Genomic DNA, 68,715 nt, shown 5'->3' on the forward strand with positions numbered 1-68,715 from the left:
GTTAGTTATAGGCATTCTACATCATTAGTGTTATATGTACCCTTTTGGTCTATGAGATCCAATTCTTCATTGTAAGCATAAAATCCCATGTCATGGATCATTGTAGATCCTTTTCCTTGATGTCCTTGATTCTTCTAGAGTTAAGGTCATTATGTCATCATTCATTTTATCATTGTCTACATCTTGTATTGCTAATTACCTAAGTTTTGAGTCAGTATTTCATCTACCATGTGTCTCATTGATAAAATGTAATGCTCTATGAAAGAGGATTTTTCAACATGTTGGTGCTCCCCTTAAGGGATTTTTCCATATCTGAGATGGTTCATTTTGAATGCTTATTTGTATTTGGACTACTGTATGATTAAGGCTTATTCATACTCTTTCATTGCTAGTACATGTCTTGACGTTCTACTTTGTAATTCTTAAACCTAGGCTGGTGGTTTCTTTACCAAATTTACATCAGTGCCCATTAATTGAGGCATACTTGAGCATATCACTACCAAATTGGTGGCTTATGTGTGAGAAGTCTTATGTCCACAATTGTATGCAAAGGACACTTTAACTATTCAAAGGTTTATATCACAATTCTTCCAAAACATTGACTGCTTCAACTATAGAAGTCTTGTGTTAGCATTTGTGATTGCTTCAACTATGGAAGGCTTGTGTTAACATTCACCTAGAGATTGATTACTTCAACTATGGAAGGCTTATATCATAGCCATTGATCTATTAGATTGCACTTTCATTGATGGCAATAAGCATATTTGCAAAGGAATGTGCTCAATTACCCATTTTAGTAATGTATACTTGATAATGATCCAAATGATTCTTAAGACCAAGAGTGTTTTCAATTTGAACTTGCAAATGCGAAGATGCATGCTCAATTTACTGCTATGATGCAAGAAACATACTAGAAGACTATCATCATACTTTGACATAGTATTAAGAGAAATTACAATCATTCAAATAATGATTTTCTCTTATGAAATTACCCAATATAGCTACATGATTGATGTAATACAAACTTCAAAGTTTGCTCTTTGAATCAGTTCAAAAATATCACAATTCTAACAAAACAGCAAGAACTTATGACTATTTGAATCTTGAAATATTTTTCAGTGAAATTAGGAATGTATAGCAAATGTGTGAAAGGGTTGGTGCACTGGAGAGGTAATTTTAGTTTTTAAAACAAATTGATATAGGTACTACCTTGGCACCTTGATTAAAAATATAGCGACTAGGTACTCAAACCATGTTCTTTTTTATAGAATAAAATATTTATAAGTAAAAAGGAAAGTCAACCTAAAAAAAGGTAATTACAGTGAGGTCAGACAGTTTTATACTTTGATACCAACATGTGACATTGATTCCTCACGTAAACTTCTAAAACATTATCTCAGTGAGGTCTCCAAATCTTTATACCAACCCCTTGCTCCATAGTAATTTTCAAAGGCCAATTTGGTTCTGGCACACAAGATGCATCCAATTTTAATTGCCTTTATAATCTAACAAAATTTCCATAGTACATCATTCATGCCACCTTTATCACCTAGCAAGGTCACCTTCCATTTAAGAGGACAAAAAGTATGCATACTACTAAACCACCACATAACTTTTTTCCACAAAGGCTTTACTACAAGGCATTCCCACAGTACATGAAAAGACTTGCAAAATACACAAAAATGTGATATTTTGTGATCCCATTTTGCCACTCTAGTCTTCACAAGCCACTTGCCAATCAAAACCCTCCATAGGAGTAGGTTATACCTAAAATAGGGCATGGTAGACCAAACCCCTACGAGCCTTCTTTTCCATGCACCTTCACTATCTTTGGGGGCATTTTTTAAAACACTTTCTACTGGCCATGATAGCAAGCCAGTCACCTTGAGGTTTCTTCAAGGTCTCTCAATGATCATTTGTAGAGTTCTTTACTTGGAATCCCTTGATATTTACTTGGCATTCCTTGATATTTCCCCTATCATCACAGTTGGCCAGTTATCCCTCATTTTAGCTAACACATGCTACATGATCAGCTTTTGACTGTTAGTAGACAAGCTAAACTATGTTGCCAATTCCTCTGTACTCGCTTGACCATGCTCCTCCTCATGGGTCCCAAATGCTCCTAAATGTCATAAACCCTTTAGAACAAAGATTCTTGACCTGTTTGCTTGCCACCATAAGGGGGTTTAAACAGCCCTCTAAATGCCCATTTTGAAAGCCATAGTGATCTACAAAGAGAGGCATCACCTTGCGGTAGTCCACTTCCTACCCAACAAGCACCATTGAAGGATTGTTTCCAACCAACAATTATTTTAGTCAAAATTTTAGATCGAGGAATTTTCATGTCATACCCACATAGCATAGTATCTTGTCAAGGTGCAATAATTCCTCATGGAGCATTTTTACTTATTAAATATCTAGCGATCACTTCCCAAGGTGCAATAATTCCTCATGGAGCATTTTTACTTATTAAATATCTAGCGATCACTTCCCAAGGTTGGCCACCATGAAGCTTCAGAAACCAGTTTGCATTCAATCTCTTACACTTTTGCACCATTCCTTCTAATCCAAGCCCTCCCTCTTCTTTGCATGCTATCATAACACTCCAATCAATGGAGTGCCATTGGTTTCTCCATAAAATCTTTGATGATCTTTTCCAATTTTTTAAATGCACTCTTAGAGAATAAAAAGATCGACATCACATAAACTGCCATAGAAGTCAAGACATGCTTGACAATTATTATTCAAGGATAATTCCGAATTCTCCCAAACAATAAATTTACCTTGCATTTTGCTCATGCACCAGTCACATTTATCTTTTAAATTAACTACAAAACCAATAGGGCACTATTCTTCCCCTTAGGAATTAATTTCACAATACCCGTATTAAGGCTTCGTGGCATAATTACTTTTGCAAAGCACCAGTTAACCAATGTACTTAAGTCTCGACCACATGTTGGCCAATACTACTGATAGAACTCTATGGGTATCCCATCAGGGCCTAGAGCTTTTCCTTTTGCCATAGAAAAAACAATATACTTAATTTTATTCCAAGAGAAAGGTCTTTGCAATAGCATCGCTTCATATGGTAAAATACACCTTTGCATATTCGCTAGAAAAGCATCCACCCTCTTCTCATAATATGGCACAAGTGGAGGCACCATACCTACAATGTAAGTAAGATGTTTAACAAAAACATCAGCAATCATATTCTCCTGAAGGGCTCTAGCTCCTTCACTGTTGACTACCGATGGAATGTATTCCCTCATTCTCTTTTGCTTTATAGCTTTAAGAAAGTATGTTGTAGGCTTGTCACCATCCTACAACCATCTCAACAAATCTTAAGTGCAACATACCTCAAATGTTCAATAGACCTCAAAAAGTACTCAATAGTACCAACAAGTGTGGGAGGGTACAATCATTAGGCGCATCTCTAACTATTGTAAGTAAGCATTCCCTAACCCATACTACATCTCTCTCTTGTTTTGTCTCATCATTTTTGTTCTAGCCCAACCAAGCTCTTTAATAGTTGCCGTTACCACTTTAATACATCCATCCCATCTCTTTGCAACAGGGTTACCATGATTTCTAGCCTCTCCTCTCCAAGCTTCAATGATAGCTCAATCAAAACAAGGCATACCCAGAAATGATGTATTCAACTTAAAAGGAACAAGCCCTCTATCAGTCTGACCTAATGCAATCAGATCAAAACTAACAAGTAGAGGAAAATGGTTCGAGGACACAATCCCCATTAACACCTTGCCAAAAATCTCCATTCGTATTTACCATCCATTCTCAGTAAAATATATCATATCAAGTCTTGCAACTCTCCATCTCTAATCCAAGTGTCCATTGTGCCAAGTGAACACTCTACAACCTCTCAAGCATTCAGAGTGCAGCCAATCTACTAAGCTACAAGCACTAGTTAAAGCTTCCCACTCTCTTTTGTCTTTACAGATAGCAATAAGCCTCCATGCGATTGATCTACATCATTGAGAACATCCCCAAGACAAATCACTTGTTTACCTTCCAAAACACCTTGCAATTTCTGCCACAATGTACCTCTCTGTATTGCACTATTGAAGTTGCATCCTTGTATCTCTATCTCCATCTGTAAAATTTCACCCATATTGTCCTTGCTAATTGAAACAAAAAAGACGATTGACAACACAATCAATGTTGTCCCTCCCTTACCATTCACCAGACAATTCAAGAGGATTTGATATCCCAGAATCTTCTAGTCATCAAATCCCAAATTTCCTACCTCCAATTCCTACAGAGCCAAAATCAAAGGCTTCTTTTGCATCACTATCTTCCTCATCAATGCTTTTTTCCAAGCTGAGCACAATCCTCTTATATTGTAGGTCATTGTGATAATCGAATTGTTCTTGTAGGAACCATGCCTGTTATTCCAACCATATCCTTTTCCATTTCCTTGGCCAACAGAGCACATTGACAAAACTTCCTTTTCTGGCTTTACTTTTGGCAAGACGAATCGTCTCACTCCTCGTAGGCATATCCTTGTCAATTTCAATGAGGCGGACATGTTTTTCTTTCCCTTTCATCTTCTCACTATCTTCTTTATTTGAGCTCTCCACCATCGATCTAGTAATTTCTTTCTTTCCTTTCTTAACTGTGGTAGCTTCTCCTTGATAGAACTTTCTTTAGCTTCTTTGTCCATCTGTTCATTAGCGACATTCTGTTGATCTTCACCTTGTAGTAGCTTACTTAAGATAATCCCATTGACAGCTGCATCTATATTTTTTGAATATTGATTTTCTAAATATCATTTTCCAAAAATACATCAAATCTATAGGATCAATTGCACTCCTTGAGAATATGGCTACCTTGACATATGAGCCTCCACTACATGTCATAACCATGCTAGTGCTCTCATCTAGACATGTTTTCAATGCCTTTTGTGCCTCATCTTCTGTCGTATTCTAATTGGAAGTCTCACCTTTTTCTCGCTGCTTGTCTACATGCATAGCTCAAAGTAGTTTCGATTAATTGGTAGTTGTTGCACAAGTCTTAAGACACTCCCTTCCCACATCTCGGAGCTTAAAGAAGAATAGCATAGTAAATTTAATGATCATATTTTCCTACTCAAACCAAATTTATATTAGCAACGAGGTACTCAAACCAAGTTTATGTTACTTGGGCCTTTTAGTGTTCAATAACTTACACTGTCCTATGATTTTAAGTGAAAAAGAACAAATAGAATGCACGTTTCATGAAAGTGGTCATGTGATTAATATGCTATGACTATGCAGTAGTTGCGAGTGTTTGGGGGGTTGAGGGTGCCACGTGTCAATGTGTTAAGTAGACTATGACAAAGTTGTGTAACTGCAGTGCCATGTGTCTCTATGAATGTGGTTATAGGTTTGTGTCAAGGACAATGTTTGCTAGGAGATGCCACATGGATGTCTGTATCTACTACTAGCCTATCTGTGGTCTACAACTACCATTGCTTCTTGCTATAGTATGTGTAATTTGTTTTCACTTTGCTATGTCTTCTACATCTATCATAAAATCTAATGCATCTATTACTTGTGCGACAATCTATTCTATTGATTTGTGCATTTGTGATCTATAGTTTTATGGGTCTAGTATGATTCACACTTTAGTCTAGTACATTGTAAAGTTTTCTCTATTTGGCTACTGTATGTGCATCTATGGTCTATTGCATACAGTCTAGTCTAGTGTGCTTCTACTTTTTGTGTTTGTGTGAGTTATTTATTGGCATGTTGTTAGTCACACATCAGTCTAGTCTTTGTTAATTTTTTTGTTACTTGTATCCCCTATGTGTTGCATCTATTTGGTATGATCATTTATGCATCTATGATGTTCACATCTGCTCCCCAATCTAGCCATTTTTGTTGTTTATGAGTCTGGCATTATCTACATTATAACTAGCTTATTGCGACTATGTTCGCAATTGGTTGCATGCTATCGAAGAGTGTGATCTATTGATTTGGGGAGAAAGGATATGAGAACTTAGTGTGCAAATTGAATAAATCATACATGGTCTCAAGCAAGCACCACATGCATGGTCTAGCAAGATTGACACATATTTCTAACAACAAGGGTTCACAAGAATTGAACTTGATCATGGAGTGTAAGTGAAGAGAAATGTAGTATGGATGACCTCATCATAAAAGGTGGCAAAAAAAAGCTAAGCAAGGAGTTCAACATCAATCTTTGCAAACATACAGGTGCATGAATACACCTATTGAGACTAGGCATAGTATGAAGCAGTTGAAAGGTGCTCAATTTTTAAATCCTATATTATACCATTGGTAATGTCATCTATTCGATGACATCGGCATGGCCTAATATTTCCTATGCATAATAGAACATGTGAGCCAATTTATGGCAAATCCTTCCACCTACCATTGTAATTGAGTAAAGCAAATCATTTTTAGAAACCTTAGTGGGACATCCAACCATATGATGGTATATTTGAAAGAGCTCCCTTATGAGGAACCATAGCTTTCTTACAGGGCTTTGTAATGTAGATTGGGAAGATGGCCCAAGCCATAAGTCTATTTTAGAATACACATCTATGCCAAATTATCATTGTGTATCTTGGTCTAGCAAGAAGTATGCCATTATGGCATTCTATATAGTAGTGGGTGGCAGAGCATATCTCTCTAGCTCGATGTGTATGTGATGCAACTTTTTTCTTTAGAGGCTCTTGCAGGTTCTTAGTGTAGTCCAAGATGGTGCTACCATGATATTTTAGAGTGTCAATGCCTTGGCATAGATCCTAAAATATAATTAAAGGGAACATTGACATCTGATATTGCTTCATTTGACATTAGTGGAAGAAGAAATTATCTAGCTAGTTTGTTGTTTCTCTGAGGAGGGCTAACAAATTCACTCTCACAAAAGCCTTCTCAGAGAAGTGTGAAAAGTTTCAAATGTGGATGGGGGAGGGGCGCCAGCAGGCGGAGCTACAAGGCGGGCTGCAGGAGGAGAGGCGGAACAGCGAAGGGAGGGGCTGAGAGCGCTGGCAGGAGGGAGCTGCACGGGCGGGGAGGGAGCTGTGCAGGTGGAGGAGCTGCGAGGGTTGGGGAGCTGCGAGGGATGGAGCTGCATGGGCGGCAGCAAGTGGAGCTGCAAGATGGGCTGCAAGAGGCAAAATAGGAGAGTAGGACAGAGCAAGGAGCAGAGAGAGAGAGAGAGAGAGAGAGAGAGAGAGAGTAGTCATGCAAGAAAGAAATAAAAGAAAGAAAGTTTATTAAAGTCTTCGGAAGACCGATGGGTCTTTGAGACTGAAAATCTTGATACAACAAACTGTGATAGTGGAGCTACTAAACGAGCGTCCATACCAATGCAAAAATGCAAAATAGCAGTACTAAGTCCTAAGTACAACATAGTCATGTTGATGGTCGACTATATATCAGTCTCAGAATCGTCATCAGTATCATCATCATCATCGGCAGCAACCAGATATCAAGATGGATGAGGCAGTGGAGGCAGGAAGTCAGCAATAGAGTGCTGTTGGCCACTCAGAGGTGCGGTCTTGGCACGTCTCTTGATTGTAGCTCTGCGTCTGACCAAGGCTATTGTGACCCCCGAAGGTCGGGCTCCAACTCTAAAGGAGGGGATGTCCCTGAGTGTGATCTGTGTGTCGATCCTCTGTCTGAGCTATCGGGTCAGAGGCTCTGGGTCACGATCATGTCGAGGCCTCGTCTCATGGGGGTCCATGTGATCTAGCTAAACGAACTCTGTGATAGAGCTCTGAGAGGGATCAGCCGAGGAAGAAGTCTGCTCCTATCTCCGTGCACGAAGTATCCTCTCGCGGTGTCTAAGTGCCTCATGAATGAAACCTGCCAAACACCGCTGGTCTAGGTAGGAGAGGAAACAGGCCAAAATCCCATAACTGTCCCTGAAGAGGCAGTGGAAACGCCCTCGGATCTCATAGTACACAGGACATCTGAAGATGAAATGCTCCTCTGTCTCAACCTCCTGCATGTCACACAGTGTGCATATCCACCTCTCCCTGGGTAGTCGCTCTGCTCTACCGCTCTCGATGCAAAGTCTGTGTGAAGAGACCCAGAACCGCCCAAGAGAGATCCTCAGCGAGTGGGGTAGGTGAATCTGTGTGTATCCTGGTGGGTCAATGAAATCCTCCGCTGTGATATGTAAGAAGTGGTCTCTGTAGAAGCTAAGCTTCACTGGGAGTTCACTCTGTCCCAACTAGGTCCGAAATGTGTGTAGCTATAGTAGATCCTCATGGATAACCTGGTTGACCTCGTGTGATAAGAGGGGAGAAAACAGAGCATCGATGCTATACTAGAAGGGAGGTAGTCTATCCATGTGGAGCCCCAATCGCTCAAACCATCTCTCTGCACGTGCATACCAGCACCTCTGGTCTCCTCCTGCTGCAAGTGCCATAGAGGAGGATAGAGCTATCCATGGTAGCCTGCTACGCCCCGAGCTATAATCCCCATAGAACATTAGTCTATTTTCAATAATCTACTTTATTAATTATTTAAAAATCTAGATCTTGTTTACAAAATATAGGAGGCCTTATTTAGAAATTTGGGTTTTCAATAAAGGATTCAAGATTCATGAATTAGCAATTTCCTAAACCCTACACCCTAAACTAAACCCTAAATCCTAAATCCTAAATCCTTAACCCAAACGCTCTAAACCCTAATCTTGACTCTCTAAATCCTAAACCCTAATCCCTAAACCCTAAACTCTAAATCCTAAACCCTAACCCCTAATCCCTAAACCCAAAATCCTAATCCATGCCCTCGATCTTTGTGTGGCATTGAGGCCCCTATCATTTGTAGACATAGAGACGCAATGATGCAAGAATGTTGAAGTATGGGTCATTGGCATGGTCATCGTCCATGTACATATGTTGTGACATATGTATATATGTTGCATACATGGGGTGGATGGTTTAGAATAGAGAGCTCTATCAAGGATTTTAAGTTGGAGTGCAACCCACAATAGGGTTCAATATATATTGCATCGTGTCATTTGTATTAGCCAACAAGTTAATGTCTCTTCCTCTCTCTTCTCTATGACTGTAGTGTGTGTGAGCTATGTGTTCGTTTTAGCATATTCATAGAACATGCTTACAACAGGATTGTCATTGCTGCCTCGACAAAGTGCTTGAGAGATTGCAAAGTCTTTAGGTATGGAGTCTTTTTTAATGAGTTGGTATTATTAATATTATCTCATTTGACACCAATTATAGACTCTATATGATTCCTTGATGCATCAATTGTTTCCATTAAATCATTGAAATTTTCAATTGGAATGACACTCTAATAAAATTAATTATGAAATTGCCAAAAACAATTTAGGCAATATTGAGGACATATCCTTAATCTAAAGAGAAACTTTGATTCAAATACTTATGTTTAGAGTAGCCCTAAATAGCTCCTATTTTAAAACTAACTCATGTTAAAAGTGTGTTTATATCAAGCAAATTATTTTAAAATAATGTTTTTTTAATTTTCTTTTTCATCTATTGGCTATAAACTCACAGTTCCTCCTTTTTTAGGACTCAACTTTTGATTGGCTTTCTTGCTATAAGATCTCACTAACTACATGGCTTTGATTTCCTATCATCTACCATTTACTCTCCATTAAAAATTTTAAGATTTGTGCATGGCTTCTACCATCTATGTGCTAGTTTGAGGTAAGTGAATGTACTTTTGTACAGCAATCTACATTCATATGTGTCAATTTGGGCTATTTTTGAGGCTACATTGGCATCTACCGTTTCTCTACATTGCATTTTGAGTTGCAATTAGTGGCACTAGATGAGAGTATTACCCAAGCCTCATATTGGCCGAGTCTTATGGGGCAAAGCCGTGCTTGGCCTAGAGACTTTGCCAAGATCAACTATTCTTACTACTACGATGCTAGAGTTCAAGGGGGAGACAAGCTTCTACTTGTTTTCTATCAAATGCCAATGGTGATTATAATGAATGGGCAATGTAAGGGCCAAAGAATGATGTCTAATATATCTTATTGTTTCAAAGAGATTGGCTCTATCTTTAATGAAGTCCAATATAGCATGAAGTAGGTCAAGAGCTTGCTTGAGCAGCGCCCGAGCAGCGGAGGCACTATGATTACAATGGAAGCACTATGATTACAATGGGGACACTATGGAGGTTAATTTTTTCTTTTTGACTTGAAATCTAGAGCTTTCATGAGCGTTATCAAATGATATATGTCGTAGACATGACCAGCTTTATAAGTCATTGCTTTTACTTAATTTTATACATATTATTTTAAGAATTTGAGCATGTAATAATATTTTTGTCCATATTGTAGGATGAAGCTTTGTGTGATGGGACTCAAGGGCCATTGCTTCCCCACTCCCATTGAGGATACTTTAGATGCATGTTGGTTAATGACATCAAGAAGTGTATAAGTCACATTTTTTTCATCTGCAATATCCACTCTTGATCATTTTAATATTCCAGTAGTCATGAAGAAACCTAGACATGAATGGGGAGATCGTGAATCCATATCAAAAACCACCACTTCTTATAAACTAGCTCATATATGTATTCTGAAGTGATCATGATTGGATACTCGATTGGTTACTCAACTTGTTCGCATAGTCATACTATGTGCTTTATAGGTTGAGATGTAATTGCAGAGAAGAAGGATGACAATCACATTGATATTTCTGACGATTGGAAGTGTTTTATTTGCACCCTATAAAATAGCATATACCATGAAATCTAGTGAAACATTTTCAAAAAGAAAAAGCATATAGGTAGACAAGAGAATGCCATGTTCTAGTAGACGCAATTATTGATACTTTGGGAGATACATAACAATTTTCTAAAAATGTCAATCAACGAGCATAAATTTGAATTCCCATTACTATAGGTAATAAAAGTATACTTCTTGACATTCATACATGACTATTTATGGAAGGCATAGGCTACATCTCACAAGAAAATTTTGAGACAATTGCCATGGTTAAAATTCAAACTAGCCACCCATCCTTTACTAGCCTCTTTCCTCCCTCTAACTAGCTCTTCATAACCTCCTTCTAGCTAGGCCTTTTTGCTTCCATCTTCCCTCTCTATGGTCCAAGTAAATTCTCTCTTACCCCTTTGACTCCCTCCCTTTCTCCTTTACCTCTCCAATAGACTTTTTAGCCTACCTCCCTTCTTATAATCCTTCCCCACCCTCCCTCCTTGCCCCTAGTTGTATGACTGTAGGGAGGAGGGGCGAATGAGGGGGGATAAGACGGCAATGGAAAAGAGAGAGAGAGAGAGAGAGAGAGAGATGAGCCTTATCCACATGTGGTTTTAATAATAGCTTTTTTTAAAAAATTTAAGTCAAGCCTGTGCATTTTAGGCTTAACAATTGAGCATGGGGAAAAGTCCTTTATGGATCCTTTTTCAAATACACACGTGGAGTTGTAAGAATAGGAAAAAATGTGTCTCAAATTAGTCCATAGTGTAAAATGTGTGTGCTAGAAGAAGATGTTTATAAAAATAGATGAAAAGAGGTAGCCTACTTTGCAAACTCAAGCTCCATGATGGAGCCCCTCAAAACTTTATTGATTTAAAAGTTGCTAGATTTGGGCCTCATGGATGCAATCAATGTGCCTCATGGGTGGATGAAATCAATGAGCCTCATGGATGCAATCAACGTGCCCCATGGGTGGATGCAGTTAATGTCCACAACTTTGCATTGGCAAAGTATATGCATAGAGTGCAAGATCTTTGCCTCCAAAGATATTATCCTTGCTCTAGTGACAATACATTAATTGAGCTTTTTGCACCTCATTCTAGATCCAAAACCATAACCCTTAGACTACCCAACACGACCATAATAGATGTTGCACATCTTCCTTGGAAACTTGCATAAAGGACACGACAAATTTATATCTAGCAACTTGGCCATCCTCCCTCTAATAGGCAACCATTGGTGAACGACTTTCCATGGCAAGAACCACGCACAACTAAAACGATAGTCTTTACACATATCACCATACATACTTCGCCACCATCCACAGCCCCTTCTGAGCTTCCATTTGGTGTTCAACCCCTCCATTAGAGATATCTCCTCCACCAAGGACCTATAGACAGGCATGGCAATAATTTTTCTCAAACTCGATCCCGTAAATATTTTGATCCACCAACCATTATAGGGAGTGTAGCTATTGGTTCACTTATCCTCAGCCAACGCCTCAAGACCTCCTCAACCACTCATAGCTCTAAGCATTAAGCTTGAACCCAGTCTAAAAGCTATTGATGAGGTTTTTGTTGATAGAGGCCTCAAGTAGGAGAAGGCTACATTACATTGCATGGGATGTGTTGCGAGTGCCAAAAGGTAAAGGGCCTTGGTATCCAATTTCGCAATTCAAAAGGAGGCATTGTTTGAATGCAAAGCTCCTTGGGTAGACATTACTAAATTGTTTCTAGATAGAGGTAGAGGTCGTGGGGTTGGGTCATGGAGATACATGGATTAATATGATAAGCTATTATCCTCCTTTCCATTGAAGTTTCCAATTTGTTGTTTCCATGTGGAAAGAGCTTGGGAGTTTGGAAGGGAAGGTCTTGAGAGGAGAAGGTAGCCCACTGGTAGGGTAGGGCAAGCTTACTAAGAGAGAGAGAGCTTCAAAGAAAGGAGATATGCCGTTGGGAGCTATTGGGGGCGATCAACATCATGTGGATTATGGTATTAAGAACGAGTGCCATAAAGGCACTAATAGGAAAGCTAAATTTTCATTGTGACAAAGTAGTGTTAGTCTACGTGTGCATACACTCCCCCGTTTGACTTGTTATGGTATGATTATTCATGACACCTACTGCTAGACAAGAATTCCACGCTATTCAAGGGACAAATAAAAATGAGTGGAAACAAGATGAATGCTCATAAAGCATTCAAAAGGCTTGCCTCAAATGCGTAGCTTGGAAGAGAGAGAGAGAGAGAGAGAGACGACTTCAATGTGAATGAAGGAGAAGAGGGGGAGAGAGAGAGAGGAGGGGGGGGGGGCTTGCCTTGATATAGAAAGAGAGAGAGAGGGAGGAATAGGTGGAGATAATCAATCATAAAAAACAAAAAACAGACAAGTGGACCAATCAACAATTCACAATAAAAACTTTTAAAAAATCAAAATTTTGCCCATCTCCAAAGCTAAAGCCTTCACAAAGGCCTACCCACAACAAGGCAAGCCAAAAAAAAGTTGTCATTGCTAAAGTCAACTTGAGTGGGCTTACTTTTTTTTGTAAATGGCCTTCAGTATATGGATGTCGTTCTTACACATTGTCAATGGTAGCTTCAAAAATTGATGTTGGTAGCTACAATTTGTATATTCTTGGACTAGTTTGTAGCTAAGTGGATAGTGGATCATAAAAACTACCAAATGAAACTAGTCACATTGTAAAAATTGTTTGTATCCATCAAAACTGTTGATAGGACTAGGACTAAGTTAGCGACTTGAAATGGCTTGAGTATATTGTATAAGTATATTTCATGAGGTTTGGTAAGTCAAGAGACTCCCTAACCTACCAAAAGGACTACAAATTGTCATTAGAAAAACTATCCTTTCTTTGGCCACATAGGGCACCTTCATTCAATATTTCTCAATTTCATTTAAGGCACCATGTCATTGGTTTTCGATGCAAGGAATCACTTATATTCCGATGGTTGTGGAAAGAGTGGTTTAGCTTGAGCCACACAGAGAAAGATTTAATACTTTTAGAAAGTCGGAGCTATGCAAGTCGTTCCAACAGGGAGTCCCCAATAATCATAATTGTTAGGTGCATGCAATATTATATTTTCTTCTCACTTGCACTGCAAGGGCACACGGAAGAGCTATCCTAGGTTGCCAAAACCAAAAAATCACACCTAGCATAGAGATATATATTAAAATTGATTTACTTATGATGCCAGTGTCATAATTTTGGCAATGATGTTATACTACTTTAGGTTCTTTCATTGAGCATGCACCCTCCAAGTGTTTCACGAATGTCTCTTATCTTTAAAATGTTAGCTTAATGAATTGAAAGAAGCTAGAAATGATCAATTGCTTTACGTGCAATAAAAGGATGCACACGTGCCACGAGAGATCAAAATACACCAAGTACTAATAAGAATAAGATACTAGTTTTCAATACCATAGAATTTGGCTCACGTAGGATTAAATTCCAACTGACGTAGACAACCTATCACTATATGCTTACACCGTTAGCAACTCCTATGACGTTAATGTGTTCAGTGGTAGGTGTACTCATAGAATCCAAGCTCCTGTTGAACTCGTCAAATTGGACCTTGAAAATGACATTTCATCCTTCCAAGACATCTCAATAGTCTCACTCCAATGACTATTATAGTAAGAGAGAACTTAATTGCAGCTATACTATTCATAAAGGCTTCCTTTATAACTATTCATTGATAATCCAATTCCAAACTAGCTACTAAGGCCCACCCCATATTTTATTACCAAACTAACACATAGGTCTTTGGAGTTCATGCAAAGAATTTATGTATCTAGATGAATCCAAGAACATGCCCAAACTCTAACCTCTAAAAATACGACTCAATCACGCATAGCAAGGACTAGCTACTATGACATCTCCGGCAATGTCATCAGTGCCCAATGGTATGTGTAGACCATAGTACATATGCTCTCTTGTAAAACAATTCAAACCATTAGTCTCGCATGCATATTCTGCAGTACAAGATATTTACATCTCAACCACGAAACACGGGTACAAACCGCAAACATAAAAATCGTGTCCACTAATCGCATCGCCTCACCTTGCTAGAGACAAATGACAGACTCAGCCACAAAAAACACTTGCACAGAGAAGTGAGCTAATCAAATTAAGCCTTATAAACCACGACTTTTAACAAGGCATGTCAGGCTCATGAAACAGTTCCTAGGGAACTGGTTCAGTAGATAAGCTACTAGGATTAGGAAGAAATAGAATATGCCAATGGCAGAGATCTTTGGACAGAAACATAATAGTAGACAAACCTTACCACTAAGCACAAATATTTGCTTCATCCTTTGACTCAGTGATTCCAATGTCATGCAAAGATCTTATCAAATTTGGTCAAATTTCCATTTTACTATTCATGAATAATGGCCGTCTTGCTATCATTTCATTGCATAATGGAAAGATTTGAACTTGTATGTGATTTTAAAGCATGCCCGTGAGGGCTTCATGTTTTTCTTTCATTAAAAGTTTAAGTTAGGAGTTCTTTACACTGCCATTCCCCCAAAAAATGATAATTTACTGGAACAAAATATCATTTTCAAGGCTTCCCAAGAGATGCACACCTTGCAAAAGATATACAGTGTTTAATTCCTCTATATTGGATCTATCAGAACACACATTTACAGAGTTCAAAAGTTGCCTTGCACAATTAATGTCGATATGTTCTCACAACTTGTTCGATCCGTCGTCGACACAAGGGACAATTCAAAAGTTGTGTAGAGCATGATGTGCAAGAACACATATGGCCACACCTTCATTTAAACATGAGAAACAACAAGTAAGAAATTGCATGTTAATCAATACTTAAGTCTCTCTCTCTCTCTCTCTCTCTCTCTCTCTCTCTCTGTCGCCTCTTTCTGGACCCTTTTTTTCTGCTGTATCTGTTGCTGAGCTGCTGGTGTATGATTCTGTTTAAATAGCTTTACCTCTTGCCCTAAAAGTCGCTCCGAAAATGCCACTTTACATTCTTCATATTCCTCAAAGGGTCCATCATCATCTTGCGACTCATCCATTCAAGATCTGGCTGCATCTTATCGTAACCAATAAAGATGCACTGCTGGTCTTATAATCAAGCTCTTTTTCAACTCCTTTGGTAGATGAGCATGATGAGGCATAGGGTCTTAGGTAATCTAATATGCAAACAAATTAATTACATAAAGGACAAAGCAATGGCCTTATAAAGGCATGTGTTGACACGTGTACACAAGAATAGTACCATACACATGACCTAGTAATCATTATCATGGAATGTAAGGACAGAACCACCCTCCTAGTAGTCTTTCCAGGGCCCAGTTTTTTGCAAGGAGATGAAGAGGGGGTGGCTAGGTGGTAGGGGCTTGAGGACAACACTTATGGTTTGGCAGGGGGAGCCTGCTGGCTGCCTTAACAATGGTCTCACAATGACAAATGGGCTCTGATTGTGCAAGCAGCAAGTGGCATGGCTCAAATGGCACAGGGTTGATGCCATCACATGATGGCAGTGGCTCCTACAAGATATGGAACTCATGGCAGGGGTTACTTGTCCTATCCGTGGGGTTGCACACCAATTGTTGCAAATTAATTCTTGGCGTTGGCTTCCGAGTGGTGGATGAAGGAATTACAATGCACATAGGGTGGCACCCATACATATCAGCATATGGGGGTAATGGATTAGGCATAGGCCTCAAAACGCCTTGGATTTTTTTATTTTTTATTTCAAAGAAAGGAACCTTCTATTAATGCTTAAAAGATTTCATACAAGACAGCAGCCCCGAAGGTGCTGAGTATGGGAAAAAACCGGAAAAGGCTGAAAGAAAGAAATCGGCCTGTTCCAGAGAAGCCCAGCTCACTGCCTAGGGGATCTCTGGAACTGGGGCTAACAGCCAAGTGGGGGGACTATACAGCCAACGAATCCCTCGCGGAGTGAAGATGTAGAAAACACCTGCAGGCCAAGCCTTGCAGAAACGAGCACGCCTCTCAATAGTCGCCCTAGAGCCTGGAGCCCCATGCTCCCAGTCGCCTTGGATAATTTAATATGCAACCAATTGGAAAGAGCGAGATTCATTTATTTCTCTTTTATTATACAATAAGAGACATCACTGGCATTTTTCGGCTCCCTACTGGCTGCACCCTCTTCCTTCCTTCCCCTACGTCTCTCCTCCTCCCTGCCTCCACTCATCAGCCCCCCCTGGCGTAGGCATTGTTGCCACGATGTCACGACCTCACAGGATCTAAGCCTATCGAAACCATGGTCTACAACACCAGAATCATGTGCAGGAAACTCACCTCCCGACCATGTTGATCTAGACTTGATCAGCTGCACCGAGAACCTCAGGGAAACTGCCATCCCTGCAAGCCAAACCTCACCCTTGGCATCCCGTACCGCCTGGTGTACAGTTGTGCTGGTAGCTCCTAGCTCTGCTCCCTCACTGACCTGGCACTCCCTTTATAGCCTTAGGGAAGAGTCCTCACTAAGAAAGCTTAGAAAAGCGCACAAGCACCAAGAAAAGCAAAAAAGCAATCTTGGTGACCCATGTTCCCACGGATAGCACACTAGCCTGTCATCTGCCTACCTGTCCCTAGCGTGCACATGACATACTCCCTTCCTCGAGCTCACTCCTGAGCTCATAAAAACTCAGAAGTAGTCAATTTGCTAGAAACAACTCACTATTGGTAGAAACTTATAGACTCAAGGACAATCCTACCAAGAGATCCACTTGCTCAAAAACATCAGATGAGGATGAAGTCCTGGTCAAAAAACATCATCTTTGTCAAATGAACCAACTAGCAACTCTACTTTGACAATGCTACCAATACCTAAGGTAGGCACATGCTACCAGTACACAAGCTAAGCAACAACTGCCCTCAAGAGTTATGCCCAAAATATATGTCACGTGACTTGCTTCTTTTAATCTTGCTGTCCTTTACACTGGGAAACCATATACTCAGAGAAAACCCAGAATCTTCTATTGAACCACAAACACAACAGTAGTCTCTTCCCAAACTTGGAAGTGAAATTGAATCTATACTTTCCATACCTAGAAGTGAAATCACGTTTGACTTCCCAAAACCGGTTGAGTCATATATATGCTTTTCAACCTCGAAAAGCGTAGTCTAGGGTCCTAACTCAAAGCGAAAATGACCGGTCAATCTTTAAGAAAGTTGAGTATCAAGAACCCATATTTCAACAAACATTATAATGATTCAAGCTAGCATCTCAGATAATATTTAAGCTAGCATCTCAGAATTATCTGTATAAATAACCTATCTTCCAAGAAAGGAAAAAGATAGCCGTGTGTTCGTAGGCGCAGTCCTAAATAAATCTGCATGCTCTGGCATAACCCCACAGCATGTGATGGATCATGGCATCCCATACCACCATAATACACCAAACATGAGAAGAAACGATTTATTGAATTCAGCCCAAAATCGGGTGGGTACAAATAAAGGTCGAGATGCCAAGAGATCAAGTCCGAGATCTCTTACATTTATAAAGAACATGGCGTTGACGCAATGCTTCTAAGACACATTCTTGACAGTTGTCACAGTGTGGGCCTTCAGTTACGTACTTCTGATTCTGTGGAGTTGTATAATATCTAAGAGATTCCCAAAGCTCTTCTTGCAAATTCTCCATCTCCTAAAGGACAGATTCCGATCTTCGTGGAATGAGTTTTGAGGTGATATCGTCTCCTCCAATTCCACAAGACAATAATCCAAGGAAGGAATCTTGTTGATGTGGTGGCTCTCCATTGCCAAATATTGCAAGCTGCAAGCTGCTTCAATTCTACCCACCAAGAAGGAAAATCGTCCACTAGAAGATGCTAGCTGAAAGGAATGGTAGAGGAGGAGAAGGAGGATAGCACAGGGGACAAAGAATTCAGCCGGGAAGACCAAGCAGCTATAGACCTTGCGCTGAAAAGAGACAGGTAGAGATGGCAAATCACAAGAGAATCTCAGCTAGAGCAGCTAGCAATGATGGCAAACTCTGAGAGGAGGATGCTTGGGTCTAGAAGTGTGGAGGAGCTGTAGATTTCAGTAGGGTTGTTGCCATGGAAGAATGTTAGCACTTAGCCCTAGTATGGCCTTGTAGGCTAGTCTTAGGACTCAATCAACCCTTAGGTTGACTTCATTGGTCAACCATATGGTTGACTTCGGGGCCATATAGGCCACCCCTTTGTACTTTCTCATCATCCATTTTGCAAGTACTCACATTTGCTTCAGCTTGTTGTTTGCTCCCTTGCACTCCACTCCCATTCCATTGCTTCCCACACGCAACAGTGGTATCAAAGCAAGTTCTCTTGCTCTAGCCTGCCTCCCCTCGTGCTCAACCATTGCTCCTACCTGCCATTTTGCTCCAACTCAAACGAATTCACATCCTTAGCTGACAAAATCACAAACTACTGCAAATCTTCAGCAAATTGCGAATTGGATCCATACCTGGAATTTGCCACTCTAGCATACCTCGCATCACTTCAACCACGATCAAGATTATCCACAATAGGCTATCACGACCTCACAGGATCTAACCATATTGAAACCATGGTCTGCAACACCAGAATCGTGAGCAAGCAAGTCGCCTCCCAACCATGTTGATCCAGACTTGATCAGCCCCACCGAGCCCATGCTAGAGAGCTTCGTGGAATCTGCAAGCCAAACCTCATCCTTGGCGTCCCATACAGCCAGGTGAACCATTGCACTGGTAGCTCCTAGCTCTGCTCCCTCACTAGCCAGTGTGAGCAACTATGGCCCTCACACTCCCTAAATAGCCTCAAGGAAGAGTGCTCGCCAAGAAAAGCCAAGAAAAGAACAAGCAGCAAGAAAAGTGAAAAAGCAATCCTGCTGACCCATGTTCCCACGGATAGCACCCTAGCCCATCATCTGTCTGCCTGTCCCTAGTGTGCACATCACACGCAAGCAGCCCGCACTGCCCAAGGAAGGGATCGTGCTGTTTCACGACCGCTTTTCCAGCCCGGTGCTGCTGATTTTGGGACGCGTCTCAGCCCTTAGCCCACCCGAGCGGTCTCCCGCCCTTGGGCAACATTGCAACGCCCTTTGAAAGACCCTTTGGCAATGTGATTCGGCGTTTTGCAGAAGCTGTCCAGCCCTGGTTTGTGTGGAGAAATCAGCCCTTCTCATATTCTTTCGGCATTTGCAGCTTCCATTTTGGGAGCTGGGTTCTAGACGGGTTCTTTTGTGGCTGAGCTGGTGGCAAGTTGCTTTGTTCCCTTGGCTTTTCACAGCACGTTATATCTTTGAGGCTCCAACATTGACGATCCACCTTTGAGAGAACTTCTAGGCTGTTCTTCCCCTGCTGTACAGCCTCCTTTTCTGACACTTTTGGGCCCTTATTTGACCCCTTGGAGAATACCTAGCAGGCCGGAGTCTCTAGCAAGTGTGGCAAGTTCTTTTGACGTTTCACTCCTCCTTCCCCTTTTTTTGCACTTTCTTTCACTCTTGGCATAGGGCTTGCACCAGCTGGCCTTCACCAAGCGCTGTTCTTTCCTTTCTTCTTTCCGTCCCTTTCCTCATCACGTGGGTGCAGTTTTTTGCTCGTCTAGGGGTAAGAGAACTTTGGTGGTGACCGTGGTTTGGCTAGAGGGGCTCTATGGCAGCACCATTGAATCCCCCAGCCGCTCTCTCCGGATGATAAGCAACAAGTGAAGAAGGCAGTGCAGTCACTCTAAGACAGGGTGGTAGTGTGTAGAATAGTTGGCCTCACACACACGAGGAGACAGGTGCGAGACTGGATTCAAGCAAGCTTGGCACTAGAAGGGGACCACATCAAGGAGGTCACCATCTATGGGAGAGTTGTTTTCCTCCTCCAACTAAGCTCCCCCCACTCGGTGCATCTCTTTCCTTGGCACCATGGTTTCACAGCGGAGGACATGGACTTGACCCATCATATCCCTCGTTCTCCAGTGACACTTTGATTCCTAGGCCTCCTACAGGAGTATAGAGCCATCCTTCCCTCCATCGATCGGGTCTTTGGTACCGTGCTGGAGTCCCCCACGCAGACTACAGCTTCAATAGTGGCAGATGATGGTGTCCTCCGCATCAAGATGGTCGTAGAGTGCCCATAGTCTCTTCCGGAGGTCCTTGAGACCCTCGAGGGGGGAACGCTCCAACAGAGACTAGAGGTATCTGGAGCGTCTTCGCTGCAGGCAGATGGGCCACCTACTCAGAGATTGCACCAGAGATCAAAGTCAGGGTCAAGCCTTCTCCCCCTCAGCAGGACGGGCAGCAAAGGGAGCCTTAGGCAGACAAGACCCAACGGCCCTATTAGCAGCAGCAGCAAGAGTCCCAGATCCCTAGGATGGAGCCCTCAAAGGGAAGATGGACTAAGGTGCAAAAGAAGAAAAAGAAATCGAGCCCGTGGGCCGCTCAGCAATGACTGGTGGACATCCTCCTCCCCCTCCCACCCCCCCCCCCCAACTCCGGACCCCTCCCCCTCTAGGCACCTGCCACCCTCCCCCAACACCTCCACACACCCCCCCCCCCGCGTTGCAACAGGTTCACCCGTCCTCCCGCCTCTTGTATTACTTCTGGCCCTAGCCCCTAGGTGAGGGCAAGGCCGTTCCCTCTCCCCTCTGCCTCTCCTCGATTCAGCAGCCCCCTTTGCCTCCTTTGCAGGACTCAACCTCTCTAGGGGGCAATAGTCCATGTCCTGACCTCCCTCTGCCTAGTGACTTCTAGAGGCTCGGACCATTGAACTACCTCTAGATTTCGAGCATGTATCCCATGCCCCTAAAGTTGACAGTCTTGATACTGCAGCTCCGTAAAGGGGGCTCGATCAATGTGGTTGGCTCCCACACGCATCCTTTTTGGGTTCATGAATTCGCCGCCAAAGTGGGCACCGACAATGTTTGATGGTATGATGGATGATCAACTCTATCGGATGATGGATGATTGGATGGGCCCGTATGGGGTGGATATGTGGCTCAAGTATGGGGCCTCTGCTCACTTTCAGCTCGGCTTTACTCCAGAGAGATTGGGCTTTGATTTGGCACTAGGATTGATTTGCCTGCCCCCCCCCCAATAGTACTCACGCAACTGCATTAAGCCATATATAGAATCTACCAAACCAATATGTTTCCGTCCAAAGCTATGGACACAATACAAAAGATAGACCCACAGTCCCACCAAATCGTGGTCCTCTAATCTTACCACAAGGTTCAGACTCTCCGTCCAGATCTCAGCACCTTGCTGCCCTCGTAGACATCCTAGGGTTAGCCCGAGCGTATGTAGACTCTCCGTCCAGATCTCATCAGCTTGATGCCCTTGTTGACAGCCTAGGGTTCAGCCCTGTTTAGAGCTAGGTCTGCAGCACCTTTGCTCTTGCTTTGCCTCTTGGATGTAGGCCCAAGGAAGGGGCACTGGCTGCTGCTTCTGCTCCTCTGATGGCTGACTTGCTGGATGTGTAGTATGCCCCCAAGGGGCTCCAAAATGACCGACCAGCAGACCCACATCCTGGCCGACTCAGCCTGTCATAAAACCAAACCCCCCTTGGGGCCTTCAAAACTAGGGCATGTTCCCTCATTTCCACGTGGGGGCCTAGCCCCTATGCAGGCCTGCCTGGCCGACTTGTGCCCTGCCTCCCCACCGACCTGTGGGGCTATTTATAGCTGGGCCTTTGGCCCTTCATTCCTTGCAGGGCCCCAGCCCCTTGGTCTGCACCATCCGGGGCCTGCTTGGCTGGCTCCAACCATCCCAACCAGCCCCTCTTCTGGCCACCTTTGCTGCTGTTCTCCCCACCTAATCCTGGGCCTGTTGCAGGCCATATGCCTGCCCACAATCCATGCCACAAGTGCGCCTCTGCCATGGGATGATTGCACTTCTTGTTTGCTGTGAGGTGCTGCCCATGTGGCAGCCCCCTCTCTCTCTCTCTTCTCTGGGCATATCCTGCCCTAGGTCTCCCTCCCCCATGCTCTCCTCATTTGGGGGCTTACAGATGGGGAGGTGACCTTTCCAACACCCCCTCTCACAAACACATCTTGGCCCAATGCCAACACGTCGATGAGGTCACCCCAACAGCTCCCATGATGAGCAATTTGGTGTCGATTCTAGTTCTTGGGTTTTCAACCAGTGGCTCCTGCTCCTCCAAGTCTGGTCCTGCACAAGCAAACCATCTTGGTACACAGGTCCATCCAAGGTAGCACCATGCTCCAGTTGTCATCATCTTCCAGTTGTGCCTCTCATAATGAGTGAACAACCTGGAGTCTTCCAAGCACCATGCTCTCAGGGTCTGTTTCAACCCGTCCTTCCTCTGGCAAGGTCCGCAACAAAAGAACCATCTCGAGAAATGACATCCCAAGAATATCTCCAGATCACCTAGACCATGAACTCTCACTAAGCTCTCAAGCAAGTACTTTTTTGGCTTCAGTACACCTTGTCCATAATCACCTTCCAACAATATGCGTCCAAGATTTGAAGAAGCACCCACACTTCCCCTTCCGCCTTCAAAGAAGGCCCATTCCTTCCAATCTCGCATTACCTGAGACATATGAAGAGCAGATTCTCTCCACAGCATGCTATAAAGGCACAATTAATGACATCAAGTACATACCAAAACGTCGTACATGTGTGCTTTCTCTAAAAGCAACCCATGCACTGTGTAATCCTTTAATGACCCCCTTTGAATTACAACATCCATCTGAACTTGAAACCCTAGGGCACTCCATGGAATTCACCCTAGTGTCAGTATCAACAGCCACGCACCTAGAAGAGTCCACGCACTCCATGCTGTCCTTCACCTTCACAAACATCTCTTACTCCCCGTCGGCCCACATCTCGAGTTCAAACATCTTCACCGTGACTTCTAGGTCAGCATATAGGACCTCAATAAAACATGGAGATGTCACCAAGAACAGTTCTTCGATTACCACATTAGCTTTAGCTTTAGCTTTTGTATCATCATCTGAATCGGAGTCCAACTCCTTGTTCTTCTAATCCACCTTCTTGGCAAAATGGCTTGGCTCGTCACAATAGAAGCACTTCTTCTGCTGCTTCCTCTTCTTGAAGTGTCCTCCTCATCTCCAGAACCATCCTTATTAGGCTTGCCACTGCTAGGCTTGCCTTGTCCTTTGCCGGCTTTATCCTTGGCCAGCAACGCCTTGTCGTTCATGTCTTTGTTATAGAGCTTCTCGCTAGCTTCTTCATGTAGCAGTAACGGACCCAACTCCTCAAAAGACAGAGGTTTGATCCTCTGTCCTATTGTTGTCACAGTTGTAGCAAAGCTCTTGAAACTCCGTGGTAGCATCCCAAGTACCATCAAGGCCAACTGGCTTGAGTCTACCTTCTGACCAACCGATGCTAGTCGATCCCTCACCACCTTGACCTTCGTCAAGTGGTCATGTACCGAATCTCCCTCATCCATATCCATGTTGTAGAGTTGATGCTGAAAAGTCAAGATCTGAGATGTATTATCTGTCTCATACAAATCCTTCAGAATGGCTATTGAACGTGTCAGTCATCTGGATATGAGCAATCACACAGTCCGACGTAGTCCCTAAGACCAATGCCAGGGTGTGGGCATCTCTATCCTCCCATGCTTCGAGTTTCGCTCCATCTACTGGTATAAGTATCCTCCCCTTTTTGTCCACCGTATCCTCTGGCTTTGCCTCCACTCCTGTTGTCAGCTTCCACAGTTTTCGAGCCACTAAATGACTCCGTATCTTCACCTTCCAAATAGAGCCATCCAGTTTCCCAGACTCTCCTAAGTTAGGGATGGTGAAAGAAGGAACTCAACTGGAGGAGGAGGATGGGAGAGCAATGGTTGAAGAGGCCTCTGCTTTTGAAGTCGACACCTCCGCTGCTAAACCACACGGAAAAATCAAAAAGCAAACTGCACCGTCTGTAGACAAGCACTCTGTAGACATCTAACCGAACCTAAGTCGCCCTCCTTCTCGCAAGAGCACAATCCTCCAGTTGTGGAAGTGGATTCCCTAGAGCCTCGAATCAGGGTCGTCCAACAAGGTCTCTGCCTTCAAGCTCCCACACTTGTGAGCCTCCTACTTGGGTTGTCATGAGGGCGTGAGTTTTGATACTCACATGTGGCCTCGACCCTAGTAATCAAGTGGCGAGGTCACAGGATGAGGGTGTGCTAGTTCCCCCTAGGAAATTGTGCCTTGGGGCAATTGAAAGGTTTAGGGCCAAGAGGGACCCAAAAACCTTAGGGCTTTTAAGTTGGTCGTTGGTGGGCTTCTAAAAATGCCCCATTAGAGGGGCCCTAGGAGCAAATGAGACCCTTGGGGGCAACCCAAGGCATGGGCTGCCACATGGCAAGCCCATGCAAACCCTCTTTGGAAAGGAAGGCCTTAGAAGGCCTCAGGAGGAAAAACGATGACGGGCGCACGTAATGGGGAGAGCAAAGAAAGGAGACAGAGGATCATCTTGGAGGTAGTGGATGGCTATGGCACGTACGGCAAGCAACACGAACGGAATGTGAAGAGCAGGGTCTCGTAGCTCAAATCTTGTACGACAAGAGGGTACGGGACTGGCACAAAATTCAATGTACATGCTGGTACGAGATTGGACCAAAATTCCACGTACGGTCTGGTACAAGACTGACACAGAATTCCAAGTCTGGGCTAGTAAGGGACTGCAAGCACGGTGCTTGTGTACGATCTGTGTGTACAAACTACGGTACGTATGTACGGATGATCGTCAATCAGATCTCAAAGTACGGATGGATTGCAAACAGTTTGTTTTCCAGTATAAGAGAACAAGCAGTGTGCAGAGTTCTCTTCCTCTGACCTGAGTTGCTAGGATAGGGAGTGTTTACTGCATGCGGAGGCGGCTTGGTTGTATCAAGAGAGTTTGATCCAATAGAAGTGTGTTTACTCCATTTTCTAAGTGTGTTCGTCATACGGTTCTTCTCCGATAGCTAACCCCAACCTCCGAGTGTTTTATATGTTGGCACCTATTCTACAATCAAGCACACTCTCCTTAAGACTGCAAGAGCGAGCATCGTCACCCAGCATGGGGTCAAGTTGTAAACCTAGCACTTCTGAGTTGGCACACTCTCCTCAGGACTGCAAGAGCGAGCATCGTCACCCAGCACGGGGTTGTGTTGTAAACCGAGCACTTCTGAGTTGGCCGGGTGAAGGATAAAGTATAGGACTTTCATTACTCCTTCTAGGAGCAAAAAGGAGTAGATGTACACACTGGTAGAAGAGCCTATTACACTACACTCTAAAAATTCCAATAGAAAATATTCAATATGCACTGAGAATTATCAGATTACAAAGCTTTCCAAAAGTGAGAAGTTTATATAAGAAGCTTACGGCACAAAAACAGCATTATATTCTTGCTCCAAGCAAATGACACATAAGTCAGGCACAATGTTATCCCTTTTGGATCCAGTCACATCATGCTCTAGATATCTCGCTGTTGCGTCCCCCTCGCCTGCAAGAAACTAATGCATCTATTGGTATATGCATATTTTGTCAATCAACGCTTCTACAAAAAGAAAACCATCATTGATTATAAGAATACAAGCTAAAAACCATTCTACAACTGTGGAATAACAGACAGTAAAGCATTTCTGATCTTGCCTTCTTGTTCCCGACGTTCACGTCGCTGTGCTGCAGCTTCTATGACTCTACAAAAGAGCAAGTTGTATTATCCAAGGCTTTAGCTTCCTGAAATGTGAACAAGCCCAAACCAAATCTACAAAGCATCTAAAATAATTTATGATAGGACCCTCACCTCCTATTGAGAGCAGCTCTCCTCCTCCTTTCAAGAAAATACTTGATGGCATGAGAGGTCATAAGGTAGATTCCAAAAGCTGTAAAGCCCAGGGACATATACTTATACCACCTGGAATGACAGCACAAACAATCACATATATGCATGAATGTCCCAAGAGCTTCACTCATTGAAACACAGACGATATGAAACACACCTAGACCATCTTCCAAGATTGGCTATAAGCTCATCGATGCTCTTTGGAGACACATAAAAAGGGCCTTTGTGTGGCTTCTGAATGCGTAATGTCCCTAGATCATCTCGAACAGCCTGGTTTGAGCCCATAACCAAAGAAGGTAATGAATGAACTTAAGTAACACCTGCAATGAGGTGAAACACAAGGAAGAAAGCATGCTTGCAAACTAGCCAATGTGAATTTAAATTAAAAATCCAAACAGATAATGGGTACCTCCCTTTATCCAAATCAAATGTTTCCAACATATTGAAAACCATAATTAAGTAAATTATGCGAGTTGACTGTTGAAATATTAACCCCGAATTTACTAATAAAAAACATGTTCCCTCATTCGCTACTGTAAAAATCATAAGCAAAGCAGCTTCAAAAAAGGGGCCAATCTGACAGTTTATTAGTTCAAGAAAAGATAAAATGATGGAAGCAAGAAGAACAGCAGCATTGTGTTCATCAAGAAAACATAAAATGATGGAAGCAGCAAGAACAGCACCATCCAAGGGGTTGCATGCAACATACATAATAGTCATAAAGTGTCAAAACTTAATCACAGTTGAAGGGTCGAATGAGAGAGAGAGTGCAGATAGCAAAGGGTCGCAGAAGAACACCTGTCACGTCAAACTTAGATAAACCAAAAACAAAGGAGTACAAGGTACAAGTACCTAGACCTAGGACTAAGTGTCCTAGGTGTCACATAGGACTAAGTGTCCTATGTGGCCTAAAAGACACTATATGATGATTCAGTGAGGCTACACACAGCCCGGTTTTTTTCGCGTAGGCGTAGGACTTGGAGGCCTACTCCAAGCATTCACTGAGGGAGACCCAGAGATGGATTGGAGTCTTCATGGGATTCACTAGCAGATGATCAGAGTAGTGGGACGTTTGGGAAAGGAGTGGCACATTGACCCTCCCAATATCTTAGAGCAGGATGCCCCCATATGGCTCCTCTGGCTTTGGGAGGGTAGGCCCTTGAGGGAGCTCCAGTGGGATCCGGGAGAGTGGTTTTGGCCCTCCAGGGGCGGCCTTGCCGAGTAGGTGGACGAGGTGCCCTCATTTTCCTACACCACACGGATTGGCAGGAGGGTTCAGATGGACTCTTCGATGTGGACCCCTTCAAGGGAGAGGCATTGGGTGGCCCAGAGTGCCCCGAGATGTCCGTTCCAGGTTTTGGACGCGGTTATGGTCCAGTTTGCAGCCGAGAAAGATATCCTACTTTTGGCTGGCCGCCATAAGTGTCTTTATTTATGCCTACAAGGCACATACCATGGCCTATAGGGCATCACTAGAACCACCAGAGGATGGTCTACAAACCCCCCTCCATGGGATGGGCTGAAGCACTCTGGAAACGTCTCAGAATACCTGGTATTTTCTAGTCATGGTGACACATGTTCATCCAAAAGGATATAGCCACCTATGAATGTACGGATGTCAGATCATGTAACAAAGGGAACCAAGTGTAAAGCCTGTCGAAAGACTTCGAACTTGGGACGAGGAAGTGCCTTTGTAAACATATCTGCTATGTTGTCCTCTGTGGGAAGATAGGACAACTCTATGTCTCCTACTGACAACCGCTCCCGAACATAATGATAGTGAACTTCAATATGCTTGGTACGCGCATGAAACACTGGGTTAGGCGCAATGGCCAAAGCACTCTGGCTATCAGTGTAGACAATAGAGGAGGATGTCTGGCGAATACCAAGATCTGTAAGTAACTGTCGAAGCCAAACACACTCTACTGTAGCGGTGAAAGTTGCCCTGTACTCAGCCTCACAGCTAGACGTGGCAACTGTTGGTTGCTTCTTGCTGGGCCAAGAGATACATGAATTGCCAAGCAAAAAACAATTGCCAATATTTGACACTCTGGTGTCGGAACATCCTGCCCAGTCACTATCCGTGTAAGCATGCATGGTAAGTGAACCCTGATCACCATAGAAGAGGGCTAAATCCTGAGTGCCTCTGACATATCTAAAGACTCTCTTCATTGCCTGCCAATGCTATGAACTGGGCATGTGCATGAATCTGCTGAGCTGAGATACTGCATACTGCAAGTCAGGTCTGGTGTGACATAAATAAATAAGGCATCCAACAGCCTGCTGATAAAGAGTGATATCGCATGGTGGGCTCCCATCATGAGCTGAGAATTTGAAGCCAGGGTCCACTGGAGTAGAGATTGGCTTGCAATCCTCAAACTGAAAACAATCAAGGAGCTGTCCAATATACTTGGAATGAGACATCATGATACCCCCCTCAACATGAGCAAACTGAATGCCCAAATAATAATGGAGCTGTCCCATGTCTTACATGTCAAAAATCTGCTGCAATTTGCTGAGTATCTGGACCCGTGATGAGCATATCATCCACATATAAAATCAGCACTAAAAAATCAGATCCACTCCCACGGACATAAAGAGTGGGTTCTGTGGGACTCTTCTGAAAACCAAGGAGTAAGTGTGCATGAATTTTGGCATACCATGCCCTGGGTGCCTGCTTCAAACCATAAAGGGCTTTTCTAAGCCGGCATACCTTATTTTCAGAATTAACAACCTCAAAGCCAAGAGGTTGTGTGACATAGACTTCTTCCGACAGATCCCCATGAAGAAAAGCAGTTTTGATGTCAAGCTGGTGCACTTGCCAATGATGATGGGCTGCAATGGCAATGACACATCTAATGGTAGTAATCCTGGATGTGGGAGCAAATGTCTCCTCAAAGTCAATGCCTTGTTGTTGGGCATACCCTTTTGCAACAAGACGGGCTTTGTATCGATCTATGCTGCCATCAAATTTCCTTTTTAATTTGTAGACCCACCGCGTTCCAATGGCATGCTTGCCGGGAGGGAAATCTACTATTTCCCATGTGTCATTTTTGGCAATAGATTGTAACTCAGCTCTCATTGCATCCATCCACTCTTTGCTGTCAAAAGCATCTTTATGGCATAGAGGCTCTTCATTGCAAGCTGTAGCAAGGAGTGCAAACTCAAGAAAGTGACCATGCTATCTATTCCCTGATCTTGTCCGGGCAGCAAAAGGCTGATCTTGTTTGCTGTCCCTCAATGTATCAAGAAGCCATCTGGGAACTTGCCTTTGCTGTCTATTGACAGCTCTTTCTTCAATGACTGCATCATGAATAGTGGGATCATTTTGTGCCAAAAGAGAAACCTGCAAATCAGCATGAGGTTGTGGCTGATTATTGCTTAGTGGAGGGCCTGCAGGAGGCTCATGTTGCTGGTCAAAATCCTCTTCTGATGATGGCAAAGGTAACCAAGATTCAAAGGCATCGAACATGTCAACATCTAGCTTTGCTTTGCAGTCCACAAGAGGAGAAGCTGAATGTTCAGCAAAGATTACATCTCTACTGACAATAATCTCCCAAGTATTTGGTTGATATAACCGATACCCGAGATGCTATCCACAGTTATGGCATAAGCTTTAGGAGAAGGAACTTAAATGCATCTTTATTGGATACAATTCAGAACGCAAAATATACCTAGATGAGTCCAGGAACATGCCCAAACTCATCCTCTAAAATCACAACATAGTGCAGTTTCAATCTCATGATAGTCACTCATAAGGTTGAAAACCATAAACTCCATCACACATAGCAGGGACTAGCTACTATAACATCCCCACTGACATCATCAGAACACAAAGGCTATCAGTTATACCAGCCCGTGCTGGGAAGTTATTATCAGTAGAGATCTTGTCTTCGCTGAAAATTCTGGTATTCCATTCTTGGACTGTCAAAAACAGCCAACGATTGTTGCTTCTAACGTCTTTGATACATTGCTGCCCTTGGTTCAGACTTTGACGAGTGCGTGGAGGTCTCAACTCATTTACAGCCACAAACAGAATCTGTTTGTCAGCCTGAATTTCCTCACATTGATCAGGCCACCACAGATGAAGCAGTGACTGAAGAGGTTGTCATAAGACGAGAAAAAAAAACTCCCCAGATGGTTGCTACACATTGAAGGACAGCAAACAAGCTGAGCCTTTGTCTGGACACACAAGAGCAGCATCTCATCACATGAAAGGACAATTAGTGGAGGTTGCATTGATTACTATAGCTTGCAATGAAGAGGCACTGTGTCACAAGGACGCCTTAATTGCAAGGCTTGAATGGAAGCCATGAAATCTGAGTTTTTCTCAATTCATCAAAATGGCACTTGGGAGTTGAGTGATTTGCCTAAGGGCAAGCGTGCTATAGGCACCAAATGCGAATATAAACTCAAGAAGAAGGCCGATGGCATTGTTGACCGCTACAAATCCTGTCTTGTTGCAAAAGGTTATGCTCAGCAGCAAGGCATTGATTTTGAGAAGACATTTGCACCCACGTCACACATAACTACCATCATACGATCATTGCTATTGCAGCCATCATCATTGGCAAGTGCATCAACTGGATATCAAAACTGCCTTCCTTCATGGAGACTTGGAAGAGGAGGTGAATATCACTCAGCCTCCTGGTTTTGCAATCAAGGATCTGAAAATAACCTCGGTTTTCAAAATAATCATACAAAGAACAAGCTGATGCAAACTTGCTGATTTTAATTCTATATTTGATGATATGCTTTTCACTGTACCTTCCACTCAGCATATTGCTGCCTTTAAGGCTGATTTGCCGCAGTCATTTGCAATGACAGATTTGGGCCACCAGCTACCAGCTTCACTTATCTTGGCATTCAGTCTATTATGAGTCAGTCCAAATACATTGGACAGCTACACATATTTCAGTTTGAGGATTGTAAACAAATTTCTACCCCCATGGAGTCTAGTTTCCATCTCTCCATGGATGATGTTGTTGAGCCCTTTGATCCCACTCTCTATTAGCAGGTTGTTGGATGCTTGTCATATTTGTGTCACACATGGCTAGATCTTCAATATATACCTAGATGAATCAAGGAACATTCCCAAAGTCATCCTCTAAAAACACAACATAGTGCAGTTTCAATCTCATGATAGTCACTCATAAGGTTGGAAACCATAAACTCCATCATGCATAGCAGGGACTAGCTACTATGACATCGCCATGACGTCATCAGCGCCCAACAATGGGTGTAGACCATAGTATAAAATATGCTCTCACACATACAAATCCACATACCCACACATACTTGAGCATCCATTTATACAAAGTCTTCGTACTGAGTTTCTGTCGGCACTCCAGAGGTGAAGGGCAAACTCAGCCATGACGAAGGCTAGCACTAAACGAGAAGGCTAATCAAAAAGTAGTCCAAAATCTCTTCATTCAAGCTACAACTGCTTGTGAATTCTAAACGATGCTTGGCGGCTTTCATTCATGAGGCAGTCAAGCACCGCGAGAGGCTACTTCGATCACGAAGACAGAAGCAGAGTTCTCCCTTGACAGATCCCTCTCAGAGCTCCATCACGGAGTTCTTCCTACCAGATCACAGGGACCCCCACGGGACGAGACCTCGACATGATCGTGACCCAGAGCCAACGACTCAACAGCTCAAACAGAGGGTTGACCCGCAGATTACAATTGGGGATATCTCCTCCCTGTTCAGAGTCGGAGCCCAACCGACAGGGGTTATTGTAGCCCTTGTTAGACGCAGAGTTGTGACCAGGAGACGTCACAAGGCCACACCTGTGAGCAGCCGATAGCACTCTATCGTCGCGTTCATGCCTCCACTGCCTCATCCACCCTGATATCCTGATGATGATGATGATGATGACAATGATTATGATGATGAGATTGATATGTAGTCGACCACTGACACGACTATGTTGTACTTAGTACTTAGTACTACCATTTTGCATTTTTTGCATTCTACATTGGTGTGGATGCTCGTTTAGTAGCTCCATCCTCACAGCTCGTTTGTACCACGGTTTTCACAGTCGCATAGACCCATCGGTCTTCCAAAGACTTTAATAAACTTTGTTTCTTTCTTTCTCCCAAACGAGCATCTAAATCTAGCTAATAGAGCTAGATCTTCAGTAGTTAAGCAGATTCATGCACAGCCCCAATACACAACATTGGCAGGCTATGAAGTGTGTCTTCTACTACTTGAAAGCAACCAAGGATTGGGCCTTCTCTACGGTCACAACTCTTCACTTACTCTACATTCATTTACCAAAAAAATGATTGGGCAGGATGTTATGACACTAGAGTGTCACATAGCGGCAACTATTTTATGCTAGAGCTTCATGCATCTCTTGGTTCAGCAAAAAGCATAGTTGCTACTTCCAACTATGAAGCTGAATACAGGGCACAGCTTTTACAGCCATGGTAAAATGTATATGGCTACAAAAACTACTTGCAGACCTTGATCTTGGTCAAACACCTCCTACTGCTATCTACACTAACAGTCGGAGTGGTTTAGGTATTGTGCGCGCCCCAGTGTTTCATGCACGCACCAAGCACATAGAGGTTCATTATCATTATGTCAAAGAGAGACTATTAGAAGCAGTTACTTGTCTTATGTTCCGATGCAAGACAATTTGGCAGATATCTTCATCAAAGTGCTTCCATGACCCAAGTTTGAATCTTTTTGACAAGCTTTACACTTGATTCCATTTGTTACATGATATTGCCATCCCTGTACTTCCATAGGTAGCTTTATCTTTTTGGATGAACATGTGCAACCATGGCATTAGTTCTAGGTATCTCTAAGATGTTTCCAAAATACTTCATTCATACCATGGAGGGGGTTTGTTGGGTTTAGTCCCTTGGTATGGCCTTGTAAGCTAGTTCTACTTAGTCAACGTATGACTAATAGGACAATAGGACTTTAGGACTATTACTCCTAATCCTAATCCTAGGGTTATTTTTTTTTTTGCCGAAAAAACAGTGCTAATTATATTACTTCGAGAACAAGATACAAGAGGTCAGCTTATAGCTGACGGGCTGCGTTCACAAATCGGACACAGCCCTAAAAGGTAGCAAAATAAAACATCCTCTCACGGAGGGATAAGACGAGTATGAATGAACAACCATCGGGGTGGTGAGAAGTGCCACCGAAGGCCCTGCGAAGTCTGCTCGAAGAAGAGGCCCTGTGTGTCCCAAGCCCGGAGGAAGCGTCTCCGCTTCTCCTGACCGGCCCGGGAGTCTCCCTGAATCTGGTCCCACTGGCCTCTGAGGGTATGAATAATCTCACTCCAAATCTCCGCCATGATCTGGGCAGTCGATAAGGAGGTGCCACCGAGGATCTGCGCGCAGCGCGAGGTCCAGATGTGCCACCCTGTAATGCTGCTAATAATCTCCCAGACTGGCTGCCTCTCCCGAACTCCTATATCAGCCTCTGCTAGGTGCTGCGGGATACCCTCGAGCGGTCCCCACGTCCCCTGTGTGATAAGGAAAGTGGGGTCCTGCTGGCATGCCTCGAATAAGTGATGAAGACCAGGTGCGGTGCTGCACCAACAGAACGCGCCCCAAGTGATCAATCCTAGCTCTGGTGCTGCGCAAGTAAGAATCCCAAAAGTCCACCTCCACACATCCTGGGCGCGAGTGCAGCTCCACAGGCAGTGTTTTGGTGTCTCCTCATCCGCATGGCAAATCTGGCAACATCCGTCCTGGCCTATCTGCCTCAACCAGCTCCCCACTGGAAGACCTTTGTGGGCAAGAAGCCACAGGAAGTATGAGATCTTCCGCGGCCGCCAGCTCTCCCACAAGGCCTTCCAGAATGCCTGCAAAAAGAACCTGGAAATACCATGTGCGTACCAGCTGGGTCGCTGGGTGGGGGGGCGGCTCTGCATCCTCCCGAGAACTCGCCTGCCCAGGGTCGTACTGTAGGCGAAGAAGGAGGTCGGCCCCTGTCCTGTCACAATCTCTGGCCACCACCACTCTCCTGGGTCCCAATCAAGCTCTGACAAGGCCCGCCCCTCCCAGAGCCAAAGACGCCAAAGCTGCACCTGGTCCTGCTCGATGCTAGGGTCGGTACGCCAGACCTTCCCCAAGAGGCCTACGACCCGAACCCTCTGCCACGGGAGAAGGGGGTCGATGAGCGCATCCTCTCTCCTGAGTCGTCCATCCCCAGAAATCGCGAAGAAGGAGATAGAGGAGTCATCCATACGTCCTGCGATCACCAGTGGAATGCCACGGGGGGTGAACTGTCCCAGCCAGCGGGTGTCACCAGGCATGAGGATCTGAGGCTCAGGTGGAACCAACCAAGCAGCTGGGATCGCACCGTCGATCTCCGTGCGTCTCGCCTGGGCTCCACGTGCACCTCCAGCTGCGTCTGCAAGATCAGTCATCTCCAGATGTCTGTACGTATCCCTCCAAACACGAAGGGATCGGGCTGGCCCCCTCATCCAGCCGTCCCACCTGATATGTGATCTCTCCCCCAACTGAAGGCCCTCGACATCTCTGACCTGACCGTTCCAGATAAGCGGCTGGCGATCGATCTCCTCCTGACAGCTGGGAGGGGACTGAATGAGACTGAGGCGGAGCCGCCTCCAAACCATGAGGAGGCTACGAACGAGTGGGGAGCGGGGCTGAGTGAGCGGGGCAGAGGTGAAGATCCACCTGAGGGACGGTAGCCACTCTCCACCTCGGCGCGGAACACAAGAGCCGACTCCCTGCTGAAGTAACATCTTCCACGTCTGCCCCCCTGGGGTCAAACCGCGGATGACAAGCTTGCCTAACAAGGCCTGACTCTGAAGCTCTGGATCAATGACCCCTAGGCCACCCTCAGCCTGCGGAAGAATGACTGTCTGCCAAGCAACCCTGGCTCTGGTATCTCTATGACCATCCTCCCCAGACCAAAGGAAGTTCCGAACCAACCTCCTGAGCTGTGCCGCGCTGGATCTCGAGAAGCACCAGCAGGAAGCCACATACCAAGCCGTGGCTAGGAGGACCTGGTTAACTACCAGGGCACGACCTGCAAGAGAGAGCTTAGCAGTGCTCCAGAAAGCCAGCTTCCGTCGGATGGAGTCTAGCACCGGGAGAAACTGCTGAGCTGGCGTGATGTCTAGGCCAACCTGGAAGCCAAGGTATCTAGCTGTCTGTCCACGTGGAATCCATCTGAAACCCAGAAATCGCCCCCACTGAGAACACGCCCCAGGGTCTGTGAGAAAACCAACTGATTTGTTCCAGTTGATTTTCGCGCCAGCGGCCGAGCAGAAAACCTCCAGGGCCATCCGCACCCTCTCTAGCATCCGCTCATCGTCCTGGACATAAAGGGCTGTATCATCTGCGTACTCCGAGTCCAAAAGCTCCGTGTCCTCCCGGAGTGGAAGGCGAACACCCCTGAGCCCTGTGGACCTCGCCTGAAGGTAGTAAGTCATGGCCTCGGCGAAGAAGAGAAACAGGTAAGGAGCAAGGGGGCAGCCCTGACGTACTGATCTCTCCAAGCTAAAGCGCTCACCCATCCTGCCTCCAATGATGACTCTGCTAGACGCTGTCCTGTACAAAGCTGAGATACCCTGAATCCAACCTGCCGGGAAACCTAGCCGCTCCAGAGTCCCCTCCAAAAAGGACCAGTCCACGCGATCGTAGGCCTTCTCAAAGTCGAGAAGTAGAATGGCAAGGTGTGATCCGCTGTGCTGAGCCCACTCCACCGCCTTTGAAAAGGTGAAGACATTATCCAGGATACTGCGATCCTGGACAAAGCCTGTCTGAGTGTCATGGACGAGGTCAAGGAGTAGAGGCCGAACTCTGGCACTGATCATCTTGGCGAGGATTTTGTAGGCAGTGGTAAGGAGAGTGATCGGACGCCACTGGCGAATCTCCTGTCTATCTCCTCCCTTCGGGATGAGGCAAATCAGTCCCGAGGAAAGGCTCTCTGGCATCTGACCGCGGCTGAAAATCCCCTGCAGAGCTGCAAGGAGGGGCTGATGGATCTGGTCCCAGAAGGAGGTGAAGAATGCTCGGGATAGCCCATCCTCACCTGGGCATTTCTGTCCGTCGATAGCCATCAAGGCCTCCAACATCTCATCCGAGGTGAACGGTGCCAACAGCGTCGCCTGCATGCTAGGCTGGACCAGGGATGGAATGTGCCTCCACACCTCCTCACGGGCACGACTAGCACGAGGGGCAAGCGGCTCCTGCTGGAAGAGGGTCCTGTAGAAGTCAGTGGCCAACCCCAGGACCTCCCCCGGATCCGTAACGATGTGGCCATCCGCTGTCCTGAGACTCCGAAGCTGATCACCTGCAGCTCTCTGGCCATGCGTCCTGAAGAACTCCCTGCACATCCGGTCACCCTTCCGGGCCCAGAAGGAGAGAGAGGCGTGATAGGAAAACTCGGAGCGACGCTGGAGTGTCTCCTCCAGGAGGGCTCTGGCTCGAAGGGCCTAGATCCGAAGCTCCTCCGAGCCCAGGGAAGCCTGCTGGAGTCGCTGAATGGAGGCGAGGTCCCTCCGGAGAGCTCTCAGGGAGACCCTTCTAGTGAGGATGGAGATGGAGAAAGGCAGGCTGCTCCTCCGCTCTTTGTCTCTGCTGCTGTCCAGCTGTAAGGACCTGCTAGGACTCAGCTGCTGACTGAAGAGGCTCCTGGGTTTGATCCCAAATGAGGGGCTGGAGGCTGAGAACCGTGGTCAGACTTGGTTGTCCCTGGGCAGCTGGCCTACGCAGACCAAAAAGTCAATGCATTAAGTATTTTTATACCAAAAAAGTCAATGTGTTGCCTTTTGTCCAAAAAGTTGACTTTGCCCTTTTTGACCTGCTTTGTTATTTTCCGACTTTGTAATGCTTCACTGCTTCTGTACCTGCTGTACCTGTGGGCTGCAGTTGCCAGCAAAGGCAGCCAAGCCATGGGCTGTGGATGCCCACGACACCCCCTTCTGTCTAAGCTGGAGCTAGGGAATGTGCATTGCCTCCTTATCAGCTGAAAGAAGTAAGGATAATAAATCACATGGTGCTTCACCTGAGGTGCAGTGCTTGAACTTGACTGCATAAAGACGCTAGCAGTTGCTTGTATCCTTCTTGAACTGATGGAGAAGGATCTGCTTGGGTTCCACAACCTATGCCTCATCTACGATATCTGGCTGCTCCACATCAGGAATGGTTGTCAATGCCGGGCCCACATATGGCTTGAGCCACAATACATGAAAAATGGAATGCATGGTTCATGTCGGTGACTGTAGCTTCATGGAGACATCATTTGATATGAAGAATCAGAAAGGGTCCAAAGCTTCGATGTGAAATCTTAGGACAATTCTTTCCAATTTCTTGAGGCCCTTTCCGCATGGCTGCTTTAACATGTGCAAAGGTATCACTGAATGATTCCTCTTCTTTATAACATTGACACGACCCCGCAGGATCTGACCCTATCACACCTAGAATCTCGTCCTCAATACAACCAGAATCATAGAGCAGGTGCCTCGATCCTCCCGACCACCCCCGAGCACGTGGGCTACAGCTCGACTCATCCATAGGCCCGTATCTAACCCAGGCGTCCCATACCACCTGAGCCCGTCCAAAGGACCTTCGATACACCACCTATAATCCGCCATGTAGATGGCCAGAGTCCCGGCCTGGGTCCAAGCCCCATCCATCTATTGAGGAGCGCTCAATTGATCTACACAATAGCACCGGCCCTCCCTCTATAGAGAAGGTAACCCGCTATAGATAGCATAATGCTATGAATAGCTCCCTCCATATAAAGCGAGCACTATATATGAGTCAATCTATATATATAGCAATCTCGGCTAAAAATAGCCATCCAGCCCTATGCTATCCCGTAACCCACGTTCACCTGCTTTCCAACCCTAGGTACACCATGCACATGACATACTCCCCTTCCTCTAAGAACTCACTCTTGAGTTCACTAGAAAGCCCGAAAACTCTCTGTGAAGATGAGTCAATGCCAATAACTATACTCTGACTATCAATTTGAGTGTGCTATACTTTCCATGAGATTCAAATCAAAGAGAATCTAAGGCCAAAGCCACAGTCTTTGATAACTAACCCAAGGAAAGTAAATCTCTCAATCTAAACAAAGTTACATATCGTCGAGTAATCTTCTCGAGAAATCAAGTAACGCCTGAATCCACAGAGTTAATTCCGTTGACATATCCGTACACAAGCATGGTAAAATCCGTACCTGAAGGTAAATGATTCTATCAACCTTATCTATTGAGTATCCTTGAACTCAAAATCTTAGGTTGAGATTGAGGAATCATTGTTCGAACATCCCCATCAATTGAACCCTCGAGGCCAATTTTTGGGTTGCAATTTCTATCAACCCTAATGTCCTGAATTACTTAGTATTTAGAAAATCCCTCAACGGAATACCCTTGTAATTCAAATTCTTGGGTTGAAATACATGACAGACTTTCCATCGCACAACAATTAGGTATCCATTCATAACTCATGATGGAAGAATCTTCATGGAAGTATCAATGGGCAAAATCCTGACCAAAAATATGGTCCCCTTGATCTATCCTCGAAATGCCCCTACATGAGGATAATCAGTAAAGATTCAGTTGGCTATATCCAGTCAATGGTACTGTTCTAGACATGTATATAGTCAACCATCATAGGAATAACATCCTATGTGATCCAAAGACTATGGAAACATACAATCCGAAATCTCTTAAAACAACATCCACTATCGAACATCCTGTATAAACTTGTGCACAATAAACCGCTCCGATCACAGGATCATCCAGTTCTTAGGATCTCTTATCTAGGAACATCAAGTTCTAAACAAGGCACTGACATACCATCATCAGAAGATATGCGGTAACCCTCCCTGAGATTGAGTCTAGACTATGGAGCTCCAGGGTTGAACCCAAAAAAAATACATGGCTTCTCTCAGGGTAAAGAATCTTAGTCAACCCTCGTAAAAAATCTAATCACGTTGCCACCAATTCAATTCAGCCTACTTGTACTTCACCCTAGAGGTCCTTGGGTATTATTTCACGCTGGATTATACCACCACATCAGAGAATCTTCTTAGTGTCCCATACCACCAAAGTATACTACAAATAAAAAACTCCGTGGACAATATGAGTGAATCAGGGTAGCCAATCCCTCTTTACTCAGACCATCCCAGATTGAGTCAGGGTGGCGAATCCGTTCTCAATCCTTTTCTTAATGTGATTATATCACCCCCTTGTGTTACAATACCCCAACCAATAGGTCAAAGAAGAAAACCAATAGGTAGCATCCCTAACAACTCTTGAATCCTGACTATCCATGACCTCGGCTAAAAGAGTGAGAATCAGAATGACCCCGCCTTTGGACATGATTCAAAGAAAGTATCCATCAAGACTCATCCTGGTCTAATCAATAAGAACCTTCATATGTCCAAACGGTGACTCGAAGAAACGCCATAACTCACAATCACATCGAGATCAAAACTTCAAATAGAAACCAAACAGAAATCTACGCACCAAGATTCGAGAAAGGGAATCCAATTGTCTTAGTTAAGTCCAGTTTAAGATGTAACAAAGTCTCAGGCATCCTCAATGTACCATATATCTAAAAAACTGCAAGATATATGGAACAAAAGTACACGTTATATAATTTGAAAAAACCAATCAAATTATAAATGCCACTTAGTTACCAATCGAATCCAAATTAACCAAAACCTGGTCAATTTAATAACAAGACAATTTAGAACATAATTCATACAAAATTGGGGAGCTTCTTGAACCAAGAGTGGTTCAAAAGATCCAGTCGAGCAAAAAATAATTAGGTGTCGGTCAAAACTGAGGATTTCAACCTCTTCATCGCTTCTCAATAGCACGGAAGCGGTATAAAGACTCTAAAACAAGCTGTCTACATTTAGAACAGCATGAGCCTTCTTCAATATATTTCTGGTACTGAGGGGTTTTATAGTAGTGAAGAGCTACCCAGAGTTCATCCATTAAGGAATCCATCTCTCGTAGCAAGTCATGAGGTCTACGAGGAATAACCTCCGATGTAGCCTCGTCCTCCATCTCAATAAAACAGTAATCCAACGTAGGTGTCTCATTACTTTCATGTCCTTCCATGGCTGGAAAATATCTCGCACAAGAGAGAGACTAGAAGAAAAGCAGCTGTGTCCAAACGTGTGCTCTTCACACTAAAAAGGAATCTGGTGCTGCGTGGAATCAAGGAAGAAGGCGAGTAGAGGACAGCAAGAAAGATGGCGGAATCTGATAGGCTGATCTCAGACAAAAAGAGGGTGGGAAATTCGCCTTCATGCGCTGAAGTGCTGAAGTGAGAAAGAGAATGAAATCCCGGGTATATAAATAGCCAGGAAGGGCCAACAAAAGCTAGGCGAATTTAGGGTGGGTGCTTGATTTAGAGCAAGTGCTTTCCTTGCTAGAGAAAAACAAAAAAGCAACCTCATTTTTAACCAAAAAAACAGTCTCGCTTTTAATAGATCCTGTCCCGCTTTTCTCCAGCCAGCCAAAACGCGCTAGATTTAGAGCAGTGCTTTCCTTGCTAGAGAAAAACAAAAAAGCAACCTGCTTTTTAACCAAAAAACAGTCTCGCTTCTAATAGATCCTGTCCCTCTTTTCTCCAGCCAGCGAAAAATAGCCAAAACGCGCTAAAATCAGGCCATACGCTCCTTCCCAAAGCCAAGCGCCTGCCCCAATCATATCGTCCCTATCTCTGATGCCCGAATTTCCTAGACAAGCCGTTTTCTAGGCTTATGAACGCTCTCTCTTTCCTCCTTCTCAACTGCAGCAAATCTAGGTCTCTAGGGTAGGAATCTCATCCTTGAGAACCTAGAGCGAATTCTTTCCCTAACCATCCTACTGTCACGCGTCCCCACACAGCCAATCACATCAACAACCCAAGCGTGGGTAGTTATAGGTCAGAAACGATCCATCCTCATATCTCTTGCTGAAAGCATCAAGTCTTCTCATCGCCTACCCTTCTCAGGGAATCACGATTTCCAAACACGTAGCAACCAAGAGAGAGCACACAGCCTATGGACTTCTATTTCTTCCACAACTCTCCCAATCATGAGCGCACATCATCAGCCAACGATTCAGCCCATACATAAGCAGAAATTCAGATTTGCAAAAGCAACCTCAAAAAGCGTACCTAGAAGACATCTTTTCTACATACCTCGCGTTGAATTCAATCGTAATAGGATGGCTCTGATACCAGATGACACGACCCCGCAGGATCTGACCCTATCACTGACCTAGAATCTCGTCCTCAATACAACCAGAATCATAGAGCAGGTGCCTCGATCCTCCCGACCACCCCCGAGCACGTGGGCTACAGCTCGACTCATCCATAGGCCCGTATCTAACCCAGGCGTCCCATACCACCTGAGCCCGTCCAGAGGACCTTCGATACACCACCTATAATCCGCCATGTAAATAACCAGAGTCCCGGCCTGGGTCCAAGCCCCATCCATCAGTTGAGGAGCGCTCAACTGATCTACACAATAGCACTGGCCCTCCCTCTATATAGAAGGTAACCCGCTATAGATAGCATAATGCTATGAATAGCTCCCTCCATATAAAGCGAGCACTATATATGAGTCAATCTATATATATAGCAATCTCGGCTAAAAATAGCCATCCAGCCCTATGCTATCCCGTAACCCACGTTCACCTGCTTTCCAACCCTAGGTACACCATGCACATGACAAACATTCATCTAGAAGCCCCCCAATTCTGATTTTCAAAGCATTATCCTTTAAAGCTGCATGTTCTTTAATCTCTTCCTAAATATCAGCTTTGTTGACCTTTGCATCAAACTCCACACTTCTTGCTTGGCTGTCTACACTTCTGTTTGAACTAGATTCTTAACTGTAGAGACTAGTTGGGGGGCATTACATGACTTTACAACCTCATCAATGACTTCCTTCTTGCCAGGTCCTTCCAAAACTTGAATTCTAGTTATGGCATCCGCCAGTTGCATCTTCAGCTCTCTCACTTGACCCTGTAGGAAGCAAATCTGTTCATGATACCCAATAATGGGTCGGTCAAAAAGACCACCTCAGTCATAGATATGCGCATACGAGGAAGGCGTCTTGGCTGCAACTGTGGCGTATCGGGTTTTACTATTGGAGGTTGCTAGAGTAGAGGGTGATTTTGAAGAGGAGGGTAGGCTAGGCCATTATTTGCTGGCCATATCTCCTGTCACTCCCTGGCTGAGCTAAACCCCTAGTTGAGCTGGGGGTTCAGCCCAACTAGGGGTTCCTAGTTGGTGAGGCTAGGCGGGGATAGGCAAAGGGTTGGCGGGGGTAGGCGAAGGGCTGGCGGAGCTAGGCGAGGCTAGGTTGAGGGGCGAGGCTAGGCGAGAGTGGGCGAAGGGCTGGCAAGGGTGGGCTAAGAGGCGACGAGGTTATGCAGGGGTAAGCTGAGGGCAAGCGGGGCTAGGTTGAGGCGAGGCTAGGCAAGGGTGGGCGGAGGACTGGCAGGGCTAGGCGGAGGGCTGGCGAGGCTAGGTGGAGAGCAGGAGGGCTAGATGGAGATGGAGGGGGAGATGGAGGGGGAGATGGAGAGGAAGGTTGATGGAGAGGCCCAAGGGAGATGGAGAGGAGCTTGATGGAGAGGGAGATGGAGATGGTTGGGGAGCTTGATCGAGAGGCCCGAGGGAGATGGAGCAGATGATCTGGGGACTAATTCAAAGTTGGACGAATTCAAAGCGGGAGAAAGAAAGAAAGAAAGAAAGAAATTTTATTAAAGTCTTCGCAAGACCGATGGGTCTATGAGACTGTGAAAATCCTGATACAACGAGCTATGGTAGTGGAGCTACTAAACGAGCGTCCATACCAATGCAAAATGCAAAATGCAAAAAATGCAAAAAATGCAGAATGGCAGTACTAAGTCCTAAGTACAACATAGTCATGTCGATGGTCGACTATATATCAATCTCAGCATCATCATCATCCCCAGCAACAGCAAGATATCAGGATGGATGAGGCAGTGGAGGCATGAAGTCGGCAATAGAGTGTTGTCGGCCACTCAGAGGTGCGGTCCTGGCACGTCTCCTAGTCGTAGCTCTGCGTCTAACCAGGGCTACTGTGACCCCCATCGGTCGGGCTCCAGCTCTAAACAAGGAGGGGATGTCTCCAAGTGTGATCTGTGTGTCGATCCTCTGTCTGAGCTGTCGGGTCACAGGCTCCGGGTCACGGTCATGTCGAGGCCTCATCTCGTTGGGGTCCATGTGATCTAGTTAAAAGAACTCCGTGATAGAGCTCTGAGAGGGATCAACCGAGGAAGAAGTCTGCTCCTGTCTCCGTGCTTGGAGTATCCTCTCGCGATGTCTAAGTGCCTCCTGAATGAAACCTGCCAAACACCGCTGGTCCGGGTAGGAGAGGAAATCGGCTAAAATCCCATAACTATCTCTGAAGAGGCAGTGGAAACGTCCTCGGATCTCATAATACACAGGACACCTGAAGATGAAATGCTCCTCTGTCTCAACCTCTTGTATGTCACATAGTGTGCATATGCGCCGCTCCCTGGGTAGTCGCTCTGCTCTGCCGCTCTCGATGCGAAGTCTGTGTGAAGAGACCCGGAACTGCCCAAGAGAGATCCTCATCGAGTGGGGTAGGTGAATCTGTGTGTATCCTGGTGGGTCAATGAAACCCTCCGCTGTGATATGTAAGAAGTGATCTCTGTAGAAGCTAAGCTTCACTGGGAGTTCACTCGGTTCCAACCAGGTATAGAGAATTGATGGAGAGAGAGAGAAATGATGCTCAAATGAAGACATGAACATGAAGAAGGCTTTCATCCATTCATCAAGTATGACATGATAAGTGAAGTACAAGAATTATATAGGCTGATCACACACACTCATGTACCAAGTGTATATGGGATAACTCCCAGAGTGCACATGGCACTCACACATGACTCACACACATGAACTAGTACTAGAACTACTAATACTACACACCAACAAATCACATCACTACTCTTTGGCTATGATATCTCCAACACCCCCCTTTAGAGCAAAGAGTGTGACCCAACACGCAAAGAATAGACCGATCCTCCCTTCAGCGCAATACTGCAAAGAGCAAGTCCAACTATCCAACACCTCCGTGTGATAGTGACTTCTCAGTCGGTTTGTGGCCGGTAAGGGCAAACCATCACTCACCACCCCCCCTTACTCTGAACTGGGTGGTCAATACCATCAAACCAAAGTAAAAGACAATACATTCATTTTTGGGGGACAACCCAAGGCAAAGTACTCCAAATACATTCAATTTAGAGGGACAACTCAAGGCTGAGAACCTTTATTGACTCGACATAAACACACATAGCATAGGGGGCCTAGAAAGCTCAACCCTAGTAGTAAGGGTCCTCATCCTCAAGACAAAGGCCGTGAACCTCTGTTGTAGCTGCATGTATCTCCTATGGGGGCTCTTCAAGTTCAGCTTGTTCTTCAACAAGGAGATTGGCATGGTGCTTCTCTTGTTCCTATTCCTTCTTCTTGAAGCAATGAGCTTCAATGTGTCCTTTCCTCTTGCAAATTCTTGAACAAGAGATTGAAACCGTGCTAGATGATCACTCAACTCATCACTCTCTTCCATTTTCAAATCATAAAACTTAAGCTTTAGAAAGACTTTTAGAGTTGGTGATTTTATTACCAAACAATGTCTCGAGGCGATCCCAAATCTCCTTAGCTGTTGAATTGAAATCCACATGATGAATAAGAGTGTCGGCCAAGCAAGGACCAATGAGGCAATGGCCTTCGCATTCTGCTGCTTCCAAATCCTTTGGTGTTGCTGATCAAGTAACTCAACCTTGTCATCCTCAACAACATCCCAAACACCTTCGTGCATAAGAAGTGACTGCATCTTGCTTTGCCATGTGGGAAAACCTTCCCCTTTGAATTTCTCCACGAGCAAAGAGCAGGAGGACAATGAAGTCATGATGGCAAGGAGCTTGATGAAAGCGGACAGCAAGCCCAAGATGCAAGGAGGAGGCTAAAGAGAGCTAAAGGAGTGCTCTGGGATGAATGAGGCAAAGAACAGCCCCGAAAATGAGTGTGAAGGAGGCGGCTCTGCAACAGCAACCCTAAAACAGCTTGCAAATGCCAGCAGCTGCTCAAAAATAGGTCAATGAGACCTCCAAATCACTCGAGAAGCTGTAATCAACGTGCATGCATGCTGCAGCTGGCCTGGAAACCCTAAAAAGGGATTGTAAATGCGCTGAAATGGCTGGAATCTCTACACATGCAAGCCTGGTCTGCTTCGAAATGCACACAGCACTAGAAAAATGCTCCGAAATGTGGAGGATGGTCTCCACGCAGCACTTGGCAGGGCTGGACCTGCTCGAAAACACCTTGAAATGTTGGAAAAGGTGGCCAAAAGTGTGCTCCCACAGGGCGGCTATGCAGCAGCAGCAAGGTGGTAGAGGAAAGATGCTCAAAATGGGAGCAGACAGCAGGGAAAAGAGGTGAAATGAGCACAAAAGGAGGCGGCTATGGACAGACAGGCTATTGTGGAGCTGAATGGGCACAAAGGAGGGCAGATGGCTGCATGATAGAGGCGAAAAAGAGAAGGGCTGAGGCGGCTGCAGAAATAAAAGCTAGAACAGAATTAGGATTTTGGATTAGGGTTAGGGTTTTGGATTAGGATTAGGTCTAGGATGACGTGGCAGCTATGGCAGGGTGACCTGCTCTGATACCATGTTAGAAACATGGTGGGGAGAGAGAAAGAGAGAGAGAAGGAAGGTTAGGGTGTGAGGAAATGATTCTCAAATGAGGACACGAAGACGGCTTTCATTCATTCATCAAGTATGACATGATAAGTGAAGTACAAGCCTTGTATAGGCTGATCACACACACACATGTACCAAGTGTATATGTGATAACTCCTAGAGTGACACATGGCACTGACACATGACTCACACACATGAACTAGTACTAGATCTACTAGTACTACACACCAACACATCACATCACCACTCTCCAATACTACCCACACTGGTGGAGTGGGAGTTGTTGACGATCCCTTGGGCCAAAGGAAGAAACCGTTCCCGTCTGAACTATGAATTGGCAACATAACACTTCAGCACATCAAAGGCAAACTGATTGTAGATCTCCGTCTGGTCATCTGACTAGTGATGGAAACTGCTGGAAAAACTGGGCTTGGTTACCAAAGTAGTTCCTTCAGAAGTCACTGGTGAGCTTGGAGTCTCAATCTGAAACAATGGATCTGGAAATGCCACACATTGGGTACCCCCATCTAAGAGAAAAACAGGTTGTCGTCTACTTGCAAACAATGAGCATGACAAATTTTTGAGCTGATCCACTATCGTCAGGCACATTGTATTCCTGGAACAAATGTCGGGTGGAAGGTCGATCACAAGATCCATGCTAATCTACTCAAATGGCCGATCTAGAATCTCAAGGGCGTAGAGCATCCAAGTAACTTCCCGTGAGGAGCCTCTGTTGATAGAGGTGCTGCTGGTGGATATACTGCTGGTGGGGCTGCCTCCTGCGTTGAAGCTGCCTCTTCCTCCGTGCCAGGGTTGGAAGGCTCGCCAATCTATAATGTTAAGTAGATTTCTCCTTTGCAGAGTTGTTTTTCTCTTTATCTAGTCTATCCATCTAGTTTAGGTGGACTAGTTGCTGAGCCAACGTCTCTAGGCACATGAAGCCGCCTTATTAAGTGGTCCAAGACCGCCAGAAGTGTACCAGCTACCCCTCAACACAAGAAATGTGGAACCATAATCGTCCCTTAACTTCCAATCAAGTATTAGATATACATGCAATTTTGACACTAAAGAGCATCATAAATTCCTAAAAGATACCAATATGCTTAAAGCTTATAAATTTGGCATAAAGACATTTGAAGAAAAAATATCCTCTCTTCATCCTTCTGCCTAGGTTAATTGTTCACACCACCTCTTACAAACAGATAGGTATACCAATCACAATTGGCCAACAAACAGAACCTTACCTCACCTACTACAGTAAGAGCTGTGCCTACAGGTAAAACTCTCTCCACTCGCTTTACTCCGAGCATCTGCCATTATTTCCAATGGCAATATCAATACAAAGCCTCGTTCAATTCAATTGCAAGATAAATGACAGCTTATTTCTTACAATCCTAAAATTGAAGGCTTTAACCACAGCCTTCCTCCTTCTATATCACCTCTCAAATACTTAGTCATGATTAAACATATAACCTTCAGCCCTTGCAAATAGTCAAGGGTGCCGCGTACAAGTGAGCGACCAGATTCTTCAAAAACCTCGCTAGCTATTGTCAACTCCAAACCGGATGCTCCGCGAGCTCCAACAATGAAAACGCGGCTCGTACCATCCTCCTAGCCACGGGAATCCACAATTATCTCCTTTTCTTGCAAGATGTACAATTTGAATCTCTAACAAAAGTTTCAACATAAAGAATACCACAAATATATTTTTCTTATACAAAAACGCCATTTCTTTCATAGCGTTGAAAAAGAAGTTATCATCTTCCAAGCAATTACCAGGTACCATGGGACCTCCTTGCTCATGGCCAGCATCAAGGCTGAATCTTGAATCCATGACCCAGACTCGTTGTGCTTTAAAAAGTGTTGCTCTGCCTAAAAATGATCCACCATAACATCAATAAGACAACACACACAAATTATTTAATAAAAACACACCAATGGTAAGAAGGTGGACTTGTAAATAAAGAATGTGTCACTTGCAACAACAAGGAAACTATGAACTTTACACTTTCTGATGAACTTTTGATACTTCTGCATGTTTCCTAGAAACTGGGCACCATAACTAAATTTTTGCCTCGCCTAATTTCTTAACTAAGGTGTTAGAAGCCTTGGATCATGCCAAATACAAACTAGAAGCTATAAAATTTGCAACCTAGGTTCAAAATTAGGATTGCAAACTATCATTTCCACAGATGGGATCATACCAATAAATCTGCAAAAGAAAACAATCAATCATTGATCAATAAATTCAACCTATTGATAAGCAAAGGGGATTTGAGATCTTGCTGACACAACAAGACTAAATGAATCTAATACAGCTTGCTACACTCACCCTACAAAAGCCTTCAATTGACTAGATTTGCCTAGCTTCCAAAGAGATTATGGAATGTAACCAAGAATGCAAATCATGTGATCAATTATTTGCAAAAGAAAATTATGTTCATAAATACCCTTCAAGGCAACCAATCATGATATGCTATAGTATGATGCACACATTTTTCCTTTAAAGCATCATTGAATCCAATAGAAACAACTTAAGAGTGCCACCAATGCAAGTAGCAATCGCATCAAATTGTGACAACAAAAGATGTTCTAAGATCCATTAACAAAACTCGCTCGAACCCAATATGCATACCAAATGAAAATATAAAAATGCCTGCAAGCCAAGCCATGCCCCAAGTGAAAAGTCCATATGAATACTCTGAACCCGAGCCACAATCAGAGCCAGCCAAATCCTCTGCCCAAACCATGGACCAATGGGAAGACCCTCGTGGGCAACCATCAAGAAAAAATAGGAGATCTTCCGTAGTCGTCAGCTGGACCATAAAATCTAGATCTGAGCTCCTAGGGCACCTACTACTAAGCCCAATGTCGCTCTCTCAAGGGAGTCCAAGCCATCGCCCCTAGTTAAAGACACCAACCTATACATATCATGTAAGAGAAAAAAGCCACCTCCTCCACGCACTCTGAGTGGTCTACTCTAAACCACTCTCCTGTATTCCACTGGACCTCACGAAGGGGACGGCCCTCCCTAAGGCAAAGGCACTACTAATGTACATCCTGGTCCAAAATGTGTGCTGGGTCTATGGATCACTCCTTGCCCAACCGACACACAACTCTGATCGTCTGCCGCCGAAGCGAATCCAGACCCCCATCCATCTCTAAGTCTCCCGCACAAGCTGGCTCAAAAAACCCACCCGGACCCACCCTAAAGAAACGGGCTCAATCTCTACCCTAAACAGCTAGGGTGCCTTTCTAAGGCAAGCTGGGTCTATAAGCACGAAGCATGCCCTGTTCAGTGTAGGCACATCAACACCTTTCAAATGTGAGACATTAATTGCATATATACATCGTCAACAAAAATTACAATTGTTGGGCTGCATTTTACACACAAGCATAGCCATACATACACCATTCAAATGTGAAATGTTCAGCCCTCAAACGTAGTGTATCCAACAATCAGGATAGCATGCGTGGATTTCAGCTTCAACTTATCCTCGAGTCAGGGCCACTACAATTGTACTAGAACAGGTATGCTGCACATGTGCCTCATGAACCATAGCAAAAGTAAACTCCATGTAGTAAGAACACCTTACACAATTTTTGTGATAATTTCAGCACATGCATAATCAGAATCTCATTGATCTGCACATAAGAGAACTTCACGTACAAAGAATGCCTTCCACAGTTTTGTGATTTGTTTATTTCTAGAATTCTTAGAATACCTTTTGCCTAACATTAAAAAAACCAACGGAAAAGTCATGCAATAAGCAAATCTATCTATACCTCAGAGGCCCTCTGCACTACTGCATATGCTGAAATATCTGACTATGAGGCTTGAGGATATTATCACAGTACAATAAAACCAAGAAAGGAAGGGATCTTCTATGTGCACTAGAAAGTAAGTCCAGTAATCATCCAAACACTGTAAGGCTGACTTGCATTAATGGCAAGGATTTGCTTACAATCTCTTCAAGTATGACACCACGAAGACTGCTATGTTCACAGCTAATTGGCGTATCAGATCCAACTCGCCCGGCAACAGTTACTACCAGTGGAAGAGCTTTGCAAGCAGACTCCAGTAAAATTGCTGCACAGGAAAGACAAGAGCAACATATCTTAACACCTACTCTGACAGAGATGAAATTTGAAAAGGGAAAAAATCATTGTCTTTATTAAAAGAAGCATTGATTCAAGAGAACGATTGGTTTAAAGTAATTGTCACAGACAATCTGTGAACCTCTAACCCCAAAATGCCAACCACACACACATGGCATATACGAATGCTTTCAACCTAAGTCCCTCTTAGAACTCTAGAGGTGAAGGGCCATGATGTGAAGGCCAGCACTGCACGAGACGCCAATGAAAAGATAATCCACATCTCTTCGTTCAAGCTCAAAACAAAATAAGCCTGTCATTAAACAATACAAAAAAAATAACGCAGTATAAGCAGGCCACAAGATCACGAGGTGAAATTCACATATCTCCTAGCATGGCTGGAGCAACTCACCTTGCTTATTCAGCTCGCTAGAATATCTACGTCACACAACATCATTTCATATATGGCGTGATTTTAGACCCTTTAACGTCCCGTTTTTCCAGCCCTCAAAACCAACACCAAGCACCATGCTATGAATCCCTCGACGAGGGTAGATCATAGTGATCGGTGTAATGTTGTTCGTATTGCTATTACACTACGCACAACTTTGCGACCAACATCCCACATTTGAAAACGTTTGAAGGTATCGCACTCCTTTAAGAATTTAGCTTTGGACAATTCATAAGTTCTGACAGAATCAAATATAGAGCTACCCAAAACATGGATTATTTTCGTTTGAGTTAACCTTATGCTCAGTATGTTACATGCGTTGTGCTCATTATGTTATAAGCGTACTCACCTCTGTATAGAAGATGAAAAATAACTCGGGAATGAGCTCTTTTTCTGCGTTTGTCTACAATAGTAATTTCTAACACGATCGACAAAGTTTCGTGCCTCAAACATTCCACGTGTTGAGTGTCGTGGACAATTTCCACCGCAATTGCCCAAAAGAATGGCAAGCGACAGACCAAAGTTGGCACATTTGCAGGTTGACGGCACGAGGATGACGCATAAAGCCGGTGCGAATAATGGATCGAGTCAGTGATGAAAGGAGAGGTATGTGAGGATTTAGCCCATGTGGGCGATGGCGTACCAAGATCCTTGAGTTGATTGACTCTCTTAACCGATCTGAGGACGGCGGCATCTCTGTCAAACAGAAAAATTGGCGATGAGGGGGATGTAACCGAGCAAGAAAAACCTCAGATTGGGCAAACGATGTTGTCGCGGAACTCACCGGCCAGTGTTGCGACTCAAGCAGTAAAGCGCGGCTCCACTGAGACAGAGAGTGATGCCTCCCCAAGACAGCATGGCCTTGAAATGGAGACAGAGGAAGTTTTTGTCACAACCTCAAAACTTGTTTTTTGTCTGATGATCAGTAAGTCAAGTTACAACACCACAGAGCATCCATCTCATGGCTATCATTTATCTGGTCAACAAGGCTTAAGTGCTTATATACCTTTCAAATTTTATCAAGTTTTATTCAACCTAGCGAATGGTGATTTTTTGGGCCAGGTTGGGAAAACGGGGTTTTTGTTAGCACTAGAGCCTCTCTTAGAAACACTCCTTTGGAGCAAAGTTTTGTGATTATTCTCAATTTTTTGGGAAATTTTCGAAATTCAAAAGCGCTCTACTTTTGGGGTATTACTGGTGGCCTTTTTGGTCTTACATGCAGCGCTGTTATTTGCAATGTCTCATCATCTAAAGTCCTCAAAGCTATGGTCATTCTAGGATTTCCATTGCTCGACAAAATAGCACAGTAATAGAAGTCGCAGTCAAGTCGTTGAAATGTTCCAATCTAATTGCTCCTTTTAGCTCTCTCTCGCCTCATTGTGGCTTTTCATCTCATAAAGCTCTTGGACTTCCCACGCAAGCTGGATCACATAACATACATCACCTTCATCGTGTCATCTTGAACGCAAGATTGCAGTCTGTCTTTGTCATCAAGGCGATTTGGCAATTGTTCTATAGCGAACAGCTGTAATGGGAGCGCATGGAGACTGGGCCTTTTCTTCTGACGACAAGGGAAGCGATGCAACATTGGGACAATCAAGCCAAGACGATGATTTGTGTATAATTTATTTCGGAGAAGAGGGGGCTAAATTACACCATCGTGCTTCTAAATTTCCAACTACAAGCTTTCCTTTGCATCAGTACAAGTTACTCCTCCACTACATGATATGACGATGGCCTTGCAAAATAAGATAATAAAGTACGTGAAGCTTCTAGGCATCATTTCCTTTACTATTGAGAGGCCTTCTAAATAGTATCTTCCCCAATCCTTTCTATAGCATGGCTATTTTTCTTATGACATTGATACGCTCTTTCAGTGTTGTACGCATGTTACCTTGTGTGTTTTGTGCAATTTTTACAATTTGAAGGTATGGCCGCATCTCTCCCGCATCTTAACTGTCATGTAAGCTGACAAAGGCATTCGATGTCCCTATTGCCAGCAAGTTATCGATGGGTATATTGAGAACCCTCCTCAGCCTACAACAAATAACAATCAAAATGCAACCAAGGCCCATAACAACTAGATCCGGGCAGGTAGCCGTATTGAAATAGAATATGTTTTATTTAAGTTTTGTAATTTTAGAGTATAACGACATGTTTTGCTTTTAGAAAATTAGATTAGCACATAGCTCTAAAAATTAGATTAGCACATAGCAATTTGCATTTGGCACATAGCACTTTGCATTTCAACACATAGCACTTTATATTTTGCAAATAGTACTTTGCATTTACCCCATGATCACACATTTATGTGGGGGAGGAGTTGCCACACTTCCTTTCCAAAATTATGGGACAAAGGAATCTATCCTTCTTTGTGTTCATTTCAATTTGCATTTTCCACAAAGCAATTTGAATTTTGCTCATAGCAATTTGAATTTCGCATTTATCACTTTGCATTTGGCTTATAGTGCTTTGCATTTAACACATAACCACACACCTGTGTAGAGGGATAGTTGGCACACTTTCTCTCAAAAAATTATAAGACCAAGGAACATGCCTTTCCTTGGGTTCATATAGATTTGTATTTAGCACATAGCAATTTTAATTTCAATTTGCATTTTTCACAAAGTAATTTGAAGTTTGCACATAGAAATTTGAATTTAGCATATAGCACTTTGCATTTGGCTTATAGTACTTTACATTTAGCACATAACCACACATATGTGTGGGGGGAGAGTTGGCACACTTTCTCTCCAAAATTTATAAGACCAAGGAACGTGCCCTTCCTTGGGTTCATATCAATTTGTATCTAGCACATAGCAATTTGCATTTTGCACAAAGCAATTTGAATTTTGCACATAGCGATTTGAATTTGGCATATAGCTCTTTGCATTTGGCTTATAGTACTTTGCATTTACACATAACCACACATTTGTGGGGAGGCGAGTTAGCACACATTTGTGTGGGGGTAGTTATGGACGTGAATATGTCTGCCCTTACCTACATCCATGGATCATACTCTCATAAAAAGTTAGTAGATTATACAACTAATCTCCAAATATCTTCGAAGATGATAAGGAAAGGTTGTAGGGGTGATCCTTGGGTATGACAAAAAATGTCATCATTTGTTGTTGCCTCTGCTCTGTTGATTGCTAGTTATAGTGATGCCAAAATTGCATTGCGAGTTCAAGGATTCCTCTCATGGAGCGCCCATGCTCACCCTACTCTACTCTACTCTTCTACATTGCCCTTTCTTCATAGTCCCTTCCTTCTCGTAGTTGTCGCTTCTTCTCATTCCTGCATTACTTCTTTTGCTTCCTTGACTTTGCAGGATTCGGTTTTAAAAATAGAGAGGATGATTGAGGAGGCAGAGGCCCACATGTATTCGCAGGATTCAATTTTAGAAATAGAGAGGATGATTGAGGAGGCACAGGCCCACATGTATTTTTGCTTATAGTTGAAGTCCAAGGCTGAGTCCAGGCCCCCCTGTTAGGTCAGACTGCATCGGCAACAGGCCCAGATCGCGCTTTAAGGTCGAATCAATGAGAGAGTCAGGTTGCGAATTGTCATCCAACTTGATAAAGGATTGTGGAACTTCTCTCTACCATGAGTTCAAACTGTGTAGCCTTTCAAAACACATGGCTCAGCTCGTTCAAAAATTGCTAGAAAAAGCTTCATCAGAGAAGTCCCCCCTAGGCCGATAAAATGAAACAGTGTGACTGTGGCCATTCTTTCTCAAATCTCTCGAATCCCCAGTGCTTCGGCCTATGCACTACACATGTGAAAGTAGACACTATGATCCGCCAAACTGATGATACTTTGCCGAACCTATTGGAGACAAGTGCTATAATTCTCTCAAAACAACGCATGCCCAAGTCGAAGAGGTCAATTATTAGGCGACCATTTTCTGCCATTCAGAACCTTAGTCGAAAGATTTTGAGATCGAGTGGAGACCCGGATTCAACCGGAACTGGAGATGAGAAAGATAAAAGTCCACTGAAAGTTCAAAAGGAAGAAAATTTTACTTCAGGAAATCAGAAATTTTGTGCCTATACGATTGCAGGAGGATCCGTAGACTGTAAAAAAGATGTGCCTACTTCTCATGAGTGACTTCATGCGGGTTGGCGTTGGCAATGAAGAGCCTAAGCAAAAAAAAGGCAAGATGAGTGTAAAGTTGATCAGAGTGAAGAGAGAAACAAAAGGCAAACTCTGGCAAACTCCTGTATCCTGGTTCCTCAATTCCCCATTTCATCAAATCTAATAAAACGTCCTTTACCTTTGGGGAGTCACTTAAGAGGGAGAAATTCCCTCGTATGTCCTCTGTCAACTCTCTGGCGTAGCGTCTAGGACAAACTTGTTCGTAGTCTCGGGATCATATATTCATGCAGAAATTCTAATTCCCAATCTAGAAATGCAAGCATGGTGTCTTCGTAGCTCCAGTCTTCTTGAAAGTCATACGCATGAATCCAATTAAACTAGATATCTTCTCCGTTCTCTCCAATACGAGAGTTTTCATCCTCGTGAAGAAGTGATCTGTAGCATTCAGTAAGATTGCTAAATAATCTTTGAAAATTGAACCCCAGCAGGTCCCGACCTTGCTTCATCGTTCCTTCACGGATTGAAAAAATCCATGTGTTGTAAGTATGATGAGTCGGATATCTGCAAGAAGATGAGGCACGAAAGTTAGCCATGCCATGGAGAAGTGCCAGAGGAATTAGAAAGAACCAAGGTGATTGCTAGAAAGGCTACAAGAAATTCTTTCACAACCCTGGCTCACCAGGAGACATTGTCAATCTCTAATTCCTCCACGTTCGTCGAACCCATCGGCAAATTAGCAGCCTCACAGGCTGCTTCTTGTGAAAGCTGCCCTCCATTCTTTGGATTTTCTGCAACATCAGATTCTTGGATGAGATCTTGACCAGCGGCAATGACATCAGGACCATCGACAACTTCTTTTGAGGCCCCGAGAGAAGCTTCATTGTCTTCTTTGCCTAAATCAAGTGAACTTTGTCATCCTCTCCTTCTGAATATTGATCTTCTAGGTTGGCCTTACTGCTTTCCAACACCACGATGGCTTCCCCAGACTTCTTAGCCATTTCCTCGATTGCCGCATGCATTCCTTCTTCTCATCTCCTTCCTTCATGAACCCTTTCTGTCCATTTCAAGAGGTCATGGATGGTGGGGGAGTGGCTGGACGAAGGGAGGGAGATTTGGAAGGCTGGGGTGAGATGAACGAAATGGGGTGAGATGAATGAAAGGCTATGGATTAGACGGTTTGACGGAGATGCATTTTCTTTCCATTCAAGAAAAATATAGACTTAATATTTTGAATTGGAAAATGATGACACGTGGCTCAAGGAGAAAGAAGTATTTCCTTTGATCTCACAATGCTACCTGCCTAAATACAAGTCCCACATCTCTATGATAGAGCAGACATTACATCTATTAGCGGAGGGAATGATTAAGTGCCTCCAAAGGGAGCTGATGGTGGGGGATTACGTAGCATGCTTAGGCAAAGGGACCCACTTCCGGGCTACATTCTACCTCCACTCAAATCTTTATACGATGTGATCAACATGGCCTTTGACAAAACAAAGAGCTCATTTAACTTTCAATGTAGTGCACTTGGTCTTGAGGATCGATTATGGTAGCGTGTAGCTCTTTATATTTTCCCCTTACATATTAATATGTCCATTGGTTGATGTTATGCTCATGGCTTATTTACTTTGAGCAACCTTACACATGGGAGATTGTGGATGGTTTATCTTGAAAATTGTTGGGGTGCCATTTCATGTGTATGCCAATCTTCTCGGTATGCATTTTCAATTGGGAATTTAGAAAATTATGTTTCTATTCACACTTACTTCTGCTTGTCCGATTGTCCTAGAGAGTGGATCTTAAAATTTTAGTGGAGAATATTGAGTCAAATTATGCATTGGACAAAACGGTTCTACCGCCCCCCCCCCAAAAAAAAAGGGGTTGTTCTACCAAACAAGCTATTTTGCCAAAAAAGCTATTCTGCAAAAAGGGTCTATTGCCTCAAAACTAGAAAAGTTATCTTGCAAACTTATAAATAGTGGGCTTCTACCTTCTACTTTCTGTTAAAAAAGCTATTGCACCAAAAGGGTCTATTGCCTCAAAAGTAGAAAAGTTATATTGCAAACTCATAAATAGTGGGTTTTTACCTTCTATTTTGAATGTAATTTGTCGTGCATGTAAATAGTCAAAGAAACCTCTGTGACTAGTGAGTACAAGATATTGATTTCTCAAATTGCAATATGAATATGAATATTAATATTTAGGAAATATGCTAGTATCATATCTATTTGCAAGACTTCTTTGCAATACTATTGGACTCTAATATTCTCGATGATGCTTCAATCTGAATTCTTACAATATTTCACTCTTTTGATGTATGTTCTCAACGTGAGGTAAGATTCAGAATCAGCAGTAGAGATAGCCAAGTTGGATGCAAGATCAAAGGACATCATTTCATATGGTTGTAGTCCATGACACAATATTATTTAGGTTATAACCAAGGATGAGTTATGACCTCTTATGAGTGTAGTCTTATTCATGTATTTGTTGGCTTCAATTTCTAAAAGGCACAAATGTTTGCACATCACCAAGGCAATAATAAAACACAACCCTTGACAGTTGTAGGGAGGATGGGGTCCTCATGGAGCCCGTGTCGTGTCTCATGTTCATAATTTTTTTTCCTTTAGGAAAATTTCATTCGACGGTAGGATCCAAGTTCCATTTTAAGATAGTAGCTATGTGCTTCATGACAAAAATGGGACTCTAAAGTATAGCGAGTGAGCAATGAATAAACTAATAAGTACATGCCAAGGACTGTGAAATATAGGGAGCCATCAATGAATGAATGAATGCCAAGGATCGACAAGGGATATTGTGATGATATGTGAGTTTAATTTTCCATTTAAAAGGCCATAATGTCACAACACTATACTTGTTTGGCATATGACGTTATTGTCTTTTTTTTTTCTTGCACAAAGCTTTGCATGTCACCAAGGCAATAGTAAAACACTACCCCTGACATTTGCAAGGAGGATCGGATCCCGATGGACCCTATTTCGTGTCTCATGTTCACATTTTTTTCATCCTTCTTTTTCCTCTAGGAAAATGTCATTAAATGGTAGGATCCAAGTTCGGTTATAAGATAGTAACTATGTGGTCCAAAAATGGGACTCTAAAGTATAGCGAGTGAGCAATGAATGAATTAATAAATACGTGCCAAGGACTCTCAAATATAGGAATGAATGTCAAGGATCAACAAAGGATATTGTGATGATAAGAGGGTTTGATTTTCCATGTAAAAGGCCATAATCTCATAGCACTCTACTTGTTTGGTGTATGACGTTATTGTCTATTGCGTTTGTGCTTTGTTGATAGTGCCTTCACTACTACTCTACTCTAAATATGACCTACCATTTTTCGGGCCAAAGTGAAAGGCACGACTGCTCCAAGAACAAGCAATAAAATCCCAAAGCCAAATGAAAAAGAAATTTAACAATAGGCAATACATCCTAAATACATTGGCAATGGGTGTTTGTTGTGAATGCATTTAAGGGAGGCCTCAATAAGGAACTTTACTTTGACACAGCTACAAGAAATTTCATCAAGTTATTGCATGCATTGAATCAATGCATGCAACAATGTGAATAATGACTCATCTAATGAAATATTTTATTCCTCTGACACATTGAGGAGCAATATATTCTTTTGATACGCATAAAGAGTCAATACACTATTCACAACATCAAAGTGGTGCCCATCAACTCTTAAGCTACAAATTGGGTTAATTAGAGGCAGCCAGGGCAGAAATCCATTAATTTTCAACTCTACCTTAACATCTTCCTTGCACATAATCCTCAAGCGGTTTTGGAATAAGACTAGGTATAGCGTTGACTTTGCTAGTTCAAAGCTCAAACTTTTTTTCTAGGCCTCATTGAAGGGAAAATTTGAGTTGCTTGGCTTCTAGTGCATTAAAATGTTCATTTTTTGAAGTGCATGAACTTACCATGACATTATGTCATTACGACTAGGGAGCTCAAGAAATTTTTGGTCATTTCTTTTAAATGGAGTATTTATGTATGCAATGCATGATCTTCGAAATAATATTGTGTCATTGCAACTATAGAGATCAAGGAAATTTGTAAGGATTTCTTTCAAACGGATTGTTAATTTTGGAGCCTCATAAACCTCATAAGTTGAAGCAAGTGCTTTTGTGCATACATGCACTCTTGTTTCTTAGAAGCCATTCTGCATTTCCTCCTCAATACTTGAAACTGTGAAGCCACTTGAAAGCATGCCTTTGGCCATGCATTTGATCAGTTGAACCAACTGTTTCTTACATTGCTTTTGAAAGGTGATTAGTTGTTGGATGCACAAAAAATTTTTAAAAACACATAAACATGAAGAAAAGTATCCAAAAGTACATGAATCAAAGAAAAATGTAGAAAAGTAAACAAAAACCTTTACTCAAAGTAGGGCCTCAGTGGACTTTCCACTTGTTTTAATTTTTAAAAAGTAGTTGGGTGGTCAACCTGCATTACAAAATTGGGCTTTGAGCTATGGGCATTGTCAAGCACTTGGGTTAAACTGAAAAAAGAGAATTGTTGATGACTAAAAGACAAGCACTCGTCAAAGAGCCTTTTCTCCTGATGATCACCCTAAAATCTTAGACAACTCATTCCATGGACTCTAGAACTATAACTAGTTCCATTTCCAAAGATCACCATCCCAATTAAAAGCAACACAGGTACCCTCAAGTTGGCCAACAAGCAACTTGGGTCAAGGTGAGTCCTGTGGACCACTCCCTCCAGTAGTCCTTTCCTTAGGGAAAGGTTGTTTGAGGTGTTGAATAGGTTTTGTGAGGCCTCAAGTTCTATGTATAGTGTAGAGAAGACATTTACAAAAAGGGTTAATACGAGTGTGCATGAGGGATGGTTAGGAGACTTACCATCAAATGGATAAATTATGGATAAATAGAGGTTCTGCAGTTAGGTATCTTGGAGCCCCTTTAGGCTTCGGCGTAACACTTAGGCATCGTTTCTGTTGGTTCCGAGAAAGGTGAAAATTTTTTTGCAAGGATGGCAAGGTGTGGAAAATGGTTTTAATGGGAAGAACTAATTCCCCGTTTAATATTATAATGTTTGGTGAAAATGTGGATTTTATGTCATTTTCAACCCTTAAATGTTTCACAAAACATTGACCTCAAGAGCTTACAAGGGGAAAAAAGGTAGGGGAATACATGCCATAGTGTCATAAGTCTTGTAGTGATGGGCATTCCAATGTTTGTGAACTCCTTGATATGTTTTTGGCTAAAAATTTGTGTACCCTACGGGATGTGGACACATCTCACTCAAGTGTGCCTTTGAATTTTTTAAGAATCTAAGAGGGGTTGATAGTACTGAGGAAGTGTTCTCCTTCAGTAATAAAATGGAATTTTGGTATTGTATATAAGTAATCGTTCCTTGCGAGCTAGAGGATGTGGTGTTACATCAACCATAATCACAGAATCCCATGGCTAGATTATAGCGAGGTGGGAAACCAAATAGCTCGACTCTGTTTGCATATTATGTTGCCTAGAGGGCTTGGGTCTAGGGTCACACCTAGGCTTAGGCACTTATGAGGAGGTACATAGGGTAGCCAAGGATAGGGCTTAATGTGGAGTCCTTTAGGGGACACATGGCATCAAGAGGTGAGGCCATTTGGCATAAACACATGGGTTTAAGTGATGATGCCAAGGGGTGCATGTGTGAGGCATAAAGGGGTGTATCTCTCCCTATATAGTACACAATTACATGCAATCCAATCAATGACTCATTCTTCCATCTCTCTTGCATTGTGTCTCTCTTTGACCTCTACATTGAGAGTCATGTATTTCTCTTCGACCTTCGCGTTGAGAGTCATGTTGGCGATTGTGATCAATGAATATTGGAAGAAGCCAAGTAGCGATCTGGATCAAGAAGCCAACTATCAAAGCGGAAAAACCACATGTAAACGGAAGTGCTATAGAATATGATGATAGAGCAGCAAATGCAGAAGAGTGATGAATATCATGCTAGATTTTTTAATAGGAGATCAAAGTATGCATGTTGAAGCTAGGTTGCGATAGCACCATGGTGCATAGTAATTACATATGTGAAGCAATCTTTTATATCTTAATTTTGTCATATCGCACACTTTGGTCTAAGAGAAGCAAAACATGGTGATGATGACATATCAATATGAGAGATCGAATGGAGCACTATTTAATTCTTTGTAGCAAGAAGATATTTTCCAGAGTTACAATTGAGAAGTTGAAGTGGTGTTGCAGTTGTGCTGAACTAAATCCTTGCAAAGTGTGAAGCATACCACGCCTGCTCTTTTATATCTAAAGAATTTTATCACTCATGCACTCATAGGTTCTTTGCCTTGGCTATGCCCAAAATGATTGTACTCCTTGCACCTATCTTTGGCATCTGACTTCTAGTCAAGCGAGATGTGGCACAGTCCACCGTGAGTGCCATGTGTTAAGGCATAAAGACACAGGTTTATCCTGCCAAGGGTGCATGTGCGAGGCACGAAGGGGTGTATCTCTCCCTATATACGTAGTTACATGCAATGTAATCAATGACTCATTCTTCCATCTCTCTTGCCTCCCATATGTCTTCGACCTGTGCATTGAGAGTCATGTATTTCTCTTCTCTTTGGGGCAAGTTTTGTAATAAATATTGTGTGGAAACTCAATATTGGAATTTGTATCACTTCCTTTCCCCTTTTACTTGCCTTTGGTCCCTTTATAGTTCTTTTCTTGCTTGTGCAACTATGGACATCTCTACCATAATGTCCTCATCTACTCCTCTATTGAAACCATCCTTGTAGCTAGTAGTATCTTTTATTTTTTGGGAGCAATGATGTCAAACCATGCCCACCTAAAGGGTCATATTGAAAACTAGATGGTGCCCATGATCCACGTTGAAAAATTGCCCTTTATTTGGAAGAAATATTGGTTTCAATAGGTGATGATGCTGTGTCTTCCTTGTCTTCCTCTTCTCTAGACTCCCTAAAATAACTATTTGAAGTTCATATCTCCATATTTCTTATCTTTAATTTCCACAACTTCATCATCAAATGGTGAATAACTTCTTGTAAATTAAAAAATTAGCACACATTACTTTGGAATATTAAAATGTTAGAAAATATGTATAGCACACAGAAAAATTATTCAAAACAAAAATCAGATAGCTTCTAACCTTTCTATTCATCATGAACTTTATGTGTTAAGGAGGACTAATACCTTTATAAGAATACATCTTCTCATTGAAGCAACATATAATGAGTTTCTTACTGTTATCAAATCCCAACATTCCAACTTCCCCATATTTCTTTTCACTCTTTGCTATATCTTTTATTTTAATAATCAGTTTCAAGATTGATATTCTATTCAAAAGCACTATAGGAAGCAACAAAGACATCTCCTTTCTATCAAGATGAACCTTTATGTTCCAACATGAATCTTGGACTTTTTGGACTTCCACTTTGTCCCATAGTCTAAACTATAAAGAAGCTTCATTATTGGGATGTGGAACATCATAAATTTTGAAAGTTTGGATTTATCTTCATGCCATCCTTCTTTGCCACTTTTATCTTCTTGCTTTGACAAGAATTCATCAGAATGCCTTTCAAACTACAAATCTTCCCAAATGTCTTTTTGGTTACCATTACTCGAAAACACTAGAACAAAACCACAAGTTTTAGAATACATGAAAAGAACAATACATTTTAGGCACATGCTTCCATACAGGGATATGAGAAAAATCTAATTTTTGACATGCATAACCATTACACATTTTCAAATTCAACATATTAAACAGAGAACATTAACATTTATAGTAATACAAAATTTTATAACATAATGTTTCAATATATTAACATGAATAAAATGTTATTTCATATATGCAATCTTTTTATTCACAAATAAATAAAAAGCAAGATAAAATGAAATTGAATACTTTAAAAAATTCATATAATTGGCATCATATATTCACATAAAATGATTAAAAAGCAACCTAAAAACATAAAATTCCATCCAAAAAGAAATAAAATTACATGAAAAAAACTTTATCTTCTAATGCCATATATGACAAAAGCCCTAAGTTTGGAAGCATGAAGTCTCTTAGTTTGCAATTATTAGCATTTATTAAGAAATTTTCTCTTGTAATGCAAATTCCATGTAGAGTTTTTAAAGCACTTGCTAAGAAATTATATATTTTAATGCAAATTTAATGTAGAATACCTAAATACCATGAGAAAATGATTTCAATGTACTACTAGTGTGCCAACCACTATGGATATACTGACATGTTATACTAACACGGTCAACTAACTAACTATAGTATCATACTCAACTAACTATCAGTACTAGCATGACCAAAGTACTAACATGCTTCAAACTTCTATTGCAATACTAACATCCTATGTGTCCATGCTGCAAACTACTAACTACTTGTGACAGCCATGCAAAATCTTGGTCAATGATATCATCAACCAAGTGAGCACTTGCTCAATGATAATCATTGAACAATGTCAAACTACTAATTGCTATGCTACTAGCTTCTATGGCAAAGAAAAAATCCTAGTCGATGATATCATCAACCAAGATTTTGCTTATTAATCATTAAGCTACTAACTACTAATTGCCTAACATATCCTTGTGAAAGCTTGGTCAATGAGATCATCGACCAAGTGAGTGCTCAGTGAATAAATAATAATATCAACCAAGCTTATGCTTGGTCCTCTAACTATTAGGAATTAAGCTACTAACTACTAACTTCCTCTACATCATCAAGTAGAAGCTTGGTTTGTCTTTTCCTACGCCTTGTAGGGGTCCCATACTTTAAGATAAATATTTCCACTTTTGACAAGTTCACCTTAAATCCTAACTTAAGCTATATTATTTCATTGATGGACCATGTTAGTTTGCCCACTCATTACTACATGGCATTATTCATTCCATGCTTTTGGATCAACATGGTAAGTTGCTTTGTCACTACATCTATCTCGATCTCTTCTTTCCATAGTTCTAGTGGCCCTTCCTTCGTTACCATGGATGTATCCTGTGCAAGAGGTGCATCCTATTTTGCAATCTTGGATGTCTCTCCCCTCCTTTAATAAAGTGGTGATGGACACTCATTTACAATCCCAAGATCCCAACAACAAAGATAATGATCCATCCAACACTCATTGGAGAAGACCCCCCAACTCGGCTCTATAGGATCTGGAGCATAAGGATCCAATGACGTGTTGTGGATATTAAATACTCAAGGGAACCCCGATCTTAGAGAGATATAGTTGAGGGTCTAAGGAAGTCCATCCCTCTAAGGATTAGGGATGACATAGCCTATCTTTAACATTTGCATTCTTACCCCCCCCAAGTGGGAGAAAGCTCTCACCCATGTCTTTGCCTCCATGTGTCCAAGCTCCAAAAGTACTAGCTAGGACACTATCTTGCTATGCCATTGATATACATCTGCTATCCTAGCACAAGGATCTACTGATCTTGGATCTCTAGATGCCATAGAGGGAGATGGCACTCAAAGTCCTCTTGGCACCAAGGGATAACCCAAATGTGTCCTCCAAAAAATGCTTCCACACCATATGCAGACTTCTCATCAAGGGTTAGTCCTTCCCAATGAGGAGGCCTCTAAGAAGATCCACCATTGAGTCTACTACCAACAACTGATTGCTTGTGCTGGGGGTGTTCTTGAGTATCCCTCACTAAAGTAAGAGCTTCTAGATCTCCAAGCTTGAAGTGAGTCTACACATTAATACCTTGGCCAAAAGACTTTACTTTGCATCTCTAGGTAAATAATGCCAAGTCGTTCTTCTTCTTGGGGTAGGAATCCTTGTGCCATTTGATCTTGCTGATAAGTAATTATGCTCCAAGCACATGAGATGTCCCATGCATCCTCCATGAAAACACCAGCATAAGGCTATGTATTAGGCCATGGCCAAGAAGACTTGGTTAGACACAAGGGCCCACCACACATCTCTAACATGATGGCAATATACTACTTTGCTAGAATGTCAATGCTAAGTTGGAAGCCTAAGTATGTCACTATCTAACCTACTAGGATCCAATAGAAGCCAAGACTAGCTCCTCAGTCTAGACGCATACTCAGGTATGTGAAGTCCACATTGCAGTATGGACTATTTTATGAGGCTGGGGTTCAGATACAGTTGCATGGATTGCGTAGAATGGGTTCTGAAGCTAGAGCATTCTTGATTTGTGCAAACCCATGATCACAATCCTCATCCCAAGAGAAATCAACCCCATCTTTTGATAGCATAGTCATGGGTCATGTCAAAGCAGCATATTGTTCAATGAAGTGGTGATAGTATCCTGCTAGATTGACAAATGAGCCTACTTGCCATTTGGTTGTTGGTGGGGAGAGCTTGAGGATAGCTTCTACCTTCTCGGGGTCAGGCTTGACGCCCTCAGATGAGACAATATTCCTAGTAACCTCCCTTGGGTAGCTCTAATGGTGCATTTCTCAGGGTTGAGACTGCCATTCGCATCATTGACCCTTTGGAAGGCCAACCTAACCTTCATGACGTGCTCCTTATGTGACGAGAATATACAAAAATAATCTAAAAACACCTCCAAGAAATCCCCCAAACAAGGAGCAAACACCATCTTCATAAATCTCTAAAAGATAGCAGGAGCATTGGTGAGGCCAAATGGCATTACTTTGAATGCAAATGTCCCCCAAGGTGTGGCAAATGTGGTTTTAAGCACATCCTCCTCAGTAATCCTGATTTGATAAAACTCGGAGTAACCATCACAGAAAGTATACATCTCATGACCACTTACCTTCTCAAGAATGAGGTCTTGAAAGGGAAGAGGATGATGGTCCCTCTTGGTGGCTGCATTGAGTTTCTTATAGTTGATGCAGACCTGCCACTTGTTGTTTTTCTTTGGGGTGACTACCACTGGTGAAACCCATTCCGTATTGAGAACCAAAACAATAAACCCAGCTTCTACAAGTTTCTACAACTCTGAGTGCAAAGCATTGGTCTGTAGGGGCCCTAATCTCCGATACTTCTGAGCCACAAGCTTTGCATCAGGCTTCAGCTCTATCTTGTGTTCTATGGCAGTCACATGGCGGTGGCGGCGGTAGCTAGTTGCGAAAAGGTCAGGGAAATCTTTGAACATTTCTGGGAACTCATCTTTCTCACTTGGAGTGAGGTCTGGGGAAAGCATAGATTCAAGCTGTTGAGGACTAGCTGTTACCTTTTCTATAGGTGGCAGGGTCAGAGACACCCCCATCATGTAAACTTCCTCCTCTGAGAACTCCTCCCCCCCGTCTGATTCTTCCATTGATTCAGACACCAAGGATGAGAGAGTATCACTGTCTTGCTCCTCTTCTTCTTCTGGTTCCATGGCACTTGGTTGCACCGGGATCTTCTCCTTAGAAGCACCAAAAGACATGTGTCCTATCTTCCAATAGCTGACTGCATCACTCTTTCTCAACCATGGTCTCCCGAGTATGGCTGGTTAACTCCTACCTGTATCTTCAATGTCCACTACATAAAAATTGATGTGGTGGTCAACCCATTGACAGTGATGGGCAAATCCTCAATGACTCCCAGGGTGGCGAGTCATCGACCATCTGCTACCTTGATTTGAGTGGAGATTGCCTTGTACATTTAAAATTCAATTTCTTCATGATTCAGGGCACCATGATATTACATGCAGCTCCCCCATCAACACACACATTTTTGACACGGCAATTATCTATGATGACATCGACTGTATGTGGGTGCCGATCAATTTCTTCAGAAATAGAAGATACCTCTCTTACCTTTCCCTTTTTCTTGTTCCTCCTTGTTGAGAGCCCTTGCTGCAACTCACGTCTCACCTTAGGGCTTAATGCTATTAGTTGAGGGAGCGTGATGCTCAAAGAACAATGAGCAAGGTCCTGAATGACTGAATAGTCTTCTTGCCCCGAGCCGATGGGAAAATCCGAGGGTGACCACTTTCTCCTGCGGGATCTTTTAGTCTTCTCTATTGGTGGGTCTGCCATCTCAGCATCTGAGGGCTCTGAGAAGGACGCCTTCTTCGTGGGGCAGCCCGATCCACAATTTGGAGAGGGGTTCGAGGTGGTACGACTTCTTTTCCCAAGGTCAAGGATCTCTACGTCAGAATCCTCAGTGCCTGATTCACTTAGAAGATTCACCCTTGGAATATTGGGACATTCCATGCGATAATGACCCTTCTGGTGTCACTCGTAGCATACAACATTAGCTCGGTCTCTTAGAGGGCGATTGGCTTGATTTTTGATGCCCACCATCTCAAACCGAAGATCGTTAAGGGCCTTGGCTAGGTCATTGACTCTGGGTTCTTTTGCAGGAGGGGCCTCTTTAGCTAGAGGGGCCAAGGGAGTAGAAAGGAGGGGGGCTCGTGGGCGAGGCTGGGGAAATCTTTGAGGTGGAGGGTGAGAATATACACCTTGTTGAGGGTAAGCATCTAAGGGAGGACCATACATTTGAGGTGGAGGTGGTGGATACATCCCTGATGAGGGGTGGGGGTATGCCCTTGAGTTAGACCCCCCAGGTTGTTGTTGCAAGAATTAAGGGGGTTGCGGAGGGACGATCATCTTCTTTGAAGCAGGATCAGACTGAACTCTATCAAACTTTTGAGAAATATCATGTGCTAGCACCATAGTTTCTAGATTCTCCCATTTAAGCTTGAGGTGGAATTCATCACTTGCTCTTGCTACAAGGTAGCCCAGCACATACTGAGTCATTCGAGCTCGAAATCTGAAATTGTCCTCCTGTGTGGCAATTAAACGGTCTAGGAGCACGGCCGCTCGATCCACATAATCGACGCGTTGTCTCACCTTTTCACTGCTTCAATTTTGCCACCTGCAGGTACACATTCTCCGGCTCCTCTTCTTTGTTGAAATACTCAATCATCACTGCTATCAACCTTGGCCAGCTTTGGTGAACATCTTCGGCCTACTTCTCATACCACAATTGAGCCAAATCCTCTAGAAATGTGGGAAGAACCAACAGCCATTTGTCTTCAGTAAGAAAGTTGAGAGAAACACAACGGTGCTTGAAGGCACAAGATACTCATTTGGATTTTCTTCCACCCATCCACAAAACACGAGAATGTCAGCCATGCTTGGAAGATGGAAAAGAGAGAGGCATCTATGGACAAACAATAGAAAGAGGAAGCTTGAACTTAAAATCAGGTGAAGATACATCCACAAAGCACACATAGGCAGGGTAGGGTGTGATTGGTGTATTGTGAAATACTACATGGGAAGAATCTTCAACATAGAATAGCACATAGACAATCTTAAAAGGACCAACCCTCATGATTACGCGTCCATCTGAACAAGCGAGGGTTAGAGATAAGGCGCTGCATGAGGTTGTTCATCAAGGCAAACAAGAATGCCATGACAAATGTCAACAGTTGGAGAGCTTGCACATCACCTTCAGCTTCTTCCAGTTCTTGTAGTCGCCATGCTATTTCTTCAAGGGCTGTGCGGTCTGGCATCCTTCTTTTGAGCAATGTCCTTAAGGACCTTTCTGATGATCTTCCGAAGTCGGTAAACTCGTATCAAGTATTCCCAACACTTAGATTCATGATGACCACAACCTTTGCATTCCTTACAAATGGTCACCCTCCTTCATGGCTTGTGGCTTTGTTGGGGTAGTGCTTCCACTTGCGTCATGCGTGATTGAATTACAAGCTTCATGTGCCAAGAAATTAGCAACTAGATTTTGAGCTCGAGGGATATGCTGAATTTTTGACTCTTCAAATTGGTTGCAAAGTTCCAATGCTTGTTGATGTCATGGAACCAAGCCTTTTCTCCGCACCTTCCACCTTCCACTAACTTGTTCACACACTAGTTGAGAATCTCCTTGCACTTCAACTTGCTTGACGTGATGTTCTTGTGCCTTTTGTAGCCCAAAAATGGGCGTCG

The 68,715-nt window shown here is 43.3% G+C and overlaps 1 protein-coding gene across 2 annotated transcripts; it reads right to left on the reverse strand.

Annotated features, from left to right (window-relative positions):
• Positions 1 to 15,115: 15,115 nt before the first annotated feature.
• DAL1 (E3 Ubiquitin ligase family protein) lies at positions 15,116 to 51,594 on the reverse strand. Of its 2 annotated transcripts, none has more exons than XM_087389347.1 (11): positions 51,495 to 51,594; positions 51,354 to 51,406; positions 50,127 to 50,251; positions 47,938 to 48,033; positions 47,671 to 47,772; positions 47,406 to 47,471; positions 26,611 to 26,723; positions 26,415 to 26,525; positions 26,261 to 26,307; positions 25,991 to 26,111; positions 15,116 to 15,481 (listed from the first exon to the last, which is right to left on the reverse strand). In XM_087389347.1, the coding sequence occupies exons 1-11, from the start codon at positions 51,566 to 51,568 to the stop codon at positions 15,379 to 15,381; spliced, it is 1,011 nt and encodes a 336-aa protein (XP_087245473.1). In that variant the 5' UTR covers positions 51,569 to 51,594; the 3' UTR covers positions 15,116 to 15,378. The 2 variants fall into 2 exon arrangements, with proteins under 2 accessions (XP_087245473.1, XP_087245472.1); XM_087389346.1 differs by having other exon boundaries at positions 15,119 to 15,481; positions 47,635 to 47,772.
• Positions 51,595 to 68,715: the final 17,121 nt, after the last annotated feature.

Source organism: Dipteris shenzhenensis, chromosome 18 (genome assembly GCF_047967505.1).
Source record: "Dipteris shenzhenensis isolate YYH24624 ecotype China chromosome 18, Dip_SZ_1.0, whole genome shotgun sequence".
NCBI classification, from domain to species: domain Eukaryota; kingdom Viridiplantae; phylum Streptophyta; class Polypodiopsida; order Gleicheniales; family Dipteridaceae; genus Dipteris; species Dipteris shenzhenensis.

What these genes read in the sequence shown, in the direction of transcription:
- DAL1 (XM_087389346.1), bottom strand. Translation starts at nt 51,568, where the DNA reads ATGCTGTCTTGGGGAGGCATCACTCTCTGTCTCAGTGGAGCCGCGCTT. An exon ending in CTCTTACTGTAGTAGGTGAG is followed by an intron (nt 26,724 to 47,405) that starts GTAAGGTTCTGT and finishes GGCTCAAACCAG; the next exon opens with GCTGTTCGAGATGATCTAGG. An exon ending in TATAATGCTGTTTTTGTGCC is followed by an intron (nt 15,482 to 25,990) that starts GTAAGCTTCTTA and finishes GTTTAAATGAAG; the next exon opens with GTGTGGCCATATGTGTTCTT.